The sequence below is a fragment of the Nycticebus coucang genome, chromosome 12 (genome assembly GCF_027406575.1).
Source record: "Nycticebus coucang isolate mNycCou1 chromosome 12, mNycCou1.pri, whole genome shotgun sequence".
Taxonomy (NCBI): domain Eukaryota; kingdom Metazoa; phylum Chordata; class Mammalia; order Primates; family Lorisidae; genus Nycticebus; species Nycticebus coucang.
In genome coordinates, this window is record NC_069791.1 from 81468608 (window position 1) to 81530091 (window position 61484).

The 61484-nt window shown below is 49.0% G+C and overlaps 4 protein-coding genes and 1 pseudogene across 5 annotated transcripts; 3 read left to right on the forward strand and 2 right to left on the reverse strand.

Moving 5' to 3' along the window:
• Positions 1 to 10085: 10085 nt before the first annotated feature.
• On the forward strand, positions 10086 to 11105 carry LOC128561238 (ubiquitin carboxyl-terminal hydrolase 40-like; annotated as a pseudogene).
• Positions 11106 to 21827: 10722 nt separating this feature from the next.
• PRSS36 (serine protease 36) lies at positions 21828 to 30944 on the forward strand (the record flags this gene model as incomplete). The annotated part of the gene is made up of 12 exons (XM_053556631.1): positions 21828 to 22012; positions 22450 to 22730; positions 25283 to 25449; positions 27194 to 27440; positions 27557 to 27686; positions 28064 to 28320; positions 28415 to 28578; positions 28971 to 29208; positions 29326 to 29467; positions 29739 to 30004; positions 30081 to 30202; positions 30457 to 30944. Coding segments are annotated over 12 exons (2478 nt in total), but the record flags the coding sequence as incomplete, so codon positions are not given.
• A 1771-nt stretch (positions 30945 to 32715) lies between these two features.
• Positions 32716 to 36879, forward strand: PRSS8 (serine protease 8). The gene is made up of 6 exons (XM_053555125.1): positions 32716 to 33079; positions 33319 to 33336; positions 34969 to 35131; positions 35428 to 35699; positions 35774 to 35940; positions 36068 to 36879. The coding sequence occupies exons 1-6, from the start codon at positions 32995 to 32997 to the stop codon at positions 36389 to 36391; spliced, it is 1029 nt and encodes a 342-aa protein (XP_053411100.1). The 5' UTR covers positions 32716 to 32994; the 3' UTR covers positions 36392 to 36879.
• A 78-nt stretch (positions 36880 to 36957) lies between these two features.
• On the reverse strand, positions 36958 to 49743 carry KAT8 (lysine acetyltransferase 8). Its single transcript, XM_053555096.1, has 11 exons — positions 49487 to 49743; positions 47625 to 47699; positions 47370 to 47545; positions 41810 to 41863; positions 41552 to 41716; positions 40709 to 40798; positions 38195 to 38335; positions 38005 to 38098; positions 37754 to 37904; positions 37422 to 37576; positions 36958 to 37127 (listed from the first exon to the last, which is right to left on the reverse strand). The coding sequence occupies exons 1-11, from the start codon at positions 49692 to 49694 to the stop codon at positions 37063 to 37065; spliced, it is 1374 nt and encodes a 457-aa protein (XP_053411071.1). The 5' UTR covers positions 49695 to 49743; the 3' UTR covers positions 36958 to 37062.
• Positions 49744 to 55217: 5474 nt separating this feature from the next.
• On the reverse strand, positions 55218 to 59860 carry BCKDK (branched chain keto acid dehydrogenase kinase). Of its 2 annotated transcripts, none has more exons than XM_053555105.1 (12): positions 59764 to 59860; positions 58570 to 58942; positions 58386 to 58454; positions 58182 to 58292; positions 57836 to 57883; positions 57636 to 57755; positions 57452 to 57550; positions 57211 to 57284; positions 56745 to 56873; positions 56575 to 56664; positions 55760 to 55918; positions 55218 to 55665 (listed from the first exon to the last, which is right to left on the reverse strand). In XM_053555105.1, the coding sequence occupies exons 2-12, from the start codon at positions 58762 to 58764 to the stop codon at positions 55521 to 55523; spliced, it is 1239 nt and encodes a 412-aa protein (XP_053411080.1). In that variant the 5' UTR covers positions 58765 to 58942; positions 59764 to 59860; the 3' UTR covers positions 55218 to 55520. The 2 variants fall into 2 exon arrangements, with proteins under 2 accessions (XP_053411080.1, XP_053411081.1); XM_053555106.1 differs by having other exon boundaries at positions 58570 to 58807; positions 59764 to 59845.
• Positions 59861 to 61484: the final 1624 nt, after the last annotated feature.

Below are 61484 nucleotides of genomic sequence, written 5' to 3' on the forward strand. Positions count from 1 at the left end.
TGAACCCACCACCCTCAGTATATGGGGCTGGTGCCCTACTCACTGAGCCACAGGTGCCACCCTACGCCCGGCTATTTTTTGTTGCAGTTTGGCCGGGGCCAGGTTCAAACCTGCCACCCTTGTTATATGGGGCTGGCACCCTACTCACTGAGCTACAGGTGCCACCCGAAAATTACACATATTTTTTAAAAAATGTTTTGGGAACTGGGCATGGTGTTTCATGCCTATAATCAATCCTAGCACTCTGGATTGCCTGAGCTCAGGAGTTGGAGACTAGACTAAGCAAGAGTGAGACTCATTCTTTACTAAAAATGGAAAACTTAGCTGGGTGTTGTGGCAGGCACCTATAGCTCCAGCTACTCAGGAGGCTGAGGCAAGAAGATCACTTGAGCCCAGATGTTTAAGGTTGCTATAAGCGATGACCCCAAGGAACTCTACCCAGTATGAAACAATGAAACTCTGTCTCAAAAAAAAAAAAGTTTGGGGAGAAAGAATGTTTCCGCCAGATGTGGTGGCTCACACCTCTAATCCTAGCACTTTGGGAGGCTGAGGGGTAGGATCTCTTGAGACCAAGAGTTCAGAACAGCCTGAGCAAGAGTGAAACCCTTGTCTCTACAAAAATTTTAAAACTATCTGGGTGTGATAGTGGGCATCTGTACTCCCAGGTATTCAGGAGGCAAGGCAGGAGCATAAGTTGAGCCCAAGAGTTGGAGGTTGCAGGGAGCTATGATCCCATCGCTGCACTCCAGTCTAGGCAACAGAGCAAGACCCTGTTGCTGAAAAAATAATAATAAAATAAACAAATAATAAAGCTGTGAAAAACACAGCATAATAAAACTAGGGGATTTGCTTTTCATTTTAGATTTTTTTTTTTTTTTTTAGAGACAGAGTCTCACTTTAACACCCTTGGTAGAGTGCTGGGCCTTACAGCCTCCTGAGTAGGTGGGACTACAGCGCCTGCCACAATGCCAGGCTATTTTTTTGTTGCAGTCTGTCTGGGGCTGGGTTTGAACCCACCACCCTTGTTATATGGGGCCGGTGCCCTACTCACTCAGCCACAGGTGCCGCCCTAGATTTTTTTTTTAAGAGACAGAGTCTAACTTTATCCCCCTCTGTAGAGAGCTGTGACATCACAGCTCACAGCAACCTCGAACTCTTGGGCTTAGGCAATTCTTTTGCCTCAGCCTCCTGAATAGCTGGGACTACAGGCGCCTGCCACAACACCTGGCTAGTTGTTGTTGTTGTTGAGATTGTTGTTGTTTGGCTGGGTTCTAACCCACCAGCTTCAGTGTATATGGCTGGTCTATGAGCGCTGCCTATTTTTTTTTTTTAAACAGTCTCATTTTGTTGCCCTTAGTAGAGTGCTGTTACTCACAGCAACCTCAAACTCCCGGACTCAAGTGATTCTTTTGCCTCCTAAGTAGCTAGGACTATAGGCACCAGCCACAACACCCATCTAGTTTTAGAGACAGGGTCTCACTCTTGCTCAGTCTGGCTTCAAACCCATGAGCTCAGGCAATCTACACGCCTCAGCCTCCCAGAGTGGCAGGATTATAGGCATGCGCAACCATGCCTAGCCTTTATTTTTTAATTTTCTTTAAATACTTTTCTTTCTCCAAAAAACTTCTCTGTTTTTTTTTCTTTTTCTTTTTTCTTTTTTTTTTTTTTTTTGGCCTGCCACCTCCGGCATGTGGGACCGGCACCCTACTCCTTGAGCCACAGGTGCCGCCCTTCTTTTTCTTTTTTCAAGACAGTCTCACTCTGTTGCCTAGGCTGGAGTGTCATGGCCTCAGCCTAGCTCACAGCAACAACCTCAAACTCCTGAGCTCAAGCCACCTTCCTGCCTCAGCCTCCCTGGTAGCTGGGATCTCAGGCCCATGTCACTAAACCTGGCTAATTTTTCTATTTTTAGTAGAGATGGGCTTTCTCTTTGCTCAAGCTGTTCTCAAACTCCTGAGCTCAAATGATCCTCTCACCTCAGTTTCCCAGAGTATTAAGATTATAGGCATGAGCCATCACTCCCAATCAACTTTAGTAATTTTAGTTAAAATCTGTTTCTTTTCTGTAGTGGAAGACGAGGAGACATGTCATCATGTCACCTAAAAACCTAACCACCTCAGAGTGTAAAATTGGAGATACAAACATGGTTTATTTTAGGGAAAAATACATGGTTCTTTGCACGATATAATTGGTACCTGCTCCTTTTTCTATAGTTGATGATGGGCAAAACCTGAGACAATACCAAAATTATGTGGAAATTTGCTTATAATCATATTAAAATGTTCTAGATATAGTGGACTTATGGGATTTATAATTCACCAGGGTTTGTGCATTTCAGAGCTTCCTTTTAATGGTCCAAGATAACAAGCACAATAGTGGTTACACTGAAATGGTTCTAATAAACTCTCTGGGTGAGAGTTTTCCTTGATAATCTTCAATTCATTTCTATAATTTATTCAGTGTAGAATAATGTAATAAGAATGTAATAAGTATTTGAATATACTCAGAGTAACTACAATTTATCAGGAAAACCTCAGGATCTAAGATACCTTTGTTCTGGCTTTGGTCTCAGCTATAGAACCTGCTTAACTTAATAATTCTCATTAATTCAGATTTTTATTTTAACCTCTAATGGTTCTGAGAAAGAAATTTTTTTTTTTTTTTTTTTGAGACAGAGCCTCAACTATATTGCCCTCAGTAGAGTGCGGTAACTTCACAACTCACAGCAACTTCAAACTCTTGGGCTTAAGCAATTCTCTTACCTCAGCTTCTCAAGTAGCTGAGACTACAGGCACCCGCCACACGCCCAGCAATTTTTTTTTTCTTTGAGACAGAGCCTCACCTTGGGTAGAGTGCCGTGACATCACAGCTCACAGCAACCTCCAACTCCTGGACTTCAGCGATTCTCTTGCCTCAGCTTCCCAAGTAGCTGAGACTACAGGCGCCCACCACAACGCCTGGCTATTTTTTTGGTTGTAGTTGTCATTGTTGTTTGGCAGGCCTGGGCTGGATTCGAACCCACCAGCTCTGGTGTATGTGGCTGGCACCTTAGTGGCTAGAGTTACAGGCGCTGAGCCACAGCTATTTTTTTGTTGTAGTTGTCATTGTTGTTTTAGCTGGCCTGGGCAGGGTTTGAACCTGCCAGCCTCGGTGTATATGGCCGGTGCCCTACCCACTGAACTACGGGTGCCGCACAGAAATTTTAAATTTTTAATAGCAATCCCCAGAAAACACTATATCTTACCAAAAGGGGCGGAGGGAAATTGGGTGCAGGCCTCACAACACGTGCTCTGATGGTGAAAAGTGAATAAAACTTGGACAAGCTTTGCATAGAAATGTCAAAATAAAATACAGTGATTTAATTTTTTCCCCCCAGTGTAAGGAAAGGATGTTTCCTGTAGCAGAAAGAGTCCATGATGGGATAATATAAAAATAGGTTTCAACAGCAGGAATCCCAGTTGATGCTGAGAATCTTTTTTTTTTTTTTGCAGTTTTTAGCTGGGGCTGGGCTTGAACCCACTACCTCCAGCATATGGGGCTGGAGCCCTACTCCTTTGAACTACAGGAGCCGCCCAATGCTGAGAGTCTTATGTCCAGAAATGTCTAACGTGCTGACTGGGAACACCACTGGGACCTGCGCACTGATGAGGATTTTCAGGATCCACAGGCTCCAGGGAGTGGTGAAGGGAAGGAGGAGTGAGAAGGCAGTGGCAAAACAGAACTGCCATACTGCAAAGCAGACACACTGGCTACCTATTCAGTTTGTAAATTACACCAGCTGCTCACAAAGACCAAAACAGGGTGGGGGGGGGGTAAGGATGCTCCCCTGTGGCCCCGATATAAATCTCTGGATAGCCCTGTAATTTAAATACAAACTGTTGTGTGGTGATATTTGTCATGAAACACATTTTTGAGAGGAAATTTCATTTCCACTCACAAACCAGTGGCCATAGCTCTTCCTAGCCACAAGGGGGCCAGGGTGTATAATACAATCCTGTCTTGTGCCTAGAAGTGGTCAAAACTGGAAATACTTTGTGACAACACACAATGTATACATTGCATGGGTACACTTTCTAAGTGAAGGGCGCAGTTGTAATTTTGACTTAAAATATACGAAATAGGGCGGCACCTGTGGCTCAAGGAGTAGGGCGCCTGTCCCACATGCCAGAGGTGGTGGGTTCAAACCTAGCCCCAGAAAAAAAAAAAAAAAAAATATATATATATATATACGAAATATACAAACGCAAACTACATATACAAACGCAAAAACATGTGTACCTGCTCAGAGACCCGTAGCTCAGTGAGTGGCCACATACACAGAAGCTGGCAGGTTGGAGCCCAGCACAGGCCTGCTGAACAACAATAACAATTGCAACCAAAAAATAGCTGGGCTTTGTGGCAGGCGCCTATAATCCCAGCGACCCAGAAGCCTAGAGCAAGAGAATTGCTTAAGCCCAAGTGTTTGAGGTTGCTGTGAGCTTTCACACACAGCACTCTACTGAGGGCGACATACTGAAACTCTGTCAAAAAAAAAAAAAGTGTACCCCCATAATATTCTGAAAATTTTTTTTTTTTACTTTTTTTTTTTTTTTTGTAGAGACAACAGTCTCACTTTATCACCCTCGGTAGAGTGCCATGGCATTACACAGCTCACAGCAACCTCCAACTCCTGGGCTTAAGTGATTCTCCTGCCTCAGCCTCCAGAGTAGCTGGGACTACAGGCACCCGCCACTACGCCCAGCTATTTTTTGGTTTGCAGTTCAGCCGGGGCCGGGTTTGAACATGCCACCCTCGGTATATGGGGCCGGCGCCCTACCGACTGAGCCACAGGCACCGCCCCTGAAATTTTTTTTAGATGGAACTTGATAGCTATAACCGGAGGTGACTTTAAGGATGAAAAAAAAAATACTTGCTGACAAGTACTGATGGATGCACAAATACATGTAATTGTATATATGATTTTTATTATTTTTATTGTTTTTTTGAGGCAGAGTCTCAAGCTGTTGCCCTGGGTAGAGTGCCATGGCATCACAGCTCACAGCAACCTCAAACTCTTGGACTTAAATGATTCACTTGCCTCAGCCTCCCAAGTAGCTGGGACTACAGGTGTCCCCCACATGCCCGGCTATTTTGTTGTTGTTGTTGCAGTTGTCATTGTTGTTTCACCTGGTCCTGGCCAGGTTCGAACCTGCCAGCCTCAGTGTATGTGGTGGGTGCCCATTGAGCTATGGGCACCACCATGATTTTTTATTTTTGAGACAGAGTCTCACTATGTCACCCTCAGTAGAGTGCTGTAGAATCACAGCTCACAGCAACTTCAAACTCTTGGGTTTAAGTAATTCTCTTGCCTCAGCCTCCCAAGTAGCTAGGAGTACAGGTGCCGACCACAATGCCCAGCTAATTTTTTTTTAATTAAATCATAGCTGTGTACATTGATATGATCATGGGGCATTGTTCACTAGCTTCACAGACCATTTGACACACTTTCATCACACTGGTTAACGTAGCCTTCCTGGCATTCTCTCAGTTACTGTGCCAAGACACTTACATTCTACATTTACCATCTTACCCTTGTAAGATGCACCGCAGGTGTGATCCCCTTCCTTCTACCCACCTCCCCCCTCCCTCCCCTCCCTCTCCCCTTTCCCCCTATTCTTAGGTTGTAACTGGGTTATAGCTTTCATGTGAAAACCCTAAATTAGTTTCGTAGTAGGGCTGAGTACATTTGGGCACTTTTTCTTCCATTCTTGAGATACTTTACTAAGAAGAATCTGTTCCAGCTCCATCCATGTAAACATGAAAGAGGTAAAGTCTCCATCTTTCTTTAAGGCTGCATAATATTCCATGGTGTACATATACCACAATTTATTGATCCATTCGTGAATCGATGGGCACCTGGGCTTTTTCCATGACTTAGCAATTATGAATTGGGCTGCAGTAAACATTCTGGTACAAATATCTTTGTTATGATGTGATTTTTGGTCTTCTGAGTATATGCCCAGTAGAGGGATTACAGATCTGCCTCTATGGCAGATCTATTTTTAGATCTCTAAGTGTTCTCCATATCTCTTTCCAAAGGGAATGTATTAATTTGCATTCCCACCAGCAGTGCAAAAGTGTTCCCTTTTCTCCACATCCACGCCAACATCTCTGGTCTTGGGATTTTGTGATATAGGCTAGTCTCACTGGAGTTAGATGATATCTCAAAGTAGTTTTTTGTTTTTTTTTTACAGGTGCAAAACAGAGGCTTTAATCCAAACAGCAATGAAGGTGCAAGGGGCTGAGTGCATGGGAGTATCTCAAAGTAGTTTTGATTTGCATTTCTCTGATGATTAAAGATGATGAGCATTTTTTCATATGTCTGAAGGCCGTGAGCCTGTCTTCTTCAAAGAAGTTTCTCTTCAAATCCCTTGCCCAGCCTGCGATGGGATCCCTTGTTCTATTCTTGCTAATGCGTTTGAGTTCTCTGTGGATTCTGATTATTAAACCTTTGTCGGAGACATAACCTGCAAATATCTTCTCCCATTCTGAGGGATGTTTGCTTGCTTTACTTACTGTGTTCTTGGCTGTGCAGAAGCTTTTTAGTTTGATCAAGTCCCAGTAGTGTATTTTTGAAGCTGCTTCAATTGCCCAGGGGGTCCTCCTCATAAAATACTTGCCCAGACCGATTTCTTCAAGGGTTTTCCCTGCACTCTCCTCTAGTATTTTTATAGTTTCATGTCTTAAGTTTAAATCTTTAATCCAGTGAGAGTCTATCTTAGTTAATGGTGAAAGGTGTGGGTCCAGTTTCAGTCTTCTGCAGGTTGCCAGCCAGTTCACCCAGCACCATTTGTTAAATAGGGAATCTTTTCCCCACTGAATGTTTTTAATCGACTTGTCAAAGATTAAATAATGGTAAGTAGCTGGATTCATCTCTTGGTTCTCTATTCTGTTCCAGACATCTACTTCTCTGTTTTTGTGCCAATACCATGCTGTTTTGATCACTATCGGTTTAGTATAGTCTGAGGTCCGGTAGCGTAATTCCTCCTGCTTTGTTTTTATTTCTGAGTAATGTCTTGGCTATTCGAGGTTTTTTCTGATTCCACATAAATGAAGTATTGTTTTTTTAAAGATCTTTAAAGTATCACAGTGGAGCTTTAATAGGGATTCCATTGAAATTATATATTGCTTTGGGTAGTATGGACATTTTAACAATGTTGATTCTTCCCAGCCATGAGCATGGTATGTTTTTCCATTTGTTAATATGTTCAGCTATTTCTTTTCTTAGAGTTTCATAGTTCTCTTTACAGAGATCTTTCACATCCTTTGTTAGATAAATTCCCAAATATTTCATCTTCTTTGGCACTACTGTGAATGTGATAGAGTCCTTAACTGTTTTTTCAACTTGACTATTGTTGGTATATATAAAGGCTACCGATTTATGAATGTTGATTTTGTAACCTGAGACGCTGCTGTATTCCTTGATCACTTCTAAGAGTTTTGTAGTAGAGTGCCCAGCTAATTTTTTGCTGCAGTTGTCATTGTTGTTTAGCTGGTCCAGGCCAGGTTCGAACCTACCAGCCTCAGTCCATGTGGCTGGCGTCCTAACCAGTGAGCTACAGGCGCGCCAAACCTATGATTTTATTCTATTACACGTGACACAATTTTATATATAATGATTATAGATGTTCCATACAATTATTATTACAGACAATTGGAATAAACTCAGGCCGGGTAGGGCGGCTCATGCCTGTAATCCCAGCAATTTGGGAGGCCAAGGTGGGTGGATTGCTTTAGCTCACGAGTTTGAGACCAGCCTGAGGTAGAGTGAGACCCCTACCTCTAAAAATCACTGGCATTGTGGTAGGTGCCTGTAATTCCAGCTACTCCGGAGACTGAGGCAAGAGAATTGCCTGAGCCCAGCAGTGTGAGGTTGCTGTGAGCTATGACACCACAGCAATCTACAGAGGGCAACAAAGCGAGACTCTGTCTCAAAATAAATAAATAAATAAGCGGTGCCCATAGCTTACTGGTTAGGGCACCAGCCACATACACCCAGGCTGGTGGGTTCAAACCCAGCCCGGGCCAGCTAAACAATGACAACTGCAACAAAAAAATAGCCGGGCATTGTGGCGGGCGCCTGTAGTCCCAGCTACTTGGGAGGCTAAGGCAAGAGAATTGCTTAAGTCCAAGAGTTTGAGGTTGCTGTGAGCTGTGATGCCATAGCACTCTACCCAGGGCGACAGCTTGAGACTCTGTCTCAAAAAGATAAATAGGGTGGCACCTGTGGCTCAGTGAGTAGCGCGCCGGCCCCATATACCAAGGGTGGCGGGTTCAAATCCTGCCAAACTGAAACAAAAAATATCTGGGCATTCTGGAGGGTGCCTGTAGTCCCAGCTACTCGGGAGGCTGAGGCAAGAGAATTGCCTAAGTCCAAGAGCTGGAGGTTGCTGTGAGCTGTGACACCACAGTAAAATAAATAAATAAATAAATAAAATAAGTTGAGACTACCAAAAGAAGCTTATAGAAATTACATGGACAATTCATAGTGAACTGTAAAACAAATTCCAATATTTTACCAAAATCGACCCAAAATAATACAGGTTTTGTATAGATTTTGATACATTTAGCTACATGCGACAGAATTCTCAAGCAACACATATAAGGCTTCAACAATAAAAATAGTTACTAGTCTCGCAAGTTAGAAATCTGGAGGTTCCAGGGTTAGTTCAGGAACTCAACAGCATGAAGGGGGGCTGCCTTTCACTGTTCAGCTTGTCACCTAACTAAACAAGAAATTTGCTGCAGCCCCAAAGATCACACCTCATACAACTGCATTCCAGACAGGAAGAAGTAGGGAAGTGCTAAGCTAAAACAAGAGACAGGGGGGCCAGGGGCAGTGGCTCACACCTGTAATTCCAGCACTTGGGACACTGAGACTGGTAGATTGCCTGAGCTCAGGAATTCAAGACCAGCCTCAGCCAGACCAAAAGGAGTGGGGCGCCGGTCCCATATGCTGGAGGTGGCAGGTTCAAACCTAACCCCGGCGAAAAACAACAACAACAAAAAAAGACCTTGTCTCTAAAAATAGCCGGCCGTTATGGCCAGTGCCTGTAGTCCCAGCTACTTGGGAGGCTGAGGCAAGAGAATTGCTTAAGCCCAGGAGTTTGAGGTTGCTATGAGCTATGACACCACGGCACTCTACCAAGGGTGACAAAGTGAGACTCTGTCTCAAAATAAATAAATAAGTAAATAAAACAAGCAACAGAGAGACCAAGACTCCAAAGCAAAGAGTTTATTCAGGAACAGCAAAGGATTGCAGTCAGGGATTGCGCCAATATTATGGTGGACATAGGTGCCCTCAAAGGGGTTGGTGCAAAGGAGAAGCTTTTAAAGACAAATACACTATTTTGAAACAACCATTGGTTGCAGGGGCTTGGTGCAGGTGTTATCATTAGCTCATTGGTGGAATCAACTGTCAGGCAAGTGTTCTTACGTAAGCAGCTTATCTGGAATACTGCATTTTTGAGGAATTCCTGGCAGATTTCCCGTAATAGGCATGCTTACATGAAAGCTTCTCCTTCACGGTCTCATAGCACCATATTGTTAGTGTCTGACGATAGTGACTCCATTTTGATACTGATAATTTTCATATAGATGAAGATGATCGGGCAGTGCCCATAGCTCAGTCAGTAGGGCACCGGCCACATACACCAAAGCTGGCAGGTTTGAACCTGGCCTGGGCCAGCTAAACAAAAATGACAACTGCAACCAAAAAAATAGCCAGGCATTGTGGAGGGCGCCTATAGTCCCAGCTACTTGGGAGGCTAAGCCAAGAGAATCACTTAAGCCCAAGAGTTTGAGGTTGCTGTGAGCTGTGACACCACAGCACTCTACTGGGGCGACATAGTGAGACTCTGTCTCAAAAAAAAAAATCAAACACAAACAGCCTACTGAAGCAATGTCTGCTAGGCATGACTATCTGAGGTCCTACAGTGCCCTATGCCCCAGATTCACCAGACTGGTCCAGAGAATTTACTGTGCTCAGGGCTCCAAATCAGGGCCATAAAGTCTTCTTGACTCAGCCATGAGTCAAAAACCTTGCCCTGCTCGCCAACCTGGTGGCGCCCAGTTGGGGCGGGTTCACCAGCTGCATGTTTTGGCCGGGGCTGGGGTCTGGGCTTTAGGCAGGTAGAATTTAGTTTCACAATGTTTGGGGACCTATTTGAAGAGCATTATTTCATTGTGTCAAATAATCAGTATTGAAAAGGGAAAAAATTAAAGACTAAAGTTTTGGAGCCACCTGCTCCTAGAGAATTCACCAATTTAAGTGGAATCAGAAATCAGGGTGGAACCTGTTACCTCAATTCCCTTCTTTAGACACTTCATTTCAGCCCTGAATTCACAGAAGCTTTACTTTCTCTTGGTCCAGAAGAGCTTGGTTTGTCCGAAGATAAGGATAAGCCTGATGCAAAGGTTCGAGTCATACCTTTGCAGTTACAGCGCTTGTTTGCTCAGCTTCTGCTCCTAGACCAGGAAGCTGCGTCCCCAGCAGACCTCATTGACAGCTTCTGGTGGACCAGCAATGAGGAGATGAGGCAACATGATGTGCAAGAACTGAATCGAATTCTCTTCAGTGCTTTGGAAACCTCTTTAGTCGGGACCTCCGGCCATGACCTCATCAATCGTCTGTATCATGGAACCATCCTTAACCAGATTGTTTGTAAAGAATGGAAGAACGTCAGTGAGAAGCAGGTGAATACGCTGGAGTATTTTAGCTATAAGTTATGTCATAAATTGTAATTCCTGTACTTAAACCTGTGTGCTGTAATACCATGAGATTAAAGTGTTTATTACTGGAAGAAAAAAAACTTGCCCTCACCCCTATCCCTTCCTGTCTCCTCTATTATCCTAGGAGCTGCGCAGGCCCCCCCAGTTTGTTCAGGAACAGCCCACACCTGCTCTCCTCAAAGGCAAAGGGTCTGTCTCCCAGCTGATACCTCCTCAGTCTCCAACCCAGATCATTCCCTCTGTCTCTCAGGAACCACTCTCCAAATGGCATATATTGCAGATCATTTAAAGTGAGATACACTTCAAATAAGACAACTCATTTGCAACCAAAGTGCTGAGCATTTTCTGGCTCCAAAAGGCTGCTACTCAGCCCTTGTCCCCCCACCCCACCACCCCACCCCATACGCTAGCCGGTTGTTTGGTAGTGAAATGGAACGAGGAGCAGTTGCTCTTCCTGTCGCAAGGGGGAGCTCGAAAGGGACACCTCAATCCTACGGGTCTAGAGCCCAGTCAGAATGTTCCCCATGTTTTGGGAGTCTCTGAGTAATCCCTACTCGAGGGCGCCGCCTGTGTTTCAGTTAGTAGGGCGCCGGCCCCATATACCAAGGGTGGCAGGTTCGAACTTGACCCCGGTTACCAAAAAAATAGCTGAGCATTGTGGCGGGTGCTTGTAGTCTCAGCTACTGGGGAGGCTGATTGCTGTGAGCTGTGACCCTGCAGCACTCTGCAGAAGGCGACAAAGTGAGACTGTGTCTCTAAAAAAAAAGAGAGAGAGAGAGAACTGCCCACCTGGAGGTCTATCCACTAACGTGGAGCTTTCATTTTAACCCCAACCCCAAGTTATTTGCAACACACCCCAGAAAGTCTCATTCTTCCAAGCAGACAGGCAACAACACAGTAACATAGCAAGACAATGTTACGAACAGGAAGTAAACACAGTGTTTAATATAGGTATGTCCCAAATATCTCATCGGACCTAGTTAAATTAAAAGTTATTCATTGTTGGATGGCACCTGTGGCTCAAAGGGGTAGGGCGCTGGCCCCATATGCCAGAGGTGGTGGGTTCAAACCCAGCCCTGGCCAAAACTGCAAAAAAAAAATGTTATTCATTGTTTATCTGAAATTCAGATTTAACTGAGTATCTTTCATTTTAATTGGCACCTTTTAATGGGGTATATCTGCTTTCATGGTTTTTCTTTTTTTTTTTTTTTTGTAGAGACAGAGTCTCACCTTATCCCGCCCTTGGTAGAGTGCCGTGGCGTCACACAGCTCACAGAAACCTCTAAATCCTTGGGCTTAGGCGATTCTCTTGACTCAGCCTCCCTAGTAGCTGGGACTACAGGCGCCCGCCACAACGCCCGGCTATTTTTTTTGTTGCAGTTTGGCCGGGGCTGGGCTTGAACCCGCCACCCTCGGCATATGGGGCCGGCGCCCTACTCGCTGAGCCACAGGCGCCGCCCGGTTTTTCTTTTTTTTTTTTTTTTTTTTGTAGAGACAGAGTCTCACTTTATGGCCCTCAGTAGAGTGCTGTGGCGTCACACAGCTCACAGCAACCTCCAACTCCTGGGCTTAAGCGATTCTCTTGCCTCAGCCTCCCGAGTAGCTGGGACTACAGGCGCCCGCCACAACACCCAGCTATTTTTTGGTTGCAGTTTGGCTGGGGCTGGGTTTGAACCCGCCACCCTCGGTATATGGGGCCGGCGCCTTACCGACTGAGCCACAGGCACCGCCCTTTTTTTTTTTTTAAAGACAGAGTCTCACTGTGTCATCCTGGGTAGAGAGCTGTGACATCACAGCTCACGGCAACCTCAAACTCTTCGGTTTAAGCGAGTCTCTTGCCTCAGCCTCCCAAGTGGCTGGGACTACAGGTGCTGGCCACAATGCCCAGCTACTTTTTGGTTGTAGTAGTCATTGTTGTTTGGCAGGCCTGGGCTGGATTCGAACCCACCAGCTCCCATGTATGTGGCTGGCTCCCTGGCCGCTGATCTATAGGTGCCGAGCCAATGGTTTGTCAAACTAAAATGTTTTCAGCTTTCTCTAGGATGGCACAAATTTCTCTAGGTGTGCATGACAGCAGACACCTGGGATTATTTTCTGGGAAACATACGGCCCGGCCCCCAAGATCTTCACAGAACGTCCCTGACCAGAAGTGGAGTGACTCATGATTTCCAAGCATATTCTTTTCACAAGCAGATGCGGTACTGTTCAGCGTGGTTGGTATGGAGCATATGTGGCTCTGTACTTGGGCTGTAAGACTATCTCCCGTTCCCTCCAGTCAACACCTTTCAAAAGCTTGGCTGAGAGAAACAGTATTTTCAAGGATTATCTGAAGAATGCCTTTTTTTTCTAGGTCAGTGATAATTAGCCTTTGTAGTGAGAAGGTCAATTCAGAAAAAAAGTAACCCATTCCCAAATTTTTCAAAAGAAATGATCTCTTTTATCAGGAAATGTAATATCGACAACTTTGCTTAAGCATGTTTTTATTGTTTTTCCAAATGCGAAAGGGTTTCATTATTTTGGCTAAACTTTCTGAAACTACGTAACATGCATAGCATGGTATATCTGATGGAATGTTCTATCTTCTACCAATGTTTTTGGTCAAGGGAAGAATTTTTGGAGCTGGTTCATTTGTTTTTCTCCTTAACTGACCCTGAAATCCATTGATTTCAAAAGTGTGCTTTGTCTTCTTTTATCCAGGTGGAACAGCCATATAGAAAAGTGCATAGGTTCGGCGCCCGTAGCACAGTGGTTACAGCACCGGCCACATACACCAAGGCTGGCAGGTTCAAACCCAGCCTGGGCCAGCTAAACAACGACAACTGCAACAAAAAAATAGCCGGGCATTGTGGTGGGCGCCTTTAGTCCCAGCTACTTGGGAGGCTGAGGCAAAAGAATCACTTAAGCGCAAGAGTTGGAGGTTGCTGTGAGCTGTGATACCACAGCACTCTACTGAGGGCGACATAGTGAGACTGTCTCTCAAAAAAAAGAAAAGAAAAGAGATCCTCCTGCCTCACCCTCCTAAGGAGCTGGAATTGTAGATGCACCCACCACAACCAGCTTAAGTCACTAGGTTTTGGAGTGGTTATTACCCAGTAATAAATAATAGAAACAAAATCTTTTGCCCTTTTTTAAAATTGAGCTTTGTTAGAGCTTCTCCGTTTTTTTGTTTTTTAGGGTTTTTTTTCTTTTTTTTTTTTTAGAGACAGAGTCTCACTTTATGGCCCTTGGTAGAGTGCCGTGGCCTCACACAGCTCACAGCAACCTCCAACTCCTGGGCTTAAGCGATTCTCTTGCCTCAGCCTCCCGAAGGGTTTTTTTTCTTAGAGACAGAGTCTCACTCTGTTGCCCTTGGTAGAGAGCTGTGGCATCACAGCTCACAGCAACCTCCAGTTCTTGGACTTAGGCAATTCTCTTGCTTCAGCCTCTCAAGTAGCTAGGGCTACAGGTGACCGCCACAATGCCTGGCTATTTTTTTGTTGCAGTTTGGCCAGGGCAGACTCGAACCCGCCACCCTCTGTATATGGGGCCAGCACCCTACTCACTGAACCACCAGCACTGCCCATGTTAGAGCTTCTTAATTAAGGTTTCTTTGGAAGAGAACATTTTCATTGCAAACAAGAACAAAGTCACATCAATCTACTCACTTTCAAATACGGGTTTTTCTTTTCCTTTTTGTTGCCCAGGCTGGAGTAGTGTTGCAGTCATAGGTCACTGCAACCTCCAACTCCTGAGCTCAAGCAATACTCCTGGCTCAGCCTCCCAAAGTGCTGGTAATACAGGCATGAGCCACCATGATCAGCCAAATACACTTCATCAGACACTTTTCATTTGTTGTTGGCAGCCATAACTTGTGTTAACTTTTATTTATAAACATTAAGTACTCATTCTCACATATGTACATTAGCTGTTCTATAAACAATCAGTTTGCCCCACCACCACAATGCCCAGATTGAACCAACATATACCCACAGCCAGCAAACCAAGAAATACTAGAGCTGGACTAGACCAGTGTTGGCCCCATTCAAGCCTCAATTTCCCCATCTTAATTGAGGGATATGTCAATTTGATCTCCAGACACATTGGGAAAATAGGACCATAGTAGTCACGACGTCTCTGGGTGTGGTAGGCAGAACAGTAGTTTTCCCCCTGCCCAAAATGTCCATGTTGGCTCGGCACCTGTAGCACAGTGGTTATGGCACCGGCCACATACACCAAGGCTGACAGGTTCAAACCCGGTCCAGCCCAGCTAAACAATGACAACTGCAACAAAAAAATAGCTGGGTATTGTGGCAGGCGCCTGTAGTCCCAGCTACTTGGGAAGCTGAGGCAATAGAATCACTTAAGCCCAAGAGCTGGAGGTTGCTGTGAGCTGTGACAACACAGCACTCTATGGAGGGTGACAGAGTGAGACTCTGTCAAAAAAAAAAAAAGTCCATGTCATAATCCCCAGAACCTTACATGGCAAAAGAGATTTTATAGATGTGATAAGGGTATGGACCTTCATACAGATGGATTATCCAGGTGGGCCCAATCTGAACCTTTCCTGGCTCAGAAAGAAAGATACAAAGAGAGAAGAGGGGCCAGAGAGAAGCAATATTCCTGGCTCTGAAAATGGAGGGAAGGGACCAAGAGCCGAGATAGCGTTTTTCAACATTTTAATCTTACAGCATACTTATAGTTTAACCTATAGTTAAACTTCCATGGCACACTTAAAGACGATGATCAAAAAAAAAAAGTAAAAAAAAAGAATATACTTACTATGCTTTGAATGTCTCTCAAAAATCATTTAATCAGGGTGGTATCGATAGCTCAGTGGGTAGTGCGCTGGCCACATACACCAAGGCTGGCAGTTCAAACCTGGCAACAATGACAACTGCAATTAAAAAAAAAAGCCAGACTTGGCACGTGTGGCTCAAGCAGCTCACTTACACCTGAGCTGGAGGGTTCGAATCCAGCCCAGGCCCGCCAAACAACAATGAGGGCTGCAACCAAAAATTAGCCGGGCATTGTGGCGGATGCCTATAGTCTCAGCTACTTGGGAGGTGGAGGCAGGAGAATCACTCGAGCCCAGGAGTTGGAGGTTGCTGTGAGCTGTGATGCCATAGCACTCTACCCAGGGTAACAGCTTGAGGCTCTGTCTCAAAAAAAAAAAGCCATGGCAGGTGCCTGTAGTCCCCGCTACTCGGAAGGCTGAGGCAGGAGAATTGCTTAAGCCCAGGAGTTTGAGGTTGCTGTGAGCTGTGACACCACAGCACTCCTCTACCCAGGGCGACAGCTTGAGACTCTGTCTCAAAAAAGAAAAGAAAAGAAAAGAAAGGATGGCTCAGCTCTTGTAGCTCAAGCAGCTAAGGCGCCAGCCACATACACCAGAGCTGGCAGGTTTGAATCCAGGCTGGGCCCGCCAAAACAACAACAACTACAACCAAAAGATAGCCAGGCATTGTGGCTGGCACCTGTAATCCCAGCTACTTGGGAGGCTGAGACAAGAGAATTGCTTAAGCCCTAGAGTTGGAGGTTGCTGTGAGCTGTGATGCCATAGCATTCTACCCAGGGTGACAGCTTCAGATTCTGTCTCAAAAAAAAAAAAAGAAAAAGAAAATCATTTAATCAATGATCCTTAAAAATTTTTGTGGTACACTCAACATCCTCTCATGGCACACTGGTTGCAAATCACTGACAAGGAATAAGAGCAACCTCTGGAAGCTGCAAAGAGTAAAAATAGATTCTCTGCAGTCTCCTGGAAGGTCCATTGACATCTTGATGTTAACCCAGAGAGACCCAGAATCATAATCTTAAAAACTATAAGACAGTAACTCTGTGTTGTTTTGGGTCACTAAGTATAGGGTAATTTGTCACACCAGCAATAGGAAGTGTAGGGTAATTCATTACATCAACAATAGAAAACTATTTAATAATACATTAGCCTATCTATAATTTCCCCTTCCACTAATTAGACCAGCAGCAAACTATGTATGTGTTATTTCTCTTACCCAGAAGTACTGTCTCCCATAAAATTATTTTATTGATTGTGGTTTGATTATGGTGACATAGGCTAACATTAACCAGCACTACAAAAATCAACTTTAGGAAACACTGCTGTTTTTGCCATAATGATGTTATTAAGGAAGTTTTCATTCTATCAAAGTGTCCTCTCCCTGAGAACCCAAGGATGAATTTTCTGTGCTATACTTGGGAAAGAGTGACTCCTGCTTGAATTTCCCTCTTTGCCTTGGCCACTAGGAAGCTTAAAATGGTGATTGTCAAGCAAGAGTATCTTGGAGTGGTAAAACTATCAGAATCACCTGGGAAGCTTTTGCAAACTGTATCTGCACCTCCCACACAAATTCCACTGGGTCTTTCTATAGTAAATTGTTCCCCTTCTTCCCAGAAAATTTATTGCTTTGGTGAGCCATTGTCCTATTTAGAGAAGCAAGTTCTATTCCTCAGGTCTGTTGGGTTGGGGAAAAGGTTATGAATCATTGTTTAGAGCAGCAATTCTTAAATATGGTCTGGGAACACTAGAAGAGGTCTCTAAGACCCTTTCAAAGGATGCCCAAGGTAGAAACTATTTTCAAATGTCAAGGGTACAGTATAGGTTTCTGGTGGTTATATGACCCATTATATCAAAACAGGCTGCACAAAGAAGCAGATAGGATAATTTATATATATTTCATTAACCCAGATATTAAGAAGGTTTGTAAAAATGTAAAATAATGTCACTCTACTCATTAGTTTTTCATTGGAAAGTATAGTTACTTCTCATAAAAATATGCTAGTTATAGCTCAGAGCCCATAGCTCAGTGGTTAGTATGCCAGCCTCATACACCGAGGCTGTCAGGTTCAAACCTGGCCCGGGCCTGCTAAAATAACAATGACAACTGCAACAACAACAACAAAAATAGCTGGGCATTGTGGCCAGTGCCCGTTGTCCCAGCTACTTGGGAGGCTAAGACAAGAGAATCTCTTAAGCCCAAGAGTTTCAGGTTGCTGTGAGCTGTGATACCAGCACTCTACCAAGGGCAACATAGTGTGATTCTGTCTCAAAAGAAAAATATATGCTATTTACATTAACATAAAATGGATTTGTGTGAGTTGTTTTTTTTTTTTTTTTTTGAGACACAGTCTCACGGTGTGAGTAGAACGGGTAGAGTGCTGCAGCATCATAGCTAATAGCAACCTCAAACTCTTGGGCTTAGGCTCGAGCAATCCTCTTCCCTCAGCTTCCAGCATAACTGGGACTATAGCACCTGCCCCATCACCCTGCTGCACTATTTTTTGTTGTTGTTCAGTAGAGACGGGGTCTCTTGCTGAGGCTGGAACTCCTGAGCTCAATCAATCCACACTCGCCTCAGCCTCCCAGAATGCCAGGATTATAGGCATCAGCCACTATCCCTGGGTAAGGATTTGTTATTTAAGTGAATTATATTTTAAGTATTTCTCAGCTTTAGGTCAGTGTGGTGGCTCACGCCTGTAAGTAAATAACTGGGACTATAGGCACTTGCCACAGCCCAGCTATTTTCTTTTTTTTTTCTTTTTTGAGACAGAGCCTCAAGCTGTCACCTTGGGTAGAGGGGTATGGCATCACAGCTCACAGCAACCTCCAACTCCTGGGCTCAAGCGATTCTCCTGCCTCCGCCTCCCAAGTAGCTGGGACTACAGGTGCCCGCCACAACGCCCGGCTATTTTTTGGTTGCAGCCGTCATTGTTGTTTGGCAGGCCTGGGCTGGATTCAAACCCACCAGCTCAGGTGTTATGTGGCTGGCACCTTAGCCTCTTGAACCACAGGCGCTGAGCCTGGCTATTCTTTTTGCTGTTGTTTTTGTAGTTGTCATTGTTGTTTAGCAGGCCTGGTCCGGGTTCCAACCCTCCAGCCCTAGTGTATGTGGCTGCACCCTAACCACTGAGCTACAGGCACCAAGCCCTTTTTTTTTTTTTTTTGAGACAAAGCTTCACTTTGTCACCCTCAGTAGAGTGCTGTGGCGTCATAGCTCACAGCAACCTAAAACTCTTGGGCTCAAGCAATTCTCTTGCCTCAGCCTCCCAAGTAGCTGGGACAACGCCTGGCTATTTTTTAAAGAGGCTGAAGCAGGTAGATTACTTGAGGTCAGCAGTTTAAAACCAGCATGAGCAAGAGCAGAGATTTCTTCTCTGAAAACAACCAGGTGTTGTGGCAGGTGCCTGTAGTCCCAGCTACTTGGGAGGCTGACACAAGAGGATCACTTGAGCCCAAGAGTTTGAGATTGCTGTGAGCTATAACGCCATAGCACTCTACCAAGGTAAGACTCTGTCTCAGAAAAAAAAAAAAAAAGGGGCGGTGCCTGTGGCTCAAAGGACTAAGGCAGGCGTCCTCAAACTGTAGCCCACGGGCCACATGAAGAGGTATGAATTGTTATTTGTTCCTGTTTTGTTTTTTACTTCAAAATAAGATATGGGCAGTGTGCATAGGAATTTGTTCATAGTTTTTTGTTTTAAACTATAGTCCGGCCCTCCAACCGTCTGAGGGACAGTGAATTGGCCCCCTGTTTAAAAGTTTGAGGATGCCTGGACTAGGGTGCCAGCCCCATATAGCGGAGGTAGTGGGTTCAAACCCAGCCCCGGCCAAAAACTGCAAAAAAAAAAAAAAAAAACAAGGGCAGAAGTTATTACCACTAAGTTTATCTTCATCATTTGGCATGGACTGGCTAAAGCTATCAAGATTATCACTTGAGGCACGGTGCCTGTACACAGTTGTTATGGCGCCGGCCACATACACTGAGGCTGGCAGGTTTGAACCCAGTCCAAGCCTGCTAAACGACAATGACAACTGCAACAACAAAAACAACAAAAAATAGGCTTGGTGCCTGTAGCTCAGTGGCTAGGGCGCCAGCCATATACACTGGAGCTGGTGGGTTCAAACCCAGCCAGGTCTGCCAAACAACGACAACTACAACAAAAAAATAGCCGGGTGTGGGGCGGTGCCTGTGGCTCAAAGGAGAAGGGTGCCGGCCCCATATACCAGAGGTGGCAGGTTCAAACCCAGCCCCGGCCAAAAAAAAAAAAAAAATAGCCTAGTGTTATGGCAGGCACCTTTAGTCCCAGCTACTTGGGAGACTGAGGCAAGAGAATGGCTTAAGCCCAAGAGGTTCAGGTTGCTGTAAGCTATGACGTCACGGTACCTTAAGTGGCGTGTAGCTCAAGTAGCTACGGCACCAACCACATACACCAGAGCTGGTGGGTTCAAATCCAGCCTGGGCCTGCCAAACAATGACAACTACAACAACAACAACAAAAATAGCCGGGCATTGTGGTGGTCACTTGTCATCCCAGCTATTTGGGAGGCTGAGGCAAGACAATTGCTTAAGCCCAGGAGTCGGAGGTTGCTGTGAGCTGTGATGCCATAGCACTCTACCGAGGGCGACAGCTAGAGGTTCTGTCTCAAAACAAAAATAATAATAATAATACCTTCATTAAACGCTCCTCAATTTCTCTTTAAGGAGCCCTATGTTTCTAAAATGGGCTCTTACTGATACACACTGAGAGGTTCAGTGACTTTCCCAAGGTCACACAAAGAGTAAATGCCAGCACACCTGAGAGTACCCACTTGAACCCAGAGAAAGGTAGTCTTTTTCTGGCCTTGCCAACCTGCCTAGCCTCCTCCCAGAATCCCTATGCCCAGCCCAACCTGCCGGAATCTGTGATCCTTTTGTTGGGATGAGATTGAATTCCCTAGGGCTCTTGTCTTGGACCTGGCCAACAACTCCAGTAACCAGAGCTGTGTGAGAAGAAAAAGCCAAGCCACTGGGGCAGCCACACCCCCAACAGAGGTGAGGTCTCAGGTGAGTCATGCCAATGAGGGGCCACCTTCCCTGTCCCATGGGTCACTGCTCACCCCAGCCCTGCCTCACCAAGGACCCAGACGCTGGCCTCCCAGACCCCAGCTGTCCTTTTCTTTGGCCTTTGTACATTGTTCTCTACCCCTCCCTCAACAGGTGTCCTGGAGCTGGGACACCTGCCCTCACCCCCACCCTAGCCTCTAGAGATGTGAGATGAGCACAGGACTCTGGGTGGGGCCTTCAGGCTCCCTACTTCCCCTTCTAGCCTCAGATCCTCTCAGATTCCCAGAGATGGGCTTCAGCCAGGGAGGGTGGGGCCGCTCTTGGGACCATCAAGAGTCACAGGACTGCCTAGACAGTGACAGAGCTGTGGTTGGGAGCAGACTTTCACCCACCTCTGTGCTTCCAGCTGATTCTAATTTGCCATGTCCCAGCACCTACTCCTCCCACTTGTGATCCTTGGTAACTTCTGGGGACAGGGGATAGCTGCAAGGGGCTTGGGTCCTAGCATCTGGGGAACTGAAGAGCAGGATTCCTGGGTTCTGCATGGGGAGTGGAGTGTCAGAGGAGGAAAGGAAGTAGTGTCAGAGGAGGGAGAGGAGGACATCAGAAGTTAGGCAGGAGAGGGAGAGGAAGTAATGCTTCAAAGGCGGGAGACAGGAGACACGGGTGCCATGGAAGATGGAATAGCCAGAAAGTCAGGGGAGGGACTCAGAGAGGGCACATAGTAAGTGCAGTTCTCCAGCCTCTTCCTGCCTTCCTCTGTCTTCCCAGCCATCAATCCCACCCCAGGAACCTTCCAGGACTCAGGTAAGGCAGCTGGATTGGGAAAGTCATTTCCAGAGGCAGAAAAGATGAGAGATAACAGTGATGCTGGCAGGGGGCTGAAGGGACAGGGAAGAGGGTGGCGGATGGAAAGCAGCAAGGTGGGTGCCGGGTTGGGTAGTACAAGGTCTAGAAGTCACCAGTATCTTCTTCTCTTTACCCTCTGGGATTCAGCTGTCGGTCCTACCCAAGAAGAATCTGAAGATTTGGGTAAGAAAGAGGGCCAGTGTCCTCAGAGCTTAAAGAAAGTTAAGGATGGATAGGTCACGAGGGAGGTGGAAAAGACCAGAAACTTAGAAGTACCAGTACCTCAGTCTTTGTTCTTTGTTCAGAGAAGCAAACTAAAGCAGGGTGTGGGACGGGGCTTTCTCCTGAGTTACCTGGGGCTCTCTGAAGTGGGGGACCCCAAGTGGGCTCTGACTTCCAGGGCTCCCCATTGCAGAGTGTGGGCGCCCTGAGCCCTCTGCCCGCATTGTGGGGGGTTCAGACACGCAGCCGGGTGCCTGGCCTTGGCAGGTGAGCCTGCATCAAGGGGGAGGCCACATCTGCGGGGGCTCCCTCATCGCCCCCTCCTGGGTCCTCTCTGCTGCTCACTGTTTTGTGAGGTGAGTATTTGCTTTAGTCCACCCCTCTCCTTCAAGGGCCAACCCTGCCCCACAGTTTGACCATTCCCACCACCACCCTTTCGTCCTCAAGGCTAATTGGGAACCGAGTTGCCCTGGCTACCCCTCTCTGCCCCTCAAGCTAGGTGCTCTGCAAGGTATCAATGTTCTGAGTGGGGTGAGGCCACCAGCAGACTTGTCCCACCACTCCACTAAACATCTTATCTGAATCTCACCTATCTTTCTGATGCCCCCAATCTCCAACTCCAAATAGGATTCGCCTGTCACCTTTCAGGAGTTTCAGCCCCAAATTAGTATCTGTCCCGGCCATTCCTGGGTTCCTGCTGACCCCACCTCTTATTCTGGCTCTCAGACCCCACTCCCACGAGGTTCTGCCCCTCCATAGAAACAACCTAACCTCCCGCCTCGCCTCGGCGCAGGAACGGGACCTTGGAGCCCGCGGCCGAGTGGTCAGTAGTGCTGGGCGTGCACTCTCAGGACGGGCCCCTGGACGGCGCGCATGTCCGCACAGTGGCCGCCATCCTGGTGCCCGACAACTACAGCAAAGTGGAGCTGGGCGCCGACTTGGCCCTGCTGCGCCTGACCTCACCAGCCAGGCTGGGCCCGATGGTGCGTCCAGTCTGCCTGCCCCGTGCCTCGCACCACTTCGCACACGGCACCGCCTGCTGGGCCACCGGCTGGGGGGACATCCAGGAGGCGGGTGAGCGGGCCGGGCGAGAGCCGGAAAGGTGGAAGATCATAGGCCCTGGAGCTCTCCCGGGGGCGGGCTCAGGGGCGTGCCCTAAAATTCTGCCCCCTCCTGTGGATGGGCAGGTTCTTGGGCCCGGACTTGGAAGTGGGGCGGGGTGAGGCCTGGAGCGGAATCTTGGGGGTTTGCTAGATCCTGGATAAATCCTTCATCTATCTCCATCTAGCCTCCTCCTCAAGGGTTCACTAAGACTACTTACTGAGTCATCCTCCCACACTCCATTCCCTCCTCGCCTTTCCTTCCAGTTTTTTCTTTCCTGAATTTGGAATCCGACTAGAGTCCCCATCACAGCTCTGCTATGTCAGACAAAGCACTTCATCCGGTGTATTTTCTCCTCTGTAAAACGAGGAAAGTAGTAGTGCCCATTTCATGGGCTTGTTGGGTGCATCAAATGAGAATATCAATTTAAAGTTTGTAGCACAGTGCCCAGCATAGCAGTAACTAACGCGTTTTAGATATTTCTACCTAAGTAACCCATGTAAAAACCACTAAAGCACAGCACTTGGCATATTCCTTCCCATCCCTCTTCCTCCCATCCTAAATCCACCTCTATTTATTTTTCTTTTCTTTCTTTCTTTTTTTTTTTTTTTGAAACAGAGTCTCACTATGTGGCCCTCAGTAGAGTATCGTGCAATACAATACTCACAGCTCACAGCAATCTCAAACTCTTGGGGCTTAAGTTCTCTTGCCTCAGCATCCCCAGTAGCTGGGACTACAGGTGCCCACCACAATGCCTGGCTATTTTTTTTTTTTTGCAGTTTTTTTTGGCCGTGGCTGGGTTTGAACCCACCACCTCCGACATATGGGGCCAGCACCCTACTCTTGAGCCACAGGCCCTGCCCAAGGCTATTTTTTTTTTTTTTAATGTTGTAGTTGTCATTGTTGTTTGGCAGGCCCCTGGCCGGGTTTGAACCTGCCAGCCCCGGTGTATGTGGCTGGTGCCCTAGCCACTGAGCTACAGGCGCAGAGCCTCAACTCATTTTTCTATTCCCCACCTCCTGCTTTCTCCCTACTGGACTTCATTCATTCATTCTTTCGCCCAAGATAATTCTTGGGCACCTTCAAGGTACCAGGCACTATGTTAGGCATTAGAGATACACCAGTGAATATAGCAAACCAAAACTACTGGAATCAGGTATAGATTCTAGTAAATAGACAAACAACAATTTCAATACATAGATACACACTCTGTTAGAAGGTTTAGGGGGACAAAGACCTCTTTTCCATTCCCTGTTACCCCATCATCTAGTGGCACCTTTGCATGCTAGCCTTGCCCCTGCAAATATCCCCCACATCTGTTATGATCAGACCTACACAAGTGCATGGGTCTTTGGGTAGGTACTGCAGGAGGAGATGCCACAACCTCCATCTGGGTAGGAGGTGACAGGAAAAGTCACTGTAAGCCCCTAGGATGGCCAGGCCATCCTGACAATGGACAGAGTAGGAGATTTCTGGGGATCTCTGTGAAGGGATGTATTGCAGGAATGTGGGAAGAGGTGGAGACCAGGTGTGCCCCCCCTGTGGGGACACAGGTGAGGCATGTTAGATGGAGAAGGGCCAGGATGCCAGGCTGCAGTGAAAGTGGCAGAGGTGACAGAGGCTGCAAAAGCAGGTAAGGCTGGACCAAGAAGGCCTGGAGGTCAGCCTGAGGACCAAAGTGCCCTGCCAGCTCCAGGGGTCCCCAGGATAATCTTCAAACCTCCCTGGTTGAGCCCCAAATGCACTCTCAGCCATCGCCTGGCCACTTAGGACTCTGGGCAGGGAAGCAATTCTATCTCTGCTTTTCCCCCATCCCTTTCTGGATCCTGAGATTTTCATTTTTGTCAAAAACAGGTTCTCCTCAGGATAGGGCTGACACCCCATGTTCAGACAGTGAGATCCATTTATTGTTCTTGGTAAGATCAGAGCTAAGCTTTAGAAACTTCCTCTAGCAGCAGCAAATGAAGATTGGGAACTAGGCCAGTCGGGAGCTGAGTTGGTCATCCAGGCCCAAGGTTATGTTGCCTGAACTAGTGTAGTTACAGTGAGAATCCCAGGAAGTTATGAATAAAAGGATTTCATGACTCGGGAGCTGATTGGGGAAGGAGGGTTGAGAGAGGTTTCAGGGATGACACCCAGATTCAATGCTTGGCAACTTAGGAGAAGACCACATCTAGTCTCTATAGAATCTTTGTGAAAATAGTGCCTTCTGGAACCAACACATTCCCACATTGGGGCTCAGACCTGAATGTTTTTAGTCCCTTTGTACATCTTTTGTTGTGGGGACCTTTCTGCAGTACACAACCTGCATAACTGTGTGTGGCAGTTCTTACTGAGTGCTGGATGGGGGAATTCCTGAAATTAAGACAAGGTAGAGAGAGACGGGGTGAATGTTATGGGCTAAGGTGTCATGGGGCATCTAGATGGAAATGTCCAGGAGGCAGCTGGAGGAGACAAAGCTGAGCCCTGGGATCTGGTGACTCTGTATCTGCCTTACAGTATCTGCTCTCTGGTTCTGCCCCTAGACCCTCTGCCTCTCCCCTGGGTGCTACAAGAAGTGGAGCTAAGGCTGCTAGATGAGACCGCCTGTCAGTGTCTCTACAGCCGGCCTGGCCCCTTCAACCTTACTCTCCAGCTATTGCCAGGGATGCTGTGTGCTGGCTACCCGGAGGGCCGCAGGGACACCTGCCAGGTGAGAGGAGGTCACTGTACCTGCCTGGCAGGGCCTGAATGCTAACCAGTGAGGAACAGATAAATCCCATCTCTCTGAGCCTCATCTGCAAAAAGAGAGGACAATTGCCAATGTATGTGAAAATGATTAATGGATCAACAAGTTGACACTGTTAATTCTGACATAAAATACCAGACTATGGAATGAGCTGGCCTGGTCAGAAGCTTGGCATCTTCTCTTATTAGTTGTGTGACCTTAGCCAGGTTACTTAACCTCCCTGTGCCCAACTTTCCCACCTGGAGGATGGAGATAGTAGTGTTACCTACCTCATAGTTTTGTCGTAATGATTAATAGTACCTCATCCTTCATAAGTGCTAAATAAGGTTGGGCGAGGTAGCCCACACCTGTAATCCTAGCACTCTGGGAAGCCAAGGCGGGTAGACTGACTAAGCTCATGAGTTCGAGACCAGCCTGGAGCCAGAGCGAGATCTCATCATCTAAAAATAGCCAGATGTGGTGGGTGCCTGTAGTCCCAGCTACTTGGGAGGCTGAGGCATGAGAATCACTTAAGCCCAAGAGTTGGAGGTTGCTGTGAGCTGTTCCACCATGGCACTCTACCCAGGGCAACAAAGTGAGACTCTGTCTCAAAAAAAAAAAAGTGCTTAATAAGTATTGGCTATTATTATTATTATCCCATATCCCAGCCCACAGCACAGCACCTGTTACTTAGTAGGTGCTCAATAAATAGTTACTGAAAAAAATGAATTAATAAGCTCAGCACCCATAGCTCAGTGGTTAGGGCGCTGGCCACATACACCATGGCTGGCGGGTTTGAACCTGGCCCAGGCCTACTAAACAACAATGACAACTACAAAATAAATAAATAAATAAATAAAAAAGAGCCAGGAGTTGTGGCGGGCACCTGTGGTCCCAACTGCTTGGGAGGCTGAGGCAAGAGAATTGCTTAAGCCCAAGAGTTGGAGGTTGCTGTGAGCTGTAATGTCATAGCACTCTACCAAGGGCGATGTAGTGAGACTGTCTCAAAAAAAAGTTTTAGGGCAGCGCCTGTGGCTCAGTGAGCAGGGCGCCGGCCCCATATACCGAGGGTGGCCGGTTCAAGCCCAGCCCCAGCCAAACTGCAACAAAAAATAGCCAGGCGTTGTGGTGGGCGCCTGTAGTTCCAGCTGCTCGGGAGGCTGAGGCAAGAGAATTGCCTACGCCCAGGAGTTGGAGGTTGCTGTGAGCTGTGTGACGCCACGGCACTCTACCGAGGGCAATAAAGTGAAACTCTCTCTTTACAAAAAAAAAAAAAAAGTTTTTAAAAAATGAATTAAATAATCTTTTACAGAAGTGATAACCTGCTGAAGGCCAAAACTCTGCATATTTTAACCATTTTGCCCAGAAATCTTTCTCAAAAGACACACTTTTTTTTTTTTTTTTTTTTTGAGACAGTCTCAAGCTGCTATATCTGCCATAAAATACCAGACTCTGGAGTGAGCTGGCCTGGTCAGAAACCAGGCATTGTATTGAACAAGAACCATCTGGCTGTGAATGAGACCTGCAGGCTCTCTTGCATGGCCCTTAATGCATGAGCCTGGTGCTCACCAGCTTTTCTGCTTCATAAGGCACTTCTGTTTGCAAGAGACACAGAAGACAAGGCACAACCAAGGGAGATTTCTAGCAAAAAGTGACTGGGAGGCTAAAAGGCAATGTAGGCCGGTATGTCCCAGGGATGATCTCCTAACACAAAATCATCTATCATTAGGGTGACTCCGGGGGACCCCTGGTCTGCGAAGAAGGAGGCCGCTGGTTCCAGGCAGGAATCACCAGCTTTGGCTTTGGCTGTGGCCGGAGGAACCGTCCTGGAGTCTTCACTGCTGTGGCTCCCTATGAGGCATGGATACGGGAACAGGTGATAGATTCAGAGCCTGGACCTGCCTTTCTCATCCAGCCCCAGGAGTCCCAGTCTGGTCCCCGGGAGCCCAGGGAGAACTGCACCATTGCCCTTCCAGGTCAGTGGCTAGGACCCCTAGATGCGCACTAGACATGGGAGATTTGAGTTTGGGTGGAGATTACTGGAGTGAGGGGGATTCAGGAGGTCCCCTGACCCAGGCCTGTCACCCCTTAGAGTGTGGGAAGGCCCCGAGGCCAGGGGCCTGGCCCTGGGAGGTCCAGGTGCTGGTGCCGGGATACAGACCCTGCCATGGAGCACTGGTGTCTGAAAGCTGGGTCTTGGCACCTGCCAGCTGCTTTCTGGAGTGAGTAAGAATCAACATCTCAGGCATATCCTTGCCCCTGCCCACATCCGCCTGAGAAACCACCGTCTACCAGGCCCTACCCCTCCTCTGGGCAGGATAGGGATGGGAGGCACCTCAGTTGGGAATACAGAGTCCCATTTGGAAGTGTAGGATCCAGCACAAAAGAGGGGTGCTAGTCAGCCAGAGGCGGGCAGAGAGGTTGCATAGTTCATTCCAGGATGCTGGAGTCTTAAGTGCAAGTTCGAACGCGGGTGGGGTGGGAATTGGGCAGCGAATGCAGGACTTTAGCCAGGAGATACAGAAGCTGAGACAGGGGTGCGAGGTTTCCAGCCTGGTGTGCAGGGTGTGGCCCACGTCCCCACCTCCCCATCCCGCAGCCATATCAGCTCCCACGGTCCGCCCGGCGACCTTGAGGCCTGGCGCGTGCTGCTGCCCTCGCGCCCGCGCTCGGAGCGAGTGGCGCGCCTGGTGCAGCACGAGAACGCCTCGTGGGACTACGCCTCGGACCTGGCCCTGCTGCAGCTGAGCGCGCCCGTCAACCTGAGCGCGGCCCCGCGGCCCGTATGCCTGCCCCACCCAGAACACTATTTCCTGCCCGGGAGTCGCTGCCGTCTGGCTCGTTGGGGCCGCGGGGGTGAGCCGGGGCCCGGCCCTGGGTGTTGTGTAACGGAGCTGGGGCCTCCTGGATCACAACGCGGGCTCTTGGTTTTCCCCGCCCCCATCCGCAGAATCCGCGCCGGGCCCCGGCGCGCTGCTGGAGGCGGAGCTTTTGGGAGGCTGGTGGTGTCACTGCCTTTATGGCCGCCAGGGGACGCCAGTGCCGCTACCGGGAGACCCGCCGCACGCGCTCTGCCCCGCCTACCAGGAGGAGGAGGAGGCGGGCCATTGCTGGGTGAGAAGCAGAGGTGGAGCCTGCAGAAGCGGGCATGAGTAGGACCTAAGGGAGGCCAAGGGAGCCGGAAGCCCGGCCAAGGAACTGGGAGAGGAGGTGCCCTCCCGCCCTAAGACAGTGGAGGCGGGGCCAGAACGAGTTGGGGGCGGAGCCTGGCCTTGGTGGACTTGGGGAGGGGTTGAGGCAGACTTTGGGCGGGTTTGGGGGTTTCGTCTATCCCCAGATTTAAGAAAAATCCTAAATTGAGGGGTGAATTCTTACATAAATTAGTACTGGAGCCTGGTTTGGAGGCGGTGGTACGTTATGTCCGAGTGGGGGCAAATCTGGAGTTCTGGAAAGTCACAGGAGCAGTGATATTCTCTGCAAGCACACACACTCTTTTTTTGCCACAGAATGACTCGCGTTGGAGCCTTCTGTGCCGAGAAGAGGGGACCTGGTTCCTAGTTGGGATCAGAGATTTTTCCAATGATTGTCTACGTCCCCGAGCCTTCTTTCCCCTGCAGACCCATGGCCCATGGATCAGCCATGTGACTCGGGGAGCCTATCTGGAGGACCAGCTAGCCTGGGACTGGGGCCTTGAAGGGGAGGAAACTGAGGCACAAACTTGTCCTCCCCACACAGAGCATGGAGGTAAGCGGGAGGCCTCTAGGGCTCAGGATCTCCTTGGCGCGGGTACATAGATCCATGGCAGGGGCTTCAGGGGTCAGCTGTGGGGCCCCAACTGAGGTGGCCCCTTTCTCTCCCTAGCCTGTGGCCTGCGGCCAGAGGCTGCTGCAGTGGGAGTCCTGTGGCCCTGGTTGGCAGAGGTGCATGTGGCTGGTGATCGAGTCTGCACTGGGATCCTTGTGGCCCCAGGCTGGGTCCTAGCAGCCACTCACTGTGTCCTCAGGTGGGTTTCACTTATCTCCGAGGCAAGAGACTACAGGGGAAAATGGGGAGATGAATCCAAGGGCTCCTACAATAGTGGGTATTCTCCCTTTAGGGATCTTACAGCACAGGGAAACTTGTGAGATGTTTTGAGACAGAAGAGAGATTTGGGAGGAGGAATAATGAAAAGTTAGCATGACACTAGAAAATTACTCAACCCTTTCCCCTGGGCTGGGAAGGACTCTATAAAGCAACAGGGGAGCAGAAGGTGACTTTGGACCTTGTTCCAACAGGTTGGGCTCTACAACAGTGCCTTACATTGAAGTGTATCTGGGCCGGGCAGGGGCCAGCCCCCTCCCACAGGGCCACCAAGTATCCCGGTTGGTCATCAGCATCCGCCTGCCCCGGCACCTGGGACTTAGGCCCCCCTTGGCTCTCCTGGAGCTGAGTTCCCGGGTCGAACCCTCCCCGTCAGCCCTGCCCATCTGCCTTCACCCATGGGGTATCCCCCCAGGGGCCAGCTGTTGGGTACTGGGCTGGAAGGACCCACAGGACCGAGGTGAGAGTCCTGGGTCATGGGAGTGTGGAGTAACTGGAAGCCAGAACCATGAGACAACATTCTTTCCTCTCTGTAGTCCCTGTGGCTGCTGCTGTCTCCATCCTGACATCTCGACTCTGTCACTGCCTCTATCAGGGCATTCTGCCTGCTGGTACCTTCTGTGTCCTGTATGCAGAAGGGCAGGAGGACAGGTGTGAGGTACAGGCATCCTGGGCATCTGGATCCAGGGATGGGGGAGGCTGTGCTGGGCAGCTGGGCCTTAGAGAGAGACCAAGATTGGAATTCCTAAGTGTTGGGCCCCAAGTAGGAAGCTGTGCTTGCTGGCTGGACCTTGGAGAGTGACCAGGATGCTTAAGGATGGAAACAAGCAGTGCTGTGTGGCTGAACCATAGGGGAAGGTGCAGGGGAACAGGAGGAAGGGTAACACACTCATTTGGCCTCTGACTCTGCAGGTGACCTCAGCCCCTCCCCTCCTGTGCCAGACTGAGGGAGGCTCCTGGGTCCTCATGGGCATGGCTGTTCGAGGGAGTCGGGAGCTGTTTGCAGCTATTGGCCCTGAAGAGGCCTGGATCTCCCAAACAGTGGGGGAGGCCCACTTCCTGGCCCCCAGTGGCTCCCCCTACTGGCCCCCTGAAGGCAGCAACCTCTGCCCCCCAGACCTGGCAAGAGCCTCAGGCTCCCCTCAGGCTGCTCTGTTCTTGCTGCTACTGACACCCCTAATCCAGAGCTGAGGGGTCTGGGTCCTAGTGCCACTTCCTCCTCTGCCCTCCACTTCCTGCCCAATGGGACTGGAATGTGGCCTAACCAGCTGGTTCCCTTGAAGAACCTCCAGAGAGTCCCACCCACCAAGACTGCAGCAGCTTCAGATAATTGGCCTATTTTGGGCCCAGGAATCCTTGGGAGTGGTGGGAGGAGCAGACAATAAAGGTGTAAACGCAGACACCTTGTGTGGGCTTGTGTCATTGCTGGAAGTAGGCTGAGGGGTTGAACACGTGGGAGGCTGAGGGGGGAAACCCAGAGGGGTAGGGCCCCTCCCTCTTCTGTGAGTCAGGCCTTGGGCTCTCAGGAAATGTGTCCCTGATAACGTGGTGGCTATTCCAGCATTCCTGCCCCAGGGCAGGGAGGCTGGGTGGCCAGCTGGTTATGTGTCACCTTCCCAATGGATTCAGTGTCATCAGCACCTGCTGGACACTTCAGCTATAACTCAGACCCTGCTGCCCACCCCCCCATATCAGTGGGAAATACAGGGTGAGAGGCTGAGCTGCCCCACACATATTCCCCCTGACGAATGATGTCCCCCATATGTCACCAGCATGCACACATGACACTTGGACCCTTCCAGGACGGTCCACCACTTCCAAATCCTTCCCAGTGCCTCCAGGCCTTGGGCCCCTTATATGTAGGGGGCTCACTCATGCTTCTCCCTACACACATTCAACCCATGTTCCCTGTTAACTACGAAGTCATGACACAATTAGGTTCTGATATGTAATAAGCCTACAAAGTGCGCCCAATCTAGTGAGGGACACATGTGGACACCTGTGTCTGGGGGATCAGGAAAGAGTGATATTTAAGCAGGGAAAATGGGAACCTAAGGGAGAGGGGTATTTGGGTGAAAGCCTGCTGATAAGTTGGAAGTTACCACTGGGAGGTTGATGCCAAATAGAATATCCCCCAGCCTCACCACAGAGACATACATTCCCCTCCTACCCCCATACCCAGTCTGTCACCCAGAAGCTGTCCACTACAAACACTGAATACATCTTAGCCTCTGCCTAAGCCCAGCATCCTGCTTCCCCCTCCTGCCCAGCTCCCCAAGTTAGCACTTCCCAGGTTAGTTCCCTGACTCCAGCCTGGGCCCTGAAGGCCTGGCTCAGAGATCCAGTCACCTAGTCTTCTGGAAAGTGGGTGAGGGTCTCTTTTTCCTGAAGCTTGGACTCCACAGGTTGTTTGGAGTTGCCACAGATTCCCACTTGCCACAGAGGGTGCACCTCGCCCCCACCCGAGTCACACCTCTACCACCTGTGCCCTCCACTTCAGAATGCTGCCCCTGGACTACCACTCCCCTGTTACCCCTCTGCAAGGACCCCTTCATGATGCCCTCTTTGGTCAAGCTGCTGTGCACTTGCACCAGAGCCCCCATTCTTGTGCATCACAACTCCTGGTTGGAAATTATTCTGATTGTGGTTATTTGATTAAGTCCATCACCCCTGCCTCACTGTGAGCTCAAAAAAAACGGTCTGTCTTGTCCCTTGCTCCAGGGACATCAAGTAGACCGTAAATATCTGTGGGATGATTGGCCAGACCATACTTGCCACTCACCAAAGCAGGCTTCACAGAAAGGGCCTGAAATGGCCCTGGAATGGCCCTAGGCTGGGGAAGACCCCAATGTCCTGGGAGCCAATACCTGGCCTAAGGAAGAAGGGAGGGAGGGAGGAGCAGCTGTGGCCCCAAGATAACAAAGCCTGGGCCAGGCCCTTAAGGGCATAACTGGTCTGAGAGACCTGTAGGTCTCCTCTCTCCGGGGAGGCTGACCATAAGAGCTTCCAGCCTAGTCTCAGGCTGCTCTCTGGTTGGTCAGCCACCTTCACCCGCCCCCACACCCCCACCCCCAGCCTGGGATAGGGTCAGAGGAGACTTTGGTTTCAAGGTGAGCTGATATAGCAGAGGGCGGGGCCAGGGGCGGGACAGGCAGGTAGCTGCGTTTTTGCTCTAGTAATCACCACTCCGAGTAGGTCTCTAGGTGGCCAGGCCGTGCTGGAGACGCATCTATACTGGTAGCTTTGGATACTTTAATCATCTCTCATCCCCTCACTGGTTCCCTGTGGCTGGACCCTGCCTTAGAAGCCAACCTTGGACACCTGCTTCCCCTTCCCAGCCTGGATTCCGGGATCCCTTTCCTCTGAGCTGACACACCTGGATCTTGCCTTCAAAGCCAGCCCCAGGGACTGTGTGTCTGGCGTCTGCCCCTGAGGCCCTCGTTCCGGGCCATGGCCCAGAGCGTGGGTCTGGTGCCTGGGCAGCTAGAGGCTGTGGCCATTCTGCTCTGTCTTGGATTATTCCAGTTGGGGACGGGTGAGTCTGTGCAGGCTAGGGGGAGTTGGGGGTAACACAGCTCTTAAAGTGGGAGCAGGCATAATCTTTTTCCTGGACAAATCTTTATCCTTGTCTCAAGAATAGCCTCCCCCTAGCCTCCCTCTCCTTTCTACCTTGGCCCTCCCAGGGACGGGACCAGCCCTCTGGAGAAGTTGTGGGAACTAGAAGGGTCAAGGAACCTGAAACTTCCGTGCTTACTCCTCCCTTTTTCTTTCCAGGAGCTGATGGGGCCGAAGGTGAGGCTTGCCTGGGAAATGGGGGAGGGGAAAAGGGAGGGACTCGGATCCAGATTCCCCTGCATGTTTAACAAATGCCTGACCCTCTACTGAGCTGTCCCACCCTCTCATATCCACTCACATTCTCCCAATAGCTCTGTGAGTGGGGGATTATGGCCCTCACATTGTGAATAAAGAAGCTGGGATACAGAGAAGCAGTCACTTGCCCAAAGGCACACAGCCAGTAAGTGGTGTAGCTGGGATTTTTTTTTTTTTTTAGACAAGAGTCTCACTCTGTCACCCTGGCTAGAGTTCAGTGGCGTCATTGTGTCTCACTGCAATTTCACACTCCTGGCTCAAGCGATCCTCCTGCCTTAGCCTCTGGGGAAGCTGGGGATAGAGGATTGCACCACCCCTCCTGGCTAACTTTGTTCTATTTTTGGTAGGGATGGGGTCTGTGCTCTTGCTCAGGTTCAGCTCTTAAAGTGGGACACTTGAGATGGTTTTGAGGGAAACAAACCAAGAGCCTCCTTTCTCTGAAGGCAAACAACTCGGCTCTGGGTCAGTTTTTCAACTTTGGCTTCACCACTTACCCGCTGTGTGGCATTGCCCAAGTCCTGTCCCCTGCCTTAGCTTCCTCACCTCTAAATTGAAGCTGATCATGTCTATCTCCTGGGGCTATAGTAAAGATTCTAAGAGATAAAGAAAATTAAAGTCCCTTCAGGGCCTGGCACTGCTGGACACTGAATAGTAGCTATTGCCATGATTATGGGAGGGGAGGAGCCTGGCAGTGCCTCTGCTCCTGGGAAGGTGACTTTGTAAAAGTAGTTGAGCTCCACTCCAAAGCGGCCTGGGTGGGGCTGGGGCTGGGGCTGGGGCTGGGGCAATCCTGGAAACCAGACATTCACATTTTGGGAAGCCTGTTCAGTTCATTTGTTAAATACATTTCTAGGACTCCATCAATACTGGGGACCTGATAATCTGCCCTCCAGGGAACACACTGATTGGTGTGGTTGAAAGGGACACAGCTGTAGATGCCAGAACAGTTATGACTGGGAAGTAAGGAGGCCCTGGGAGTTCAGAGGCAAAGCCTAGCTCAGCCTGCAGGCCAGACAAGCCGTGGAAGACCTGCCATCTGAACAGAGTCTCCACAGGCAGAGAGAAGTTTGCCAGAGGAAGGATGGAGAAGTGTTCTAGGCAGAGTGACCTGGATAAGTGAAGGTCCAGAGGTAAACAAGTGTGTGGCCTGATGCATGTAAAAACAGGAATTGTCCAGAGGGATGGCTGGAGTAGATGGCAGTGCCACAAAGGGTTTGGAATATTTCATCAGGGCAGCATGGAGCCGTGGAAAGGTTTAAGCAGGGATGTGACCTGGTCAGAATTGTGGTTATGAAGATCTTTAGACTTGTATGAAGTGGATTGGGTGGAAGGTAGAAAGACTTGAGAGGAGGAAGGCTGCCACAAGAACCGAATTAGGTAATGATCAGTGGGCAGCAAGGGGCAGAACTGCCCACGCCTGGTGAGCTGTGGGATGATGACAAAAGGGAGGCTGACTTCTGTGAACCCACTTCCCAAGCTCTGAACCAGAATGCCTGGATATGTGGGAGCAGTGGGACTAAGGATCTGACCCTACTTCCCCTTCTTCCTGGACAGCTGTTTGTGGTGTGGTCGCCCAATCACGCATCACAGGTGGCAGCAATGCAAATCCTGGTCAATGGCCTTGGCAGGTCAGCATCACCTATAAGGGCATCCACGTGTGTGGCGGTTCTCTCGTGTCTGAGCAGTGGGTGCTGTCAGCTGCTCACTGCTTCCCCAGGTACCAGCTGGGTGAGAGGAAAGGCGTGGAAATCAAAAGTGGGCTGGAGGTCAAAGATCATGGGTCAAGCCAGGTCGGAAGTTAGGTTCTCGGGTTGGATCTAAGGGTATCAGCAAAGTCTGAAAGGACTAGTTAGGAGTGAATGTGAAGGATCAGAGGATACAGGATAAAACTAAGGTGCAATTTGAGGCCTCCAAGGGGCTAGTCTGAATCAGAGGACTGGGTGCTACAAGGCAACAGGGATCAGGGAACAAGGAGAAGCCCCTGGGTCCCAGCCTTGGCCCTTCTGTCTGCAGAAACCATTATAAGGAATATTATGAAGTAAAGCTGGGGGCCCACCAGCTGGACATCTACTCTGAGGACAACAATGTCATAGGTGTGAAAGAGATCATCACCCATGACAGCTACCGCGAGGAGGGCTCCCAGGGGGACATTGCACTTCTCCACCTCAGAAGCCCTATCACCTTCTCCCGCCACATCCGGCCTATCTGCCTCCCCGAAGCCAACGCCTCCTTCCCTAATGGCCTCCACTGTACTGTCACTGGATGGGGCCACACCGCTCCCTCAGGTAAGGTGGCGCATGAGATATTGAGTAGCACTGGGAATTAAGAGGCCCTGGATAAGCATCTCCTGCCCCCACAGTGGGCCTCCTGCCCCCCAGGCCACTTCAGCAACTTGAGGTGCCACTGATCAGCCGTGAAACCTGTAACTGCCTGTACAACATCAATGCCAAGCCTGAGGAGCCTCACTTTATCCAGCAGGACATGGTGTGTGCTGGCTACGTGGAGGGTGGCAAGGATGCCTGCCAGGTAAATGCAGGGGCCCTGGGAGTTGGGGGACAATTTGAGGCAGTGCCTCTTGGGAGATGAGGGCTGGCATGGATGACCGGGAGCTGGGGCCTGCTCCTGACCGCTGCAGTGTGGCTTTTCTCCACAGGGTGACTCTGGGGGTCCACTCTCCTGCCCTGTGGAGGGCCTCTGGTATCTGGCAGGTATTGTGAGCTGGGGTGATGCCTGCGGTGCCCCCAACAGACCTGGTGTGTACACTCTGACCTCCAGCTATGCCTCCTGGATCAAATACAAAGCAGGAGAACTCCAGCTTCATGTGGTGCCTCAAGTCCAGGAGTCCCAGCCTGATGGCAACCTCTGCAAAAACTCTTTGGCCTTCAGTTCTGCCCCAGCCCTCGCCATACAGGGACCCATCCTTCTGCTGCCCCTGAGCTTGGCCCTGGGCCTCTTCTGCTCATGGTACAAGCACTGAGCTACACACCCTGGAAGCTGCCCTTACTTTCAGGACTGATATGTCACACTCAAGGACATGTGCCTGTTCCCAAGAAGGAAACTGGCCTCTCCCTGATGCCCTTTGGGCCTGAGGCCTGGTGAACCACTCCTTTTCAGGATTCTATGGGAGGCCAGTCCTCTAGGTTTGGGATTACAATCCACAGTCAACAAGTTTTACTGCCTGTGGTACTGGCCTGAACCTATGGCTACCTCCACTTGCTGTCAGGGCTCCTACAGAGTTCCTAAGGACCTTTGGCTATAAAAATGAGCCCTGGCTCCCACCTGTTTTCAGAAGACTGGGCACCCATCCTGCATCGTAAGGCCCCAATCTTGCCCCATTGGCTGCCAAGCCCTCCTTGAGCCCTGACTCCTGGAATCCGGAGGACTGAGCCCCCACCGGTACTGGGCTGGGGCTTAGATCCGGGGTGAGGGATAAAAGGAGCAAGGAGTAAAATGTTTTAAGCACAACTGGCTGTGTGTGTGTGTGTGTGTGATGTGAAATGAAGAACTTCAGCTTTTGGCCTCTATGTCCAAAGTCTAGAGCCACCACCAGAATTTACTTTATTAAAAAAAAATGATGAAATAGGTCTGTACATATTTACAGGCTAGGGGATGAGGAGACTGGGGTCCAGCAGAAGGGGCAAAGGCTGTTCATTTCTTGGAGAGTTTGACTTGCTTGTGCTTGGGGGGTGCCCACTTGAGGCAGACAGAATCCACTGTGGGGAAAAGAGATGAGAGGCGGGGCTGGGCCTCCAGCCAGGCCTGTACCAGGCTGCTCAGCTCTGGGCCCAGGCCAGGTTTCACCTCCTCCAGGTAAGAACAAAAGGGCAGATTGGGGGGGAAGGTGAGCAGGGAAGCCCAGGAATGAGCATTCTGCCCCAGGCTTTTATCTGGGGAGCAGGTCTGACTAGTTTGGGATATGAGGAAAAAAGGAGACCTTAGCTCTCTCAGCTGGCCTTACATCTAACCCCCAGATCCCCCCATGCACGAAGCAGCATCCACCCACCCACCTGTGATGGGTGGTTTCTTATACTGGGCACTTTTAAGGTGTTCCTCTACCAGCTTGGGTGTGACACAGATCACGTGCTGGCCTTTCCAGTACTTGACCATATTGAGGGACTGTAGAGTACTGATGATGTCATTCTGGGTGATACTGGTCATCTGGCTGCAGAAAGAAATTAGAGCAGATGCTAGAGATAGTACCCTTGTGGGGTCTGCTTGGGACAGGGAAACAAGAATCATAACCAATCTTAGAAGAGCCCTTGAGGGTTCTGGGATACCTCCCTCCCAAGGTCCTTGATGGACAACTTGCCTTGGACATGGCTGGGGATCAGGCCCTCACCTAAGGTCCTTGATGGATAGTGTGCCACGGAAGTCTCGCAGGATCTCCAGCAGGACCCATGACCAATAGCTGCGGTAACTGAGTTTCCCCAGGTCAGACAGTGGCTTCTCTGGGGAGCCCACTGTGCTTTCTAGCTTGGAGAGCTCATAACCTGCCAGTGGTAGAAAGAGGACCTCAGAATCCACCCCACCCTGGTACCCTTGCCACTACAGGTGTCCCCTTCCTAGACATGCCAGGAACCAACCACTCACTGAAAGCAATGAGGAATTTTCCATAGCCACGGCGCTGGTAGGGGGGTAAGGTGAGAATGCAGGCCACATTGTTTCCATCTGGAGACTCCTTCTCCTGCAGAGGGTAGCTGCTCAGGACCTCCAGGGAGGCTCAGTCACTTCTCCAGTTTACACCCCCCACCTCCCCAAACCTGAGCTTCTGACCCAGCACCTTAGAAAAGTAGCCAACGATGTGGGCCCCTTGCCTGTCCACCTCAGTCAAGATGTAAAAGACGAAAGGCTCCACGTCAAAGTACAACGTCTTGTGGTCCAGGAAGAGCTTGGCCAGTAGACACAGGTTCTGACAGTAAATCTGAGGGGTGAAGGAGGTAGAAACAGGCTCAGGGAGCAAGTACAACTCCTATGACTCCCTCACTCAACCTGGGCATGAGCTGTCATCCCGCTCTGCAAGTGCCAGGCCAGTAGGAAGAGAGCTCCTCACCAGAACAGTAGTATTTAGAACAGGAAAAAATCCTTTTTTTTCAGACAGAGTCTCACTATGTCTCCCTCAGTAGGAGGTGGAGGGGTGGGGGCAGAGTAGAGTGCTGTAGCGTCATAGCTCACAGCAACCTCAAACCCTTGGGCTCAAATGATCCTCTTGCCTCAGTCTCCCAAACAGCTGGGACTACAGGTGCCTGCCACAACACATGGCTATTTTTTAGAGACAGGGGTCTCGCTCTGGCAATCTACAGCCTCAGCCTCCCAAAGTGCTGGGATTACAGGTGTGAACCAATGCACCTGGCCTGAAGTCCATTTTTGACGGACAGGGAAACTGGAAATCAGAGAGCCAGCAGCATTCTGGGAGATAAGGACAGAGCAGGACTGGTCATGGCTATCACTGCTGAGTGCTAAATACAGGCCAGGAGCCTGTTGAACATCCATAATCTGTTCAACATCCACAGAGTTAAAGACATTAACTCTTTAAGTTTCAGGTCAGGAAACTGAGCATCTGAGGAGGTAAGTGACTCGCCCAAAGTACCAAGCTGGTGAGTGTCAGGCAGGAATTCAAATTGGTATATGAGTTCTGTCTAGTTTAAAGCTGTATCCCCTAGCACCTAGCACAAGGCTAAGCAAGAAGCTGGGTGCTGAATGGAATAGCCTTGAAGCTGACTCCAAAGCTCCAGCTCTGTCTGCCAGCTCAGCCATCACCCTCAGCGGCGCCTCACCAGTTTCCCAGAGACCAACCAGAGCCAGGAGAGACAAATGGAACCCTAAGTTTAGCTTCATGACAGATTAAGGAGCTCTTTGGTTTAGGGCACCCTTTCACATCCACTCTCTCATTTGACCTGCCAATTGTATGAGTCCAGCACTGCTAGCCTCTACTTCGGAGAAAACTGAAACTCTGGGAGAGGAAGTGCTTGCCTAAGGCCTCAAGCTGGCAAAGGGTAGAGGCTTACCCCACATCTCTAGCAGGAGCTCTTTCTGCCATTTCACCTGTTTATGCTCAGGAAGGCAGAGCAGCAGGCGAGTGCTGGGCTCAGAGTGAGTGTTCACCAAGTACAAGGCTAACTGAGCCTGGGCAGAAGGTCACCGATAATAACAAGGGCCCATGTTTACTAAGTGCCTACTAGATGCCAGGCTAAGTACTGACATTTGCTATCTCATTTATTCCACCAACCCAATTAGGTAAATATTATGACTCCTATCATAGGGACAAGGAAACAGGAATGAAAAATGTTAAGTAAATTGTCTGTGATCAATAAGGAAGTGACAGGGCAACTGGAAGCCAGGTGCCACTGCAAGGCCTGCCTTCCACAGCCAGACACTTGGTGAGACCTACCCAGACTGACCAAGCAAAGGTCAAGTTCTCAACAATGGCAAAGCAGGCCCCAAAGGCCCCACCCAGCCCCATTGAAATCATTCTTCCAAGAACAAGGAACTCAGCCCTCATAAGCTACAGAATTCTTAGGCAGGAAATCTCACACAAAGCAGTCCCCTCCCAGGCAAAAACAAACACCTCTCCTTCAAATAGAAGGGGAAAGCTCTTTTAATAGCAGCCTCGGGCAAGACAATATCCTCTCTGGGTTTCAGAACTACCCAAGCTAGCACTAACCCCAACAGATGAAAAGGTCTCAGGGATTTAGTGGGAAACTGGCCTGAGGCTGACACTGCCAAGCAGAGTTAACCATGCACCAACCACAGGCCAAGTGCTATGCTAGACAAGGTATCACAGGTCTTTTTCTTTTTTTTATTAAATCATAGCTGTTTACATTAATGCAATCATGGGGTACCATGTGCTGGTTCTATATACAATTTGAAATATTTTCATCACATTGGTTAACATAGCCTTCCCGGCATTTTCTTCAGGTCTTTTTCTTTCCTTTTTTTTTTTTGTAGAGACAGAGTCTCACTTTACCACCTTCGGTAGAGTACCATGATGTCACAGGATTCACAGCAACCTCTAGCTCTTGGGCTTCGGCGATTCTCCTGCCTCAGGCTCCTGAGCAGCTGGGACTACAGGCGTCCGCCACAACGCTGGGCTATTTTTTTTGGTTGCAGTTCAGCCAGGGCTGGGTTTGAACTCGCCACCTTCAGTATATGGGGCCGGCGCCCTACTCACTGAGCCACAGGCGCCACCCACAGATCTTTTTCTTATAGATGCTTACCTTAAGGCTGGCCTTGCCCTTCCAGGAGGTGCTTAATGCTTCTCCCATCCCTGCCCAAAGCCCCTTGACTACCAGCTCACCTTGTGATCTTTGCCATCCACCTCATACACAGAGATGTTGCTCTTGCGATAAATCTCCTTCCCTGGGGGTTGCCGCCACTGACACTGTCCCTAGTGGGTGGTGAAGGGGAAGAGGCTTGAGACCCATAGGTTCTCTCCTTGGTGCCCCTCTACCCGACCACTGTGTGGCTTGGCGCAAGTCTCTGCCTCTGTTTCCCCTACTCAGTACTTCACCTACATTGTGTAATCCTCCCAGGAACCTTAGGAGACAGCCTATTTTTACCAAGGCATGGAGAGGCTAAGCAACTTGTTCAAATATTACATGGCCAGATGGTTTCAAGTCGATGTCAGCCTGGCCACTGACACTAGCTTTCTAAACCGTATATATTTGCCTCAGATTCCCATTCCACTCTTGGGGAAACAGCCCACTGTGCTAGTGATGAGAGAGAGAGTGCCCCATTCCTGGCAGCCCCCATGGAGCAATCCTTCCCATCTGTTCACACCTTAAGGTGCCATTGCTCCAAGGGCTCTGTCTGCTTCCTCTTTTCCAATGAGAAGCCTGGCAATGGGACTGCCTTGGTAAACATGTAATAAAGGGCAAGGGACCCGAGCAGGTGGTAAGAGCAGAGATTATTGTCCCCATTCCAGGGAAGAGGAAAATAAGGTCTGGAGAGGAGCAGCAAGTTGGCCAAAGTCACCCTGCCAGCAATGGCAAAGCCAGGCCTGGATCCAGATCTCGTGACCCTTGGGCAGCTCTTCCTTGTACTTAATTGCTCTGGACCTGGTGCTGGACCTGGCTCAGCTGCCCTCAGCCTTGACACCTGCCTCTCTTACCAGGCCTGATGCAGCCCAGCCCAGACTTACCAAATGGAAGCGGTAGCTCTTCTCATATTTCATGTACTTGAGGCAGTATTCGCAGAGCCAGAGCTTGGGCTGTTTCCCATAGTCTTCGGGGAATGGTGAGAAGTACCAGGCATCAATTTCATAGTTCCCGATGTGGATCTTGTCCACATACTTCACCTTGGTTATCTGCAGGTGGGGTAGTAGTAGAGACAGTGCACTATCAGCAGGAGCAAGGAAGGAAGGAGAGAGCAACAACAGTTAGGCCCCGACCCTGCTTACCGCCTCATGTTCCTTCTCCAAGGCTGCTGTTGTGGGATCCATCTCTGCATAAGTCTGGGAAACAGAAATGGACAGAGGTGAATAGAAGTGATCAGGCAATGGTTGGGCGTGGTGGCTCATGCCTGTAATCCTAGCACTATGGGAGACTGAGGCAGGTGGATTGCCTGAGCTCCCAAGTTCGAGACCCTGTCTCGTCTCTAAAGATAGCCGGGTGTTGTGGCAGGTGCCTGTAGTCCCAGCTACTTGGGAGGCTGAGGCAAGAGGATCACTTAAACCCAAGAGTTTGAGGTTCCTGTGAGCTAAGATGCCACGGCACTTTATTGAGGATGACAAAGACTCTGTCTCAAAAAAAAGAAAGAAAAGAGAAAGTGATCAAGCTGTCCCTCCCCTGACCAGAACACATAATGGTTTCCCAGCTATCTTCCAGACCTCATTCCCTAAATAACAAGAATAACCACATAAATAACTTTTTTTTTAATAACTAACTTTTTTTACTTGTTTCTGAAGCTGGCTGGTTCAAGCTCCTATCCCATTTATCTGCCCATCCATGTATCCCAAACATCTCTGATGCCCAAGTTTGGAACTTTTATCAGATGAATGAGACTATAGGAGGAGGCTATGGCTCCAGTCCTAAGAGCTTGATTTGTTTACCATTGCCTTGGTAAACAGCTGAAGTTGTTGTGAGACTCAGATGAAATAATGGATCTCGTCTTCCTGGCCCATTAACTACCCAATGTACCCGAACCTTTCCTGAGACCAGACCCAGGTAGCTGACTACCCATGGGACTATTCCCAGAAGTCCCACCCACAGGAACAACATCAGAATAAATATCTAGAACATCTCAACATTCTTCCCCACAAACCTTTGTTCCTCCTCCAGGGTTCCCCATCTCACTGGGAATATCACCCTTGGTCTAACTGCCCAAGACCAATAGCTGGCCCTGCCCTTAAGACTTCTCTTTCTCTCTGCCTGGCATTCAATTAGTGGCCAAGTCGTAATAGCATATATGTCAACTCTACCTTCTTGACAACTCTGGAATTGGCTGCTCTCTGGAATTCTCCTCTGACTCCAAACGGTCACTGCTCCATCACAGGTCTGTACAAGTGACTTGGCCTCCTTAGATTCCAGGCCTCGTCTCAGCTCCCTCAAATTCATACTGCTATCAACACCTCCCTTTTTTCTGGCCTTTATGGTTTTGTACAAACAGTTCCTTCTACTTTGAGAATGTCCTTCTTTCTCTTACTGCCAGAAGAAAATGCTTACTCAACCTGGCACAGAGCATGAGTCAGGTGAGTCCATGACAGAGTAGGGCTTTGTGAGCTATCATGTGTCATTGTTTTTGTTGTGCTCTTTCCTGTCCTTCAAGACCCAACATTCCTCCTACCCCCTCCAGGAGGCATATCTAGATTCTTCCTGTCCAGAAAATACTCCCTCCTTCCCAAATCAGGAGACAAGTGATCAACAAAACAATAACCTCCAACTATTCCCACCTGGTCTCCCGTATTTTTCAAGTCCACAGAAGGCTGAGTCTAAAAAAATACATACTCAAAGCACATCCTGTTCCTAGGTCAGACTCTGTAGGAGAAACCAAGTACAGCCTGACAATGGAGGAGGACCCAAGGTCTAGACCTATACCAGAACAGACTGTGGCTTTGTTCTATAGCTGAGAAGGGAGAAAGCAGCCAGGATTTTACCCAGAATACCCCTCCACAAAGCACTTTGCCTATATGGCCTCGTTTAATCCTTTCAGTAACCATTAGAGCATTCTTTTTTTTTTTTGTAGAGACAGAGTCTCACTTTATGGCCCCCGGTAGAGTGCCGTGGCCTCACAGAGCTCACAGCAACCTCCAACTCCTGGACTTAAGCGATTCTCTTGCCTCAGCCGCCCCAGTAACTGGGACTACAGGTGCCCACCACAACGCCCGGCTATTTTTTGGTTGCAGTTTGGCCGGGGCCAGGTTTGAACCCGCCACCCTCAGTATATGGGGCCGGCGCCTTACTGACTGAGCCACAAGCGCCGCCCCCATTAGAGCATTCTTATTTCGATTTTATAGAATAGGAAACAGCAGGGCGAGATGAAGTCACTTTCCCTTGCAGAGTAGTGAGCTGCCATTTATTTCAAGTGCCATGAACTCCACAAACATTATTTCATTTAGTCCTCACAATTAGCCTCTGAAACAAAAGTGCTCATCATCCCCATTGTACAAAAGAGGAAACTGAGGCAGAAAGAGATAAGCTCACTTGCCCAAAGTCATATAATTGGTACTAAGCAGTGTTGGGCACTGGCCTCTGGTCTGTCAAATTTTGAGCCTAACTACTGCAAAAATAAGGAAAGATTTTCCTCCTAACACGGCTCATTAAAACATACTTCCCAGTTCTCACAAAATACAATCTTCTTCTGCAATTGCCCTGAACAACACAAAAATACTACTTTTCATCAATGTTACAATTTATTTAGAATTGAGTATTAGACTATTAAGAAATTTTATGGTTGTTAACTGGCTAATTGTTTTATTATCCTTTGATTTTATCACAATTGGCCCATTATCATCCACCCTGCTTAATGCCAGCTTACAAGTCCATCTTTGTTTAGTGTAAGCCAGTGAGGGAACTAATAGAATCTTATACCTGTGTCGTCCAATAGAGTAGCTACTTGTCACATGTAGCTATTTACATTTAAATTAATTACAAATTTTTTTTTTAAGACAGAGGCTCACTTTATCACCCTAGGTAGAATGCTGTGACATCATCATAGCTCACAACAACCTCAATCTCTTGAGATCAGGCCAAACTCTTGCCTCAGCCTCCCCAGTAGCTGGGACTATAGACACCCAGCTAGTTTTTCTATTTTTAGTACAAATGGGGTCTTGCTCTTGCTCAGGCTGGTCTCAACTCCTGAGCTCAAACTCAAACAATCCACCTGCCTCTGCCTCCGCCTCCCAGTGTTAGGATTACAGGCATGAGCTACCTCAACCAACCACAGCTTAAAATTTTTTAATTCTTAGTCATACTGAACACATTTCAAGTGTTCAACCGCCACATGTGGTTAATGGTTACTGTACTGAATAATATACCTATCGAACATTTCCATTACTTTTTTTTTGAGACAGTCTCACTTGGTCACCCTGGGCAGAGCACCATGGTGTCATAGATCACAGCAACCTCAAATTCCTGGGCTCAAGCGACCCTCTTGCCTCAGCCTCTTGAGTAGCTGGGACTATAGGTTATTTTTTTAGAGACTGGGTCTCGCTCTTGCTCAGGCTGGTCTAGAACTCCTGAGCTCAAGCAATCCACCCACCTCAGCCCCCCAGAGTGCTAGGATTACAGGAATGAGCCACTATACCTGGCCCCTTCAAATTTTTTTAATCACACCCACAGAGGAACTATAGATGAGACTACAAACCAGTTGACATGTTTGTATATATGTATATATACATGTATTTGTTTGTATATGAAATAAAAGCTTCTCAAAACAATATTTATCCTTAATAAAATGCAATTAACTCTGATATTTTCTCTTATTTCCTTCTTTCATTTTTAAAATTTAAATGCTGTTCACACCCACTGAATCGACAAGCTCAGAAGAATGAAATTGCTAAGCCTGAAACAAACAAATGCCTGAATGCCTTGAGACACTGATAAACCCTATTCTAGGCTACACTCCCTATTTTATAAATCAAGAAGCTGAGGCTCAGGCTCGGCGCCTGTGGCTCAAGCGGCTAAGGTGCCAGCCACATACACCTGAGCTGGCGGGTTCGAATCGAGCCCAGGCCCACCAACAACAATGGGTGCAACCAAAAAAATAGCTGGGCACTTTGGCGGGTGCCTATAGTCCCAGCTACTTGGAAGGCGGAGGCAGGAGACTTGCTTGTGCACAGCAGTTGGAGGTTGCTGTAAGCTGTGATGCCATGGTACCCTACTCAGGGAGACAGCTTAAGGCTCTGTCTCAAAAAAAAAAATTAGCTGGGTGTTGTGGTGGATACCTGGTAGTCCCAGCTACTAGGGAGGCTGAGGCAAGGGGATTGCTTGAGCTCAAGAGTCTGAGTTGCTATGAGCTATGATGACACACACTCTACCCAGGGCAACAGAGTGAGACTCTGTCTCAAAACAAAAAACATTATAAGGAATATATTTCAATTTTTTTTTAAGTAAGAAAAAAAAAAACAAAGCCAAAATCATAGGTAAGGCCTCAAGCCCTGAAGTAGGACAATCTAGTTGGTAAATCTAATTCGTGACTTGGTTTCTTTTTTTTCTTTTCTTTCTTTCTTTTTTTTTTTTTTGAGACAGTCTTACTATGTCACCCTCAGCAGAGTGCCATGGCATCACAGCTCACAGTAACCTCAAACTCTTGGGCTTAAGCAATTCTCTTGCCTCAGCCTCCCAGGTAGCTGGGACTACAGGCACCCACCACAATGCCCGGCTACTTTTTTGTTGCAGTTGTCATCACTGTTTAGCTGGCCTGGCCCAGGTTCAAACCACCAGCTTCAGTCCATGTGGCTGGCACTGTAATTATTGTGCTACAAGTGTCAAGCCACTGGTTTCTTTTTTTTGAGACACAGTCTCACTCAGTTGCCCTGGGTAGAGTGCCGTGGCATCCTAGCTCAAAGCAACCTCAAACTCTAGGGCTCTAAGAATCCTCTTGCCTCTGCTTCCCAAGTAGCTGGAACTATAGGCACCCACCACAATGCGCGGCTAATTTTTCTATGTTCAGTAAACACAGGGTCTCACCTTGCTCAAGCTGGTCTTAAACTCCTGAGCTCAGGTGATCCACCTGCCTCAGCCTCCAAGAGTGTTTAGGATTATAGGCATGATCCACTGTGGGTGGCCACATAACTTGATTTCTAAATCTATCTGTACCTCCTACACTGAGGATAATAACACTTCCCTCACAGAGTTTCTGTGAAACGTCAGGAGATCATGCATTAAAACACTTAACCTAATACATGTACTTTGGCTCACAGGCCAATGTTTGGCATCATTCTGATTCCAGCCCACCCTTTTACTAGCTGTGTGACCTTAGATGTGTTACTTAAACTCCCCAAGCCTGCTTCCTCATCTACAAAAAGAAATTATTATTCCTGTGCTGCTGAATTGTTAGGGGGGTATGTATAGTACTTAGCATGGTGCTTGGCAATACCCAATATCCTTCAATCTCCTCCTTCCCTTTATACTTCAAGTCATTTTGTACTTAGCATGGTGCTTGGCAATAGCAAGTGCCCAATATCCTTCAATCTCCTCCTTCCCTTTATACTTCAAGTCATTTTGTCTAATTGACACAGCCAGTAGGAGACAGAGGCTATTGGGCAGGAAGCCTGAGTTCCAGTGCCAGCTGTGCCATCTCCTCTTAGTGACACCATATTCAGGCGCTTACCCTCTCTCAGCCTTAGTTTTCTTAACTATGAAAAGTAAACGAGAAGAGGTGGGTAAAGTTCCTAACACACTACAGGAACTTAAGAAATGGGAGTTGTTGTGGTTTTGGTAATGGGGCCCCAGAGGCTCAAGGGAGTTGGTGGAGGCAGCTGGGCCTCCTGGGTCCTGAGGAAGGAAGGGGAAGCGGACCTTCTGCACGTGGTTGATCTCATCATGCTTGCGTTTTTGGTTGCGAGTGATCTTGCGCTCAGGCTGCTCAGCCAGCTCGCTCAGGTACTTCTCTGAGTTCTTCTGCACAGCATCCTTCACTGTCTTGGTCAGCGCCAGTCGGTTCTTGTCTACCCATTCATCCAGTCGCCGGTTAACTGTGAGGATGAGCCATGAGAACACTACCCAACAACCCCTCTCCCTCCAACCCAGGCCCAAATGTATCAAGCCACTCACAGCCCACATAATGTACATAGAATTCTTCTCGGCCCTCCTGGTCATTCACTCGAGACTGGATCACTTCTGCAGAATCTGTAAAGGGAAAAGATAGGATCATCAGAAAGGAAGTTAAGACTGGAATTACAGGAATCCAGCACAATGAAGAGCAGTTTCCAGATTCCAGGGCCACACCTATGCTAACCTCACCTGTTCACATCTGCCATTCTACTCAATCACTGCCACAACTTTGTGAAGTGAACTAGATTGAGGCTGTTATTCCTATTTTACAGCTAAGAAAACACTGAGGCTTATCCAGGGTCACAGATTTAAAAAGTGACGAGAGCTAGTATTTTACTGAGTTTAAATCTGACTCCAATTTCAATGCTCATTTTACTATATACTTAGTCATTCATTTATTTAGAGGTCATGAGGACCAGGTCTGAATTAAGACAGCTTGAGTTTATATTTAATTCTGGCTCCCCACTTTCTAGCTGTATGTAATTGAGCAAGCTATTTTGACTTTCTGAGTCTCCATTCCTTTGTGTGTAAAGTAAGGATAACAGTGCCTACCTCAGAGGGTGAGTTAATGCCTCCAAAATTTTTAGTACAGTGCCTAACAATTAGTAGATCATTCAATAAATGAGTAAGGCAATCACTGCGTGTCTAGCCCTATGCCATGTTGTTGCTAGCTAAGTACAGAGAACACAACAATGAATCACAAGAAGTCCTGCCCTCTAGAAGTTCCCAGTATGATAGGGAAAGACACAGACAGAAAATTACAACATGTTACAAAAACTATGGCTGAACTATAAAAAAAATGTAGCAGGAACACAAAGACGGGAGCAATTCACTTTGCCTTATGGGGTCAAGAATGGCATCACAGAGAAAGTGAAGTTAAAAGGTTGAGGAGGAACAAGCCAGGTCAACAAGGAGAAAGGGTCTTTTGACCGTGTTAGATTAGCTCATGTGAGCAGCACAGGGATGGCTGTTAATTCCAGGCTCACAACCCTGATATCAGGCTACCAGGGAAGTCAAAAGACATTTCAAGCAGAGGGCACACGCAATAAAAAGGTATATGGTGTTTAGAGTTCTTAGTGTGCTTTGGTCTGGCAATGACCTTTGCTAGAGGTGGCTAGAAACTGGAGTGGTCAGACACTCTAAGGAGTTTGAGGGGTTCTGTTTGTTTTTTGAGACAGAGTCTCACTTGGTCACCCTGGTAGAGTGCCATAGCCATAGCTCACAGCAACCTCCAACTCTTGGGTTCAAGTTATCCTCTTGCCTCAGCCTCCTGAGTAGCTGGGACTACAGGCGCCTGCCACAACGTCCAGCTAGTTTTTCTCTTTAGAAGAGACAGGGTCTCGCTCTTGTTCTGGCTGGTCTCCAACTCCTGAGCTCAAGCAATCCTGCCGCCTCAGTCTCCCAGAGTGCTAAGATTACAGGCGTGAGCCACCGCACCCAGCCAGGAGTTTGGGGTTTATTTTGAAGATGTGGGAAAGCAATAGAACGTAAAGGAAGCCTATAGTCTTCTGGAAGGTCCTCTCTGTTGATAGCTGTAGATGAGCAGATGTTGAAGAAGCAAGACAGAAGAGTAGAGTGAGGAGGCAGGGTTACCAATAAAATAAATTTAAGCCTAAAACGGAACATGAGGTGGAATCAGAGCTCTGTAAACATTAAGACGAATTCGAGGATTGCCTGACTGGTGGGCTTGTAGGCGGGGCCCCGCGTAACCCGATAGGGATAGCTTCCATTAATTCACTGCCCACAACTCCACGTTCTTTCCTAAAGTCCCGCCCCCACTGCGCCCCGCCCCCAACCCTCGCCCTCTTGGAAAAACCTGTCTTCAGGCCACGCCCATCCCCTAGCCCTGGGGCCGCCCTCACGCCAGGTGCTATCCGGACGCCGGCACAGGTACGTTTCTCCAATTTCCACCGTGACTTCCGGCTCGCCGCGCGCCGAGGTCGGCGGAGAGACGCGGCCCGGGGATGGGGCGGTCCCCTCGACCGCCGCATTCTCCCCGGGCCCGGATTCTCCCTCCCCCGCGACCCCTGTTGCCGCTGCAACCGCCGCCGCAGCTCCCTGTGCAGCCATCACGGTGGTGGAAGTGATGCTGGAGTCTGGCGCCGTTTATTTCTTTCAGTTCCGGGTCAGCAGTGGCGGGGGGGGGGCGGAGAGGGCGGGAGCCTCAGGCCTGGGGGTAAGGTCTATGACGTAGCAGGAGCTTATTGGTTTGTGCGTCCGTCTCTACGGCGCCGCCTAGAGCTGGAGGTTTACGTTGGCTGAGGCTGGTGTGCCTGGTTTTCTGTATGGAAATAGTGTTGCACCCTGGAGTTGAGAAGAGACAGACTTTCCTTATGTGGTGACTTAAGCGATCCTGGTACCTGAGGAAGCCTAGATGTGCCGGTTTTCATGGGTTTTGCCTTCACTTTAACGGAGCGGAGCCAGAGCGGCCTCCCTGGTAGCCTGATGCCAGGGTTGTGAGCCTGGAATTAACAGCTATCCCTGTGCTGCTCACACGAGCTTGTCTAACAGCGGTCACACCATTTTTGAAGGCTGAAGAAACTTTCCCTTGTTCAAGGTTGGAAAAAAATACAGTTGAGGGTAGGAAAAAGAATGGACGTGTCCAGGGATAGCAAATAAATCATCTTCACAGAATAAAGCCGTTCTTTTCTTTCTCTCTTTTTTTTTTTTTTTTTGAGACAGTCTCACTATGTCGCCCTCAGTAGAGTGCTGTGGCGTCACAGCTCACAGCAACCTCTTGGGCGTAAGCCATTCTCTTGCCTCAGCCTCCCAAGTAGCTGGGACTACAGGCGCCCACCACAACACCCGGCTATTTTTTTGGTTGTAGTTGTCATTGTTGTTTAGCAGGCCCAGGCCAGACTCAAACCCGCCAGCCTCGGTATATGTGGCTGGCGCTCTACTCACTGAACTACCTGCGCCAAGCCATAATAAAGCCTTTATTTTTTTATGGGGCCAGCGCCCTACCCACTGAGCCACAGGCGCTGCCCCAGAATAAAGCCTTTCTAAAGGAAGGACCAGGCCTCCAAAACCACACATCTTCTGAACAGAAAACCAGCCAGACGCAGTGGATACAATGAAGAGCATCTTGGCAGTGAGTGAGGAACCTTGAGTTCTGACCCTACTCTGGGTAAGATCAGAAGGTACAAGTTTGTGGATTCTCTGAGAGTAAAGTTTAAGCTATAAATATTTATATAGTAAACCATATACAGTTGGCCCTCTGTATCCGCGGGTTCCACATTCACAGATTCAACCAATTGCAGAATAAAAGTACAATCCATAGCAGGATGCAGAACCCATGAATACAGAGGGTGGGCTTTTCATATTCCTTGTTACTACAGGGCTGACAGCAGGACCTGAGAATCTGCCGATTTTCATTGTCTGCAGAAGGTCCTGGAACCAGTAGCTCCTCGGTTACCAAGGGATGACTCTGTGTGTGTGTAGCTAAGCCATGTGTAACTGTATCAACCATATAACTATGTGAAGGTTAAACTATCCATGGGGCTCTGTGATCACACCTGTAATACTGGTCCTCCAGGAGGCCTAGGTGGGAGGATTACTTGAGTTCAGCAATTCAAAAGCAGCCTGAGCAAGAGTGAGACCCCATCTCTACTAAAATTAGAAAAATAGCCAGGCACCTGTAGTCCCAACTACTCAGGAGACTGAGGCAAGAGGATTGCTTGAGCCCAGGAGTTTGAGATTGCTGTCAGCTAGGCTGACCCCATGGCATGCTAGCCTGGTCAATAGAGTGAGACTCTGTCTTATAAATAAATAAAAGTAAGTTAAACTGGGCAGGGCCTGTGGCTCAAGGAGTAGGGTGCTGGTCCCATATGCCGGAGGTGGCGGGTTCAAACCCAGCCCCGGCCAAAAACCACACACACAAAAAAAAAGTAAGTTAAACTATTTTTTTTTTTTTTTTAGAGACAGAATCTCACTTTGTCGCCCTTGGTAGAGTGCTATGGCATCACAGCTCACAGCAACCACCAGCTCTTGGGCTTAGGCGATTCTTTTGCCTCAGTCTCCCGAGTAACTGGGACTACAGGCGCCCGCCACCATGCCCAGCTATTTTTTTGTTGCAGTTTGGCTGGGGCCGGGTTCAAACCCGCCAACCTCAGTGTATGGGGCCGGCGCCCTACCCACTGAGCCACAGGTGCGGCCCTACTGTCTTATCAAGTGTATTGCAAAGTGTGTGACAGGGTAGGTAATTCAATAAACATTCCCTTTTGCTCTTCTCTGAATTTCATTTTATATATAATTTGGTTGCTGGGCTGAGAAACAGTTCTAAGAGGGGTGGGGTGGATGCCTGAGGACCGGGCTCAGAGGTTACAGATCAAGAAATATCTGAGAGTAAGGCATCCCGGGGAGATGGTAGTGAGAAGTGCTGCAGACTTGGCTTTGAGGAATTGAAGGAGGTTTCCCACAAGAGGACAGCAAATGCCAGCCCTCTGGCAATATAACAAAAGAAATAAATGGCAAACCAGAGAAAACCCTGAAATTCTAATGCCTTCTTCCACCCTATCTTCTTCTTCTTTTTTTTAAGTCTTATTTTGTCACCCTCAGTAGAGTGCTGCTGTGTCATAGCTCACAGCAGCTTTAAACTCCTGGGCTCAAGTCTCTTGCTTCAGCCTCCCAAGTAGCTGGGACTACAAACACCTGCCACAACACCCACAGCACCTGGGGTCTCACTGTTGCTCAGACTTAAACTCCTGCTTCCAATAAGCGTTATTGACTATTCCTCGTAGAACAAAGTAGATGGTCCACTCAGATCTCTAGAATTATTCCTTTTTGTTGTTTCTGTGTGCCCAGATTATCTTTATTTTATTTTATTTATTTATTTTTTGAGACAGTTTCACTATGTCGCCCTCGGTAGAGTGCTGTGGCATCATAGCTCACAGCAACCTCCAACTTTTTTTTTTTTTTTATTAAATCATAGCTGTGTACATTAGTGCAATCAAGGGGTACAATGTGCTGGTGCAACCTCCAGCTCTTGCCTCAGCCTCCCAAGTAGCTGGGACTACAGGCGCCCACTACAACGCCCAGCTATTTTTGTTGTTATTGCGGTTGTCATTGTTGTTTAGCAGACCTGGGCTGGGTTCCAACCTATCAGTCTCTGTGCATGTGGCCAGTGCCCTACCCATATGCCAGTGCTACAGGCATAGAGCCCGATTACCTTTAACGTGCTTTCAAAGGCCAGCTCCACAGGCTCTTCTTTGAAGAACTGCCCTCAGGCTAATAGAGTTGTTTTGCCTTTCCACCACTGACTTTAAGCTATGACTGTCAAATGGAGGAATTATTCAGTGACTGTGGAATCTACCTCTCTAACCAACCCTGAGGCATAATTATCTGGTTTTGGACTTGTTTCTGAGATCACATCCTTGCTTGGCTGCTTCCTCCCCTTTTCCTACTCCCTTCTGGGAGCATTTTCTTAAATCACATGGAAACAAATCCTCTCAGGGTATGCTTCTAGAGAATCCAACCTGAAACATCCCTTCTTAGTTTAACCTTTTGACTACAAATGCCTATAGGCAATCAACAAGATGTTCCTTTGTTGACACCTGTAGGCACATTTAGTTTCTGATGGTTCTGCAAAGGGTTAAAACCCATTTGCAGATCCCTACTGCCTCAGAATAAAGCCCAAGCTTTAAGGTCTTGACCCTCTGACTGCTGCCTACCTCTCCAGCCTCACTTCCCCAGCCTTAATTCTTTGCCCTATAGCCAGCAGGATTTCAACCTAGCAAGTCTTTGTGATTTCCTACCATCATTTCATCTCCCAAAGGGGTGGGGGAACCCATGGCCCTCCAGATCCCTAAGAATAGCCCCTTGACTTCACCTAAACTTCATGGAAATCCTTTTTAAAAAAAAACTTTTTAGGCCTGCCCCATAGCACACACCTATAATCCTAGCACTCTGGGAGGCTGAGGCGGGTGGAATGCTTGAGCTCAAGAGTGTGAGATCAGACTGAGCTAGACCCTGTCTCTAAAAACAGTGGGGTGTTGTGGCAGGCACCTGTAGTCCCAGCTACTTTGGAGGCTGAGGCAAGTGAATAGCTTAAGCCCAGGAGTTGGAGGTTGCTGTGAGCTGTGAGGCCACAGCACTCTACCCAGGGCTACATAGTGAGACTCTGTCTCAAAAAAAAGTTTGAGGTTGCTGTGAACTGTGATGCCATTGCACTCTACCAAGGGCAACAAAGTGAGACTCTGTCTCAGTAAATAAATAATAAAATTTAAAAAAAATTATTTTTAGATGTGTTCTGTAAAATTTTCAGTCAAAAGGCCACACTAAAGGATCCAGAATGCCACATGTGGCCCCAAGGCCACAGGATCCCTTCCCCTAAGGCTCAGATATGAAAGCAAGAGACAGAGGAAGACTTTCCTTGCCAGTCCCATTATGCAGGCCTTCAAGCCTTTCTTCTTTCTTGGCATGGTGGGTAGGGTGTTCCTACCTAAGACTTAATCTAGAGTTCTGTTTCTCAGAGGAAGTTCTGTTTCATTTCTATCCTTCTTCCTATCTGCTAACTAGAGCTCTTTCCTTTTGCTTAAGTCCCTGCTGTTCCTACCTTTCTCTGAGCAAGATACCAAGTCCCTGCTGGGACCTGCCAGAGCACAACCTTGTAATGTTCTCTTCCTTGTCAACAAGAGCAGACACAGTATTTTTAACCTTACTAAGGTGGCTCAGCAGGTTGCCCATTCTGGTGACTTTTTTTTTTTTTTGTAGAGACAGAGTCTCACTGTACCGCCCTCAGGTAGAGTGCCGTGGCGTCACACGGCTCACAGCAACCTCTAACTCTTGGGCTTAAGTGATTCTCTTGCCTCAGCCTCCCAAGCAGCTGGGACTACAGGCGCCCGCCACAACGCCCGGCTATTTTTTTGTTGCAGTTTGGCCGGGGCTGGGTTTGAACCCGCCACCCTCGGCATATGGGGCCGGTGCCCTACTCACTGAGCCACAGGCGCCGCCCCATTCTGGGGTGACCTTTATCTCTAGAAAGTGACTGCCAGAAAGAGAAGAGTCAAAACTGAAGCCTAGAGGTGGGTCAAATATAGGGTGGACATCAAGTTTGTGAGCAGTTTACTATGTTAAACGTTCTTTTTTTTTTGAGACAGTCTCACTATGTCACTTGGTAGAGTGCTGTGGCGTTACAGCTCACAGCAACCTCCAACTCTTGGGCTTAAGTGATTCTCTTGCCTCAGCCTCCCAAGTAGCTGGGACTACAGGTGCCTGCCACAACACCTGGCTATCTTTTGTTGCAGTTGTCATTGTTGTTTAGCTGTCCTGGGCTGGTTTCGAATCTGCCACCATTGGTGTATGTGGCTGGTGCCGAGCCTGTGTTAACTGTTTTAAACTGTACATGAACACGTCCACCCTGTATTGTCTGGGACCCAGAAACGTGTGTTAGATGAACGAAAGGTCTTTGCCTAAGCTGTCAGAGTCACTTCTACTCCCATCAAACATGCGAGAGATTTAGGACTAGTTCTACTCCAGGTCTGTCAGGCTGTCAGGACGCTTGAGAGACTGGGACATGAACCAGTTAAATCCAGGGATCAAAAAAACAAAAGAAACAAAACCTTACCCGTCCTCCCCATACATGGGGCCCAAGAGGGCATTTAAAATGTGAACTTTAATAACAACAGGTCAAAGTGGGAGTTCCCCAGGAACGAGAATGATGGAGCTGGTGCTGGAGGCCTCACGGGTCTCCACTCCCTCTCCTCCAAGGCCTGGAGGCAAGGAAGTAGTAGAGCCTATTGAGGAGGAGCGGTGCCCAGCTCCATGTAAATCCATTTAGGGCCTTGAGACCCAAGGTGCAGCAGCGTGTAGAGCAGATTGCCACCCTGCCTGACCTAGAAGGTCTTGGCAGGGAGTGTGGCCCACGCCAGGCAGGTGAGCAGGCTAATGGTTGTAGGGTCAGATTCGGAAGCTTTCCTCCCGGCCATCAATGTGACGCAGCCGCAGGTAGACATCCGTGCCAATGCCCTGCAGGGACTGCAACTGCAGGGAACCACCAAGGTACTCTGCGTAGGCCCGTGATGTGGGCAACCCGAAGCCAAAGCTGGGGGTGAGCAGGGGGATAGGAAAGGGGGCTTCAGAGGCTTGAGTCTCTTAGGGTCCCCCCACCCCTCCATCCTGGCCAGGTGGGGCCTCACCCATGCATGGGTCCTGACTGGCCACCACTGTGCATGTCCAGGTGTCCAAAGAGGGGGCTGATCCGGGGGTCCTGAGTGCTGGCCTCAGCTGTGGTGAAGTGGTAATCCATGACCCGATCCAGGTCTTTATGAGCGATTCCTCCACCTCGATCTGAAATCCTGGCAGGATGTCCACAACATAGACTTGGCTTAGCTTTGATGAGGGACTCACTACCACCCAAGCAGACAGTTCTGTCTGCCTTCCTGTGCTTTTCATCCAAAGGTGGAATGTGATCCACCTAGATCCTTGGGCTTTGTACATGTATAAGCCACATTTCTCCATCTCTACCTCTGCCTGGGGGTGGGGGCACTGATTGCTTTGCAGGAGTGTCCAACCTTTTTTTTTTTTTTCCTCTGCCATACACTGGAAGAATAAGAATTATCTTGGGCCATACATTAAATACACAAATACAGATAAAAGCTGATTAGCAAAAAAAGGTCCATGCATACTTTTCATATCGGACATCACAAATAAGTAAAAAAAGTCCTCTCAAGATCAGCATGCAGCTCACACAGGTTGAACACCCTGGTAACTTTTCACAAGAATTGACGTTAATTCTCAGCCCAGCATCATAGACTGGTTACTTCTGTTTTCCAACTTTAGGCCCCTCAGCTGGCCTCATATGTATTAATGTTCAGCTCATGGCAATCTCAGAAAATTTTGATCAAGGACCTAGCCCCATAGTGGGGCAGGTACTGGCTAGAGGTCCTACAGCAAATCACAAACAGTGACCAGAACCCCCACCCACTGCTGCCCAACTCCACTCAGGGCAAACCTGATGACGAGATCAATATCGTTGTTGGCGATAGTGATGACCACATCTGGGACGTTGTAGGGAGTGTCTAGGTGACTCTCCATTGTGGCTCTATGCAGGAGCAAAAGACCAGTTGGTGGTAGAATACCAGTTCCTGTCTTCCCCCCACCCAACGTGTCCAGCCAGCCCACCTCATGGCATTCTTGAGCAGCTCAGGCAAGATGTAGTCCAGTGGCATAGGGATGAAAGGGAAACGCGCAGCCACATGTCCGTTGATGCGGACACGGGGGGCATTACCATACTTGTGCTCACACAGGCGTCTGTGGATAGGAGCAAGAGTTCATACAGGTGCCCCTAGACAAGTGGTTCTCAATTCGAGGTGATTATGTCCCTACAAGGAGCATTTGGCTATGTACAGATACATTTTGCTGGTCACACCTAAGAGGCAGGATAGGCATCGAATGAGTAGAAGCCAGAGATACTGCTAAACATCCTAACATGCATGGGACAGCGACCCACTACAAATAATTTTCTGGTTCAAAATGTCAACAGTGCCAAGGTTGAGAAACCGTGCCCTAGATCATGCCCCAGGCAAGAGCTCAGATCCAAGTAGTCCCTGCCCCTAGACATCTGCCCCCTTAACCACTCTGACCTCACCTGGCAAAGTCCACCCATTTCTCAATAATCTTCTTTGGGGAGAGACGAGTGCAGATGATGCCAACAAAGTCAGGCTGACAGAAGAAAGAAGGTCAGGACTAGTAACACCTTCACCCTCATCTTAGCCACCAAAAGCTTGCAACTTCTGAACAGCAGCCCCAAAGCCTCTCCCTCTGGCCCTTGGCCCAGATCCCCAGCTCAGTCTCTCTGTCCCATTTGGGTCTCAGGTCCCAAAGCCTACCTTGTCCTCATGCAGTGCCAGGTGATGGGTGGCTAACATGCGGATCCCAAGCCTTGAAGTCAGCGTCTTGTCCAAGAAGTATCGGACGAGCTTTTCATCCTGTAAATAGTGAGTCTTTAGAACCCTTTTCCCCTTCCCAGTCCCCTCAACAACAGGCCTGGCCCCCTCCTTTGCTGCCCTGGACCTTTATGTGCTTCCGGCTCTCACGCAGGCCCTCAGCTAAGAGAGTCACCACATCCTTGTGGTCGTCCAGCAGCTGTCGCACCAGCTGGCAGTATTGGGCCTCTTCTGCCTGGTCTTTGATCTGCAGATCAGAGAGTCATGAGCAGAGATAGCTCAACATTAACCTCTCAGCCCCTTACCCTCCTCTGGCCCAGCTCTCACCGGAGGAAAGTCTGTCAGCTTCTGGAAGGCACGGATGTACAACTCGTGCTGCAAGGAAGAGGAGTGAGAATTCATGGGCTGCAACCAGCACTGGGTAAAAAAAAGCCACCTTTACCTACTGATGGGAATCACTGCCCAGCCCAATTCATGTGATTCAAACACCCACTGAGGGGGGAGACATTTCCAGCCTCCATGAATATACAGCCTTAGCCTCTGAAGGCTTGGGGCTGAATCCTTTATGGCCCTGATACCTTTAGGCAAGCTAAACTCCGCCACTCTAGGTCCCATATTCCCCATTTGCATCTTGGGAAATGAGCACACTGATCTAAGGTCTTTTCTACCTTACCACATGCAGAATGGTGGGGTTACAGCCAATGATGAAAGGAAGGCAGCGGAAGCCCTTGATTCGGTGAGCGATCCTTACAGGTAGCTCTTGCTGTAGGTACCGGGCACTTTTCTAGAAGAAAGAAGAAGAAAGGCAGGACTGGGACCTCAGTGGCCAGCCCAGAGGTCTAGGAGACAAGAGGAAAATAGAGGGCAGGAAACTTACCAGAAGGTGGCTGCCATCCTGAGAGCGGCCAGAATAGAGCATCATGGTTGGAGTGAGGCGGACTGAGGGCTAGAGAGGCAGATGGGTCTTGAGCACTGGACCTCCAACACCCCACATCAGCTCCACCCTTTCCCTAGACACCCACTCCATCTCCTGATCCTGGGCTCACTGCCCAGCTGTGTACCTTCTCGGCTGCCACATCAATGGCTGACTGGTTGTAAAAGGAGGTGACTGTCTTGGAGCGCTCCCGTGCCATCTCCACATGGTGCGTATCAGTGGCTGATGTTGAGCGAGCCCGAAGCAAGAGTGTGGACCCCAGGAGGGGCCGGAGTGGAGGCCCACTCCAGGGACCACTGCCCAGCACCGATGCCAGTATCATCGTCCTGCCCCTGCTCCTTTGTCAGACTGGGAGACGGCTACGGCTGAGGACCCAAGGGACGGAGGCAACCCCAGAATGGGGAAAGGGAGTGTAGGTAGATAGGGGTTCTTCTTTGACTTCAGGGGCGAGGGCCCCTTGAGGATGCTGACAGTCTCAGCCCCCAGAGAGCAGCTCCCATCTACCAGGGCAGGGAAGGGGGGGATTGTAAGGATCCAAATCCAGACCACCCTTACCACCTCTCCACACAGGCACTGGTATCCTCAGACCTGGGCAATCTTTGCCCACTTCTTCAACTACCTCCCCAAACACACACCAGGTCAACCCTGGACAACCTTGCTTTTTGGAGCCTATATTCATTTTTTTTTTTTTTTAAGACAGAGCCTCAAGCTGTCGCCCTGGGTAGAGTACCATGGCATCACAGCTCACAGCAACCTCCAACTCCTGGGCTTAAGCTATTCTCTTGCCTCGGCCTCCCAAGTAGCTAAGGCACCCGCTACAATGCCCGGCTATTTTTTGGTAGTAGTTGTCACTGTCGTTTGGGAGGCCTGGGCTGGATTCGAATCCTCCAGCTTTGGTGTATGTGGCTGGCGCCGAGCCTGGAGCCAATATTCTTAAACCTGAGGCTCTCTCTGGTGGCATTGGGGAGTAGTTCAGGCAGAAAACCTTACCCTAGCTCCCCCTGGTCCTGGGCACCATCGTTCAGGAGGCGGGGCTGACCCCTACCCAGCGCCTTCAGACCCAGGCCCCGGGAACCTGGCCAGCAGACGTACGATACACAGCATTGTGACCCCCCAGGGCCGGCTGCTTCGAGGGTGCGGGCAGTAGCCTTCATCTAATTCCCTCCCTGGGGGTCACTTGATGCGGCCTAGATCTTCCCCGATATGGCAGATGCCAGCCCTCGCCCTGTGCGCACTCCCGCGCTCCCACTCAATGGTGAAGGCTGCGGACGTGCGCTGCTAAACGTCCGTGGGGAGGGTTTGCGGGGGTTGCTCCACTTACCTCGGGGCCAGAGCGAGGGCCCGGGTCCGAGCGGAACGGCCCAAGCAGTCGAGCAGCTGGGCAGGCCGAGCCGCCTGCGCCCTCTGCCGCCGTGACGTCGCTCAGGGTGTGGGCGCCCGATGCCTCCTGGGAGGTGTAGTTTGACACTGAGGACTCGCAACTCTGTCGCCAGGCCCTGCCAGCTATGCCCCTGCTCTGGACCCCAGAAAAACAGCACCATTCCCTCTACAGGGCAGCAAAAGCTGGACTTGGCCAGGCAAGGAATTCCAGGGTGGGAAGGTCGCGACGGTATAGACAATAGCCTGGATGATGATCTGCGAGTATGGCTGGAGACCTGCGTAGTCTAGGAAATGATGGTCAGCAACTCATGGAGGGTAAGAATTCCGCATTTGTCCTGAGTAGTTAGTAACTACTGAAGGGTTTTAACTCATAGCCTCTGCTCCTTAGAACCGTTTGGCTGTAGTGATTGGGAGGATGGGGTTGGTGACACCAAAGGCAGAGAGACCAGTGAGAAGATAATTACTTCATCAAGGCAAGAGGTGGTGGGAGAGTCTTTTTTCCCGGTGTGTTTTTACTGATTGGACTTTTTTGTTTTTTAGACAGAGCCTCACTCTATTGCCCAGGCCAGAGTGCTGTGGCCTCAGCCTAGCTCACACCAACCTCAAACTCCTGGGTTCAGGCAATCTCCTGCTTCAGCCTCTGGAATAGCTGGGACTATAGTTGTGTGCCATCAAGCTCCGCTAATTTTTCTATTTTTTAATTTTATTATTATTGTTTTTAGCAAAGATGGGATCTCCCTCTTTCTTTTCTTTCTTTCATTTTTGAAACACAGTCTCACTTTGTTGTCCAGGCTAGCGTGTTGTGGCCTCAGCCTAGCTTACAGCAACCTCAAACTCTTGGACTCAAGCCATCCTCTTGCTTCACCCTTCAGAGTAGCTGGGACTATAGGCACCCACCACAGAATAGTTTTTCTATTGTTAGTACAGATTGGATCTCACTCTTGCTCAGGCTGGTCTCCACCTCCCTTAGCCTCCTAGAGTGCTAGGATTACAGGCATGAGCTAAGGGGTCTCCCTCTTGCTCAAGCTGGTGTTGAACATCTGAACTCAAATGATCTGCCCAACTTGGTCCCCCAAAGTGCTAGGTATTAGATGGACACCCAGCCCTGACTGGATTTTTCTTTACTGTGGTTATAAGGTTCCTAAATATTTAAAATATTTTAAATTAAAAAAAAGTGTTGGGCGGCCCCTGTGGCTCAAAGGAGTAGGGCGCCAGCCCCATATGCCAGAGGTGACAGGTTCAAACCCAAAACCCGGTCAAACACTGCCCCCCTAAAAAAAAGTGTTAAGGGGAGCAGGCTACATCTTTGGAGGATGTCCTTTTTTGTTGCTGTTATTTTTATTTTTATTAAGACTGAGTCTCACTTTCTTGCCCCCTGGTAGACTGCGATGGCATCATAGCTAAGAGCAACCTCAAACTCAGCAATCCTCAGCCTTCCAAGTAGCTGGGACTACAGGAACCTGCCACAACATCCGGCTTTTTGGGGGGGGGATGGGGGGTGTCTCACTCTTGCTCAGGCTGGTCTCGAACTCATGAGCTCAAGCAATCCACTAGCCTACGCCTCTCTGAATGCTAGGATTACAGGCGTGAGCCATGGCACTGGCCTTTGAAGGCTTTAAACTTGGAGGTAGGATTGCTCATCATGGCTGGACTTCTTGAGGA

Bases quoted from the DNA above. Each gene is read 5' to 3' on its own strand.
- PRSS8 (XM_053555125.1), top strand. From the start codon at position 32,995: ATGGCCCAGAGCGTGGGTCTGGTGCCTGGGCAGCTAGAGGCTGTGGCC. The intron at 35,132-35,427 runs GTACCAGCTGGG...TTCTGTCTGCAG, and splicing joins GCTGCTCACTGCTTCCCCAG to AAACCATTATAAGGAATATT. The intron at 35,941-36,067 runs GTAAATGCAGGG...TTTTCTCCACAG, and splicing joins GTGGCAAGGATGCCTGCCAG to GGTGACTCTGGGGGTCCACT.
- KAT8 (XM_053555096.1), bottom strand. From the start codon at position 49,694: ATGGCTGCACAGGGAGCTGCGGCGGCGGTTGCAGCGGCAACAGGGGTC. The intron at 47,546-47,624 runs GTGAGTGGCTTG...TCATCCTCACAG, and splicing joins CTATGTACATTATGTGGGCT to TTAACCGGCGACTGGATGAA. The intron at 38,336-40,708 runs GTGAGCTGGTAG...TTCACCCCTCAG, and splicing joins TGGATGGCAAAGATCACAAG to ATTTACTGTCAGAACCTGTG.
- BCKDK (XM_053555105.1), bottom strand. From the start codon at position 58,764: ATGATACTGGCATCGGTGCTGGGCAGTGGTCCCTGGAGTGGGCCTCCA. The intron at 57,756-57,835 runs GTGAGAGCTGGG...TCTGATCTGCAG, and splicing joins AGCTGACAGACTTTCCTCCG to ATCAAAGACCAGGCAGAAGA. The intron at 55,919-56,574 runs GTTTGCCCTGAG...ACATCCTGCCAG, and splicing joins GATATTGATCTCGTCATCAG to GATTTCAGATCGAGGTGGAG.